A 72,089-nucleotide genomic window follows, 5' to 3' on the forward strand; every position below is an offset into this window, starting at 1 on the left:
AAAGCCATTTACACTGTATGTGTCAGTGAGAGAAAAAATGGCAGTTGGGGTTTTGACTCAGAATGTGGGGTCCTGGCTGAGGCCAGTGGCCTACCTCTCTAAAAAGCTAGACAGGGTTTCTAAAGGTTGGCCCTCTTGTTTGAGGGTCTTAGCAGCAACTGTCCTGATAGCACAAGAAGCAGATAAACTAACTCTTGGGCAAAACATGAACATAAACGCCCCACATGCTGTGGTGGCTTTACTGAATACCAAAGGATATCATTGGCTAATGAATGCTAGCCTAAGCAAGTACAAAGCTTGCTCTGTGAAAATCCCTGCACAATCAATGAAGTTTGTAACAACCTGAATTTTGCCACCTTGCTCCCTGTATAAGAAAGCCCTGTTGAGCATAACTGTGTAGAGGTGTTGAACTCAGCTTACTTTAGCAAGACTGACCTGCATGATCAGCCTTGGGCATCAGTGGACTGGGAGCTATATGTGGGTGGGAGCAGCTTTGTCAACCCACAAGGAGTGAGGTATACAGGATATGGAGTGGTAACCTTGGACGCTGTCATTGAGGCCAAACTATTGCCATAGGGTACTTCAGCCCAGAAAGCCAAGATCACTGCTTTAATTTGGGTGTGAAAACTCAGGGAAGGTAAGACTAAAAACATTTACACTGACTCTTGGTATGTTTTCTCAACCCTCCAAGTACATGGAGCATTATATAAAGAAAAAGGGCTGTTAATCTCTGGAGGAAAGGACATAAATCATCAGCAATATATCTTGTAATTATTAGAAGCAGTATGGAAACCCCAAAATGTGTCAGTCATGCATTTCAGGGGACACCAGCGAGCTTCTGCCGTGGTTGCTTTACGGAACTCCAGAGCTGACTCAGAGGCTCAAAAAGCAGCCTCCACCCCTACCAGGCATTGGTCTCAACCCCCCTGCTTCCTCAGACACCTGACCTTGTACCTACTTGTTGTAAGGAGGAGAAAGACTTCTTTCAGGCAGAAGGAGAGCAAACAGCAAAAGAGGGATAGATCCAGTTACCAGACAGAAGAATAGCCATGCCACAGCTGCTAGGAGCCACAGTTGAACTGGCTGTAAATGAAACTACCCCTCTAGTTCAGGAATCACTTAAAAAGTTGTTAGGCTGGTACTTCTGTGTCTCATATTTGTCAGCCCTTGCCAAAACCTTGGCATGGTGATGTGTTATATGCTGACAACAAAATGTGAGGGAGGGTCCAGCAACTCTGCCCAGCATACAAGTTTATGGAGCAGCCCCCTTTGAAGATCTCCAGGTGAACTTCACAGAGATGCCAAATTGTGGAGGTAACACATATTTACTAGCTCTTGTGTGTACATACTCTGAGCTGGTAGAGGCTTATCCGACACAAACTGAAAAAACTCGTGAAGTAACATGTGTGCTTCTTTAAGATGTTATTCCTAGAATTGGACTGCCCCTACTAATCGGTTCAGATAAGTGGACAGTGTTTGTGACTGGCTTGGTGCAGAAGACAGCAAAGGTATTGGGGATCCCGTGGAAACTACATGCAACCTACTCACCTTAGAGTTCCAGAAAGGTGGAATGAATTAATCAAACTTTTATAAATAGCTGAGGGAAAGTGTGTCCAGAAACAAGATTGAAATGGTTACAGACTCTCCGTATGGTATTCTTTAAGATAAGATGTGCTCCTTCTAAAAGAACAGGATATTCCGCTTATGAAATATTATATCATAGACCCACTCCCATATTATGGGGACTCCCAGGCACTCTTCGAGAGTTAGGTGAAGTTAAGTTACAGCAACAGCTACAAGATCTAGGAAAAATTACACAAAAATTTCAGACTGGGAAAATGAAAGGGGGCCTATTAGTTTATTCTCCCCAGTTCACAACTTCTCCCCAGGTGATCCCGTATGGATCAAGGACTGGAATGCAGCCCCCTACATCCATGGTGTAAGGGACACCAGACTGTCATTTTGACCACTCCCACCCGGTGAAGGTAGAAGGAATCCCAGCCTGGGTCCATCGCCATCGTGTAACACCTGCAGTGCCTGAGACCTGGGAGGTAAGACAAAGGCCAGACAACCACTGCAAAGTGACACTCAGAAAGATGACAAGGCCTGCTCCAGTCACACTTTTAAGCTGACTGGTATACACATGGTTGAAGCATGAGAAAACTCATCGTGGGACTTTCTCTCCTTAAAATTTGGACTTGTATAATAAAGACTGATTATACAATGCTTACTGTGGATGTCTTCCACACTGCACGTTTCCCAGTTCATGGAAGAGGATCCTCAAAGAATCCATTGCATGAGTGTTTCCTTCTAAACACTGTCATGTTCCCAAAATGGAGGACTGTTCCCTGTGTAATCATCATGTTACTGAGGTAGGGAAACCAGTTAAAACTATCTTTCAGTTTATACATATTTTGAATGCCTAGGAACTTTAAAAGAATATTGCCTGTATAACTTCACTCAGATATGCTATAACACATCTGAATCTCCTATGAACACAGTCTTTGAAATAAGATTAAGAACTCTCCCTTTTCTAAGTGATACAAGTAAAATAATAGCTAAAACAGAAGAAAAATGAATCCCCAAACAAAAAATCTTAAATTCTGATGCTGGTGTCACCATTAATATTAACCGTTAAGGATAAGGATGTGGCTCTCTGGACTGAGAAAAGAGTTATCCAGCAGAGAATAAGTATATTTGCCATAAGTTAGGCCAATGTGATAAAGCTTGTAATTGCTGGCCTTGTGTCATTTTGGCTACCTGGAAAAATAATGAAAAATATCCAGTATGGCTTCAGAAAGGAAAGGGTGATTCCTCTTGCACGAGCAGCCACAGTAACACCTTAGAACCAATAATCACCAGTCCCCTAGACCCCCCATTGGAAAAAGGGAAAACATGTAACTCTTGGGATCAATGTAGCTGGACAGGATCCTTGAGTAAATATTTCAGTCAGACAAGAGGTCAAAATGTGTTCTCACAAACCAGAGTTTCAGACCTTCTGTGATGAATTAAATGTGCCCATACCAGAGTTCCCAGGGAAGACAAAGAATTTGTTCCTGCAGTTAGCAGAAACTGTAGTCCATTCCCTCAATATTTCTTCCTTTTATGTATGTGAGGGAACCACCATGGGAGAGCAATGGCCTTAAGAAACCTGAGAATTAGTGCCTACTTATCCAATTCCCGATATGATTACAATCCAGAAGACCCACACTGGCAACTTCTGTGTCCTAAGAACCTCAATTATTGGGCAGTATTGCATAGCTATAGAAGGAAACAACTTCATCCTCCCTGTGGGAAGGTTCACCTGCCTTGGGCAAAACTGTATAACAGCACAGTAAAAACAGCCATATGGTGGGGTTCAAACCACACTGAGAAAAATCTGTTTAGTAAATTTCCAAAGTTGCAAACCATGTGGGCCCACACAGAGTCTCAGTGGGACTGGACAGCCCATGCTGGACTATGCTGGATATCTGGGCATAGAGCCTACACGATGTTACCTGAACAATGGGCAGGTAGTTTTGTTATTGGCACCATTGAACCATCCTTTTTCCTACTGCCCATGAAAACACATGAAATCCTTGACTTCCAAGTCTATGCTTCCTGAGAAAAGAGGAGCATAGCTATAGGCAAATTGAAATATATTGAGTGGCTCCCTAAAAGAATCATACAATACTATGGGCCTGCCACTTGGGCACAAGACAGCTCATGGGGATACTGAACCCCCATTTACATGCTCAACCAAATCATACAGTTATAAACTGTCTTAGAAATAATCACTAATAAAACTGGCAAAGCTTTGAGTCTTTTAGCCTTGCAGGAAACCCAGAGGAGAAATGCTATCTATCAAAGTAGATTAGCCCTAGACTACTGGCTAGCAGCTGAAGGTGGGGTCTGTGGAAAATTGAACCTAACCAATTGCTGTCTGCATATAGATCATCAAGGGCAAGTGGTCAAAAATATAGTCAGAGATAGGACACACCTTGCACATGTGTCGTCATTTTGGCTACCTGGAAAAAGAATGAAAAATATCGATTGACATTGGTTTGATCCTGGATCAATATTTGGAAAATGGTTTCCAGTGCTAGGAAGATTTAAAACTCTTATAGTAGGAAGAATAATAGTAACAGGAACATGCTTATTTCTCCCCTGCTTGCTACTCATACTCTTTCAAATAATGTGAAGCTTTGTTACTGCCTTTGTCCACCAAAATGCTTCACCACCAGTATATTACATGAACCAATATTGATATGTCTTGCAGGAAGACCTAGGAAGGGAGGATGAGAGTGAGAACTCCCACTAATAAGTGAGATTCTCAAAGTGGGGAATAAGGAGGGAGACCACCTCTCTTATTGTCTCATACCTTAAAAAAAGAAAAAGGAATCAAAAACTAAAGAAAGGCAGAGATGAATTCAATTGCCAGGCAGAACATGCACGGCACTCCAGGACTGGCAGTTAAAAATCAACCCCTCACCTAACCACTTGCATTATCTATAGATTCCAGACACTGTATGAGGAAGCATCGTGAAACTGTTTTGTTCTCTTCTATCCTGATTACCCATACATGCAGCCCCAGCCACATACCCCATGCTTGCTCAATCAATGACAACCCCTTCACAGGGACCCTCTTAGGGTTGAAAGCCTTTAAAAAGGGCAGGAATCTCTCTCTGGGGAACTTGGTTTTTGAGACAGTTGGCTGATGCTCCCAGCTGAATAAAGTCACTTCCTTCTTTAAGCCAGTGTCTGAAGGGTTTTGTCCATGGCTTATGCTGCTACAATGGGAGTACTCCAATGTGCAAGGAACGTTTGGAGATTTGGATTGCCAATTGGGGCCATCCTGGCAAACCCCCGTATGAGGGCTTTCATACCAGAAGCCAAATGGGAGTGAGAGAGATTGATACAATATAGGATGTAACCTCCATACTTGCCTCTTCATATTCTGACTTACCTGTTCCTCATCAGCCTAGGGTTTCCTGGGTCTGGCTCAATGTCTTCATCACTAAACGTTTCCCTGTTCGTGGAAGGTGACTCTCAAAGAATCCATTGCATGAGTGTTTCCTTCTAAACAGTGTCATGTTTTAATGACTGGGCATCTGTGATAATTTTAAAACCATAAATTCCTGTTACAGCCACCAACAAGGAGACTCTTGCTCTCCAGCTTTTACAAGAGGGCCACATGATTCCTGTAGGTGGATAAGTAGGCAGCCATTTCTGGCTTTTGCCTGGTAATCTAGACTCTGTTTCATTCCATCTCCATGTCCTTCCTCATTGTGGAAAGCGTCTTTCATTGGGATTTGCTGGGTTGGGCTACCTCTCACCGCAGATTTATTGGCCTCCAGGGATTTCAGGAAGGACAAGGGACTTTGGGTAGGCTGGCTGCAGTCCAGGTTGTGGGTCTTGGTCTCCTAATGGGGGCTGAGGTTGTTTGCACTTTGCAGGAGGCTTTTGGGTTCTCTGACAGAAAGCATTGAACATTGCTAGGACTCCAGAACAAGACAGCTCATTCTCTGTGGGAAAGAGAGTTTCTGGGATGCCAGATGAGTTCTTCTCCCCTGTGTGAGACACCCATGGGAGCCATGGGTGGCCTCTGAGGAGAAAAGTCTCCTTATTTCCTTCATGTCTTTATTCTCAAGAGCATAACAGCTCAGCGGCATGCTACAGGTTGCTCAGGGAAATAACACTCCCTTGAAGCAGTGGTGTATAATCAAACATCTTGTCTTCTACTGAAACCCACTCCCACCCATTTCAGTCCTGGTAAGTTATTTTTATTATTTCTATTATTATTTTTTTGAGATGGAGTCTCTCTCTGTCACCCAGGCTGGAGTGCAGTGGTGTGATCTTGGCTCACCACAAGCTCCACTTCCCATGTTCACACCATTCTCCTACCTCAGCATTCTGAGTAGCTGGGACTACAGGCACCCACCACTGCACCTGGCTAATTTTTTGTATTTTTAGGAGAGACAGGTTTTCACCGTGGTCTTGATCTCCTGATCTCATGATCTGCCTGCCTCGGCTTCCCAAAGTGCTGGGATTACAGGCGTGAGCCACTGTGCCCAGCTGTTAAAAATCTTACATAGTTTAGACACATGCCTTTGCAAGAGGAAATTCACAGAAACCACCACTGCTACACATCTTATTGAATGACTCATGAGTTCTGCTTCACTGATTAATCATTTTCCTCATCCCTTCTTACCCCTCCCATCTGACCTAAGAACAAAGAGCTTGTAAACCAATAAATTGGGTGGAGGTTGAGAGCTCGGGTCCGTGAGCAAGCCTCCAATTCTCTGGTCCCCTGGACCTGCTTTTTAAACTCTCAATCTGCCTCTTTCTAATTCCATTGTCTCTGCTGGACACGGGGTACCTGCCCAGTGGTGTGAGGCTTGTTTCCTCAACATCTGGTGCCCAACACAGTGCTCTCTATATCTCTACAAACCATCCAGTGAGGGAACACCAGGGCGTAGAAAGTGCAGGATGACTGACAAAGGATGTCCAAGTACCTTTTCCCTTCACGCTCTACAGGTAAGTGGGGCACTCAGAGAATTCCAGGGCAACCTCAGGAAAATACAGGTCAGGCTGGAAACAAGTTTGTTAATTACTTAAGCCTGGTGCAGCAGTTATTGAGCCATAAAGGAGTGAATTATGAGTACCCAAAATCTCACATCTTTTTTCCATCTCATAGAAAAGTATTCTCCTTTGTTCTCGGAATATAGAACCATGAATGTAAAAGACTGGGACAAGATCAGATCAGACTTAAAAGGAGCACAACAAGAGGGCTGCGATATTCCTTTCTCCACTTGGTCTGTGTGGTCAGCAATTAAAACAGCACTGGAGCCCTTCCACCATGAGGAGGAGGAGGAGAAGTTTCAGGGTGACATAGAAAAGTTTAATAATCAGGAGTCTGATAATCAGCACAGTGAACCATCACAGTCTAGCTTAAAAAAGGGGGAGAAATGGGAAGGTGTATATGCTAACCTCCAAAAACTTATGAAAGAAACAGTTCCCCCTACTGCACCTTTAGAGGAAAGTGTAGAACAGCCACCTCCACCTCAGCCTTATGAATTTTTGGAAAGCGGGACTGAGACACGGCTTGCCACTCCCATTGTTGCACGGCCTACCATTGACTATGGTAAAGGGAAGCTTCAACAGCCCAACAGCCAATTACGGTGAGGGAATGATCCAGGCTTGTCCACCTGTTAATTATGGGAGAGAAATGCTGTGAGCCAGTCCAAATACAAATTATGGTGCAGGAGCAATTCAGGCATCCATTTGACAGGCACAAGAAATGGGGGATTTGGATGCTTGGCAGTTCCTGGTAATTATTTCTCCAGCTGAGGAGCCCAGAGAACATGCTCGGGCCTGCTGGGAGCCATTTTCTTTTAAAATATTAAAAAAGACTTTAAGCAAGCAATTGGACAATATGGGCCAAATTCTTCTTATGTTCATTCCTTGTTACAATCTGTGGCTTATAAAAGGCATTTAATACCTATGGATTGGGAGTGATTAGCCCGATCCACCCTGTCTCCCTCTCAATTTCTCCAACTTAAAACCTGGTGGACAGATGAAGCAACAAATCAGGCAGGCAGAAATGCTCAGGCCCAAACTCCCATTAATATCACATCTGATCAATTGCTTGGAATTGGACAGGCATTGGGTACTGTCAATCAACAGGTGGTAATGGGTGATCAGGCTGTTGATCAGCTCAGAACTATATGCTTAAGAGCCCGGGAAAAAAATTCATGACCCTGTTACTATTTGTCCTTCCTTTAACTCATTTTGACAGGTACAAGGGAGATTTATCCAGATTTTATCACTCCATTTGCAAGAAGCTGCTCAAAAGACTATTTCAAATTCTTGTGCCAGGAAAGTGATCATTCAGCTGCTTGCTTGTGAAACTGTGAATACAGAATGTCAGGCAGAAATTAGATCTATTAAGGTAAAGGCAGATGTAAATGAGGAAAAAAACTGTAAGTGAATATATTACAGCCTGTGATGGCATTGAGGAGCCCTTATATAAGGCCAGCCTCCTTTCTCAGGCAATGGCTGGACTAAGGGTACCAAAAAACACATGAGTGTTCCCTGGATCTTGATATAATTGGGGACAGATAGGACATGCAAAAAGAGAGTGTACAAAGAGCCAAAAAAGGCAAAACTCAAAACAGGGCATTCCCAATTCAGGGTGGGTCATCCCTGACTCCAAACAGAGTATTCCCAGCCCAGTCTATCCCTGTACAAATGCAGAGCAATTGTCCCCCTCCACAGATAAAAGTGGGGCAGTAGATTTATGCTGCATAAAAGCTCTATCCCTCCTTCCTGGGGAGCCTCCTAGGAAGATCCTAATGGGAGTTTATGGCCCATTGCCAAAGGACATGGTGGGACTTATACTGGGAAGGTCCAGCTTAAAATGAAAGGGAATTCAAGTACATACTGGAGTAGTGGGCTCTGATTGCCAGGGAGAAATTCAAACTGTTATCTTCTCCACTGTTCCCTGGAGTGCTAATCCAGGTGACAGAATAGCTCAACTGTTGCTTTTACTGTATGTTAAGTCAGAAGAAAGCTCAGAAAAAAAGGAGGATTTTGAAGCACAAAATCAGCAGGCAAGGCTGCCTATTGGGTAAATCAAGTCTCTGACAATAGACCTATTTGTATGGTCACTATTCAAGGAAAACAATTTGAGGGTCTTGTCAACACAGGAGCAGATGTGTCAATCATAGCTCTTCATCAATAGCCAAAAAACTGGCCAAAACAAAAGGCCCCAGTGGGTCTTCTTGGGGTTGAGGATTTGCTTGTATCTCACCAGGAGAGAATCAGCTTCTTGTCTGGGTACCCACAAGACATCTTAAGTTGTGCCAGGAGCCAGAATTCAAGGAAGAGGAAAAGACCTCAGAAAGTCCCTACACCCCCAGTTCATCAGATGGCTTAGATGAACATCTCTGTTGAGCAGATGGAAACCAGTAAAACTTACCAAGCAACTCCACCGACCTGGGGGCAGATGAAGAGATTAGCTTGCATTGAAGAAGAGAACCCGTGGTCTCAGCACAAGCTGCTGACCACCAGTAATCTAATGGTAGCTATGATGGTGGTGATCCCCTTGGTGGTGAGTCTCCCTGTAGAGGGGAAGATCAAAATTACACTTACTGGACCTACATTCCATTCCCACCACTGATTAGTCCTGTTACAAGGTTAGATGCCCCAGTGGAGGTTATGTTAATGATAGTGTCTGGATGCCTGGACCAATAGATAACCAAGGTCCTACTCATCCAGAAGATGAAGGAATGTTAATGAAAGTTTCCGGTGGTTATCACTTTCCTCCCATCTGCCTGGGGCCAGCAGCAGGATGTTTAAATTATGATAAACAACATTGGATGGTTTATGTCCCTGCACATAATGGATGAAAGGCCTCTTCTATTCATGTAATCAGTGGAAGAACATTTCAATCTTTGGACACTATTAAATACCTTGAGCATGGCTATGTTATGACACATCATCAGATTAATAAATTTAAACCTAATAAGAAGTCCTGCACCAGGCAGGCCACTAAATGGTCTGAAAATCTAGAGGTGCTAACCTGGGAAGATTGTATTGCAAACAGCACTGCAGTATTGTGAAATAATTCCATTGGAATCATCACTGATTGGGCCCCTAGGGGTCACTTTGCCATAAATTGTACCGGACACAGCAAAGATTTTGGAGAGGCTCCTTTGCAAACGACTTCCCAGATAATGCATTAAAATTATATAGAAGAATTGAAACAAATTGCCCTATTAAGTGGGAGGAGAATGGTATGGCTCCTCCAAAGCCAAAAATGATTGATCCAATTATAAGTCCAGAACATCCAGAATTGTGGAAATTAATGTTGGCTCAAACCCCAGTTGGGATTTGGAAAGGAGAATATAAAACACAGACTCATAGTGAAAAACTTTGATTTGTTGTAGCCATGATCTCTAATCAGACAGTTCCATTGCAGAGTTGTGTTAAACCTCCTTTTATGTTAGCAGCAGGAAAAGTTAATATCCTACTTGACTCTCAAACCATATCATGCCTCAGCTGTCGTATTTTTACCCGCATTAATTCTACCTCTAATAAAGATAATAGCACTTTACTGGTTAGGGCCTGAGAAGGAGTTTGGACACCTGTTTCCCTCAATAGACCTTGGGACACCTCTTCCTCCATATATATTATCACTGCAGTACTAAAAGAAATACTTAATAGATCAAAGAGATTCATATTTACCTTAATAGCTGTCATCATGGGCCTTACAGCGGTCACAGCGATAGCTGCTGCTGCTGGTATAACTTTGCATTATTCTATTCAAACTGTGAGCTCTGTGGATAGTTGACAGGAAAATTTTTTCCAAGCTTTGGAATTCCCAAAGCCAAATAGATCAAAAATTGGCAAATCAAATTAATGATCTTCATCAAACAGTAATTTGAATGGGTGGTCAGATTATGAGCTTGGAGCAGAGAATTCAAATGCAAAGTGATTGGAATACTTCCGATTTTTGTTTCCTCCTAGCTCTTATAATACCACTGAACACCATTGGGAGATGATTAGACGTCACCTACCAAGAGAAGATAATTTAACATTAGATACTGCTAAACTGAAAAAACAACTTTTTGCTGCATCTCAGGCTCATCCCAGCTTGTTGCCTGGAGCTGATATTCTTGCTGGAGCCACTGATGTCCTGTTTAACAATAATCCTTTAAAGTGAATTAAAACCATAGGTGGATCATCAACTGCAAATATTATTTTGGTTTGTGTCTGTTTATGCTTTTTTTTTTAGTCTACAGTTGCGGACAGCAACTTGGGAGAGAAGACAGACACTGTGAATGAGCTATGATAGCAATGGTGGTTATTAATGTAAAAAAAATGGAGACAAAAAGTGGGACATATGGGAAAGAGAGTTTCTGGGATGCCAGAAGAGTTGGTCTCCCCCATGTGAGACTCCCATGGGGAGCCATGGATGGCATCTGAGGAGAAAATCTCCTTATTGCCTTCGTGTCCTTATGCCTGGAGAGCATAACAGCTCAGCGGCATGCCACAGCTTGCTCAGGGAAATAACACTCCCTTGAAGCAGTGGAGTATAATCAAATGTCCTGGCTTCTCCTGAAACCTACTCCCACCCATTTCAGTCCCGATAAGTTAAATACATTAAGTAGTTTAGACACACACCTTTGCTCAAGGAAATTCACAGAAACCACCACTGCTATACATCTTACTGAAAGACTCATGAGTTCTCCTTCACTCATTAATCCTTTCCCTCATCCCTTCCTACCCCTCCTATCTGCCTATGAACAAAGAGCTTGTAAACCAATAAATTGGGTGGAGGCTGAGAGCTCCAGGCCATAAACAAGACTCCAATTCTCTGGTCCCCTGGACCTGCCTTTTAAACTCTCATTCTGTCTCTTTCTAATTCCTTTGTCTTCGCTGGACTCGGGCTACCTGCTGGGCAGTGGGGGGCTGGTTTTCCAACAATTCTCTCAAGTGATTTTTTCTCTCTGGGTATAAGGAATCCACAGTGCTCTTGCAACAACACTACTGGATACCCTTTCCAGGGTGGCAATTACCACAGATGGCCTCTGAGACACAGTCTCAACCTCATCTGCACCCATGAGAGGCTAGTTCAAAGTGTGAGAACATGTCTCCAAAGTGGACTTGCCTTTCTTTGGTTCTTGCTTATCTGAGAGAGCCCCTGTGAGGCCCAGAATGAAGGGAGGCAGTGAGATTAAGGGCCTGGCCATCTTTTGCTGACACCTGCCTCTGGGGTCTTAGATATGATTCTATTATCCAAAGAACACTGAACAACACAACAGACTATATCCTGATCCCCATAGGATCTGGTCCTTGCACACACATTCTCTTTCAGGAATAGAGTCAGAAGAGCAGTTTCCAGCCACCACCTAACAGTATTGAAATGCGTACTCCTCCAGCGGGACGAGACCATGGAGGCTGCCCATGGGGCCCTAAGGTCGAGATGTTTAGGGTCTCACAGTGGGTTTTCGCAGGTAGCCATTTTCCTGATATGAGGCAAGCTTTGCCTGTGCATGTTCTTCTGCCTAGGCAGGCTGACATCGCTGACAGCCGGGTGCTTGAACCTGCCCCAAGAATGTGCATGTGCTAGTTTCAGGGCACCAGGCATGATGCTGACTTCTGGCTAGCCTCACAATGTCACCGTTGCCTAGCAACAAGTTCCTGCAGCTTGGCAGAGAAAGAGACCTGCTTGGAGGTGCATTGGCGGTGGACTCTCCTCTGTCTTTTCTGTGGGATCCACAGGATAGTCCCATGATCCTATGAGAGGGCAGATGGGAGCCAGCCTGAAGAAACATCAACCACAGCCCCACAAAAAAACGGCAAAATCCCTAAGGATCCAAAAGGATCTGCAGAATTCCTCAGGCCAGCCTAGAGGTTGTATGGGTTTTGAAACTTACGCCAATGTGATTTCTAGGAACAGCCTGCCTGTGTTCCCTGGGGTTGCTGTCTCTCAGGTGGGCCTCCTGCAGAACCATGCAAGCTCAGGATCTGCCATGCTGTGTGTTTCTGTGGGTGTGTTGCGAGTGTTTGACGTCGAGTGTGTGTGGCATTTTGTGTGTGTGTGTGCCTGTAAGTGGAGTCTGCTTAAAGGAATGGGGCTAACACACTTCAGTGCTTCTTTTTTTTTAGACTCACTACCTTTTGGTGGCCTGTCTGTGTGGCTATGCTTGGGCTGCATGGCTCCATGTTATTTTTCTGTGGATTGTGAATCCCCAGTGAATTTGGAGGTGGGCCAAGACCCACCAGCATCCAAAATCACCTCCCCCTGCAGAAGAAACCACTCTTCTAGAAGAGGAGCACACCACACCAAAAACCAGGCATCTCCCAGTGTTTCCATCATCTTGAGGACAACGCAGGGAGAGACACTAGCAGACCTGTCTGCAAGGCCACTTAGATTAACCTCGAATTTGGTTCCCAGCTGTGCACATGCTTCGCATCATTAGGGGGGCACTTCTCCATCTTCTTGGGATTTTATCCTGGAACATAGAGTCTGAGCAGCAATAAGGTCACATGGGGTGAGGATACAATCTGCTGAATGGAGAATGGGTTCCAGCAACTTCACCTGCAAAAAAATAAGTAAATAAATAAAGACAGATGACACAAAAGGTGCTTCTAACTCCAACCCAACATCCCCTTATTTTCAAAAGCAGTCCACACCATGGCCCAGAATTCAGGTGGGAGTATTTCAATATGCAAAGAATATTTGGAGGGCAAATTGGGGCCATTCTGGCAAACTCCCAATGTGAGAACTTTCATACCCAGAGCCAAATGGGAGTGGAATGGATTGGTGCTGGGTAGGATGTGGCCTCTACACTTGCCTCTTCTTTTTCTGACTTCCATGTTTCTCTCCAGCCTGGGGTTTCCTGTGTCTGCCTCAATGACTTCCACACTAAATGTTTCTCAGTTCATGAGAATGACCCACATGGGAATCCATAGCATGAACATTTTCTTCTAAAAATTCTCTATTTTTATTGACTAGGCAGCTCTGATACTTTAACAACCATTAATTCCTGTTACAGAAGCAAACAAGGAAACACCTATTCTCCCACTTCTGTCAGAATGCTGCATGATTCCTGTAGGATGAGAAGCTGGCAGCTGTGTCTGGCTTTTGCCTGGTAAACTAGCCTCTGTTTCATTTCATCTGCATAGCCTTCTCATAGTGGAGGGGCTCTTCCATTGTTCTGTTGCTGGATAGGAATGCCTCTTCCCACCAATTATTTAGCTGCCAGAGATATCAGAGAGAGAAGGGACTTTGCGTCATCTGGCTGCACTCCAGATTGTGGATTGTTGTATTGTTGTGGGAGCTGAAGTTGTTTGCACTTTGCAGGAGTCTTTGGGGTCCTCTGACAGGATTCATTGAACATTGCTTGGACTCCAGCACAAGGCCACTCATTCTTTCAGGTGAGCCTTGATTTTTCTTTGCTTTCATGGAGAATTCACAGTGCTCCTCAACAGCACTACTGGACACACTTTTCAGGCTTGCTGTCACCACAGACAGCCTCTGAGATGGTGTCACAACCTCATGTGAACCCATGAGGGGCAAGTTCAAGGTGTGAGAACAGTGTTGATCTTATACTTGCCTTGTCTGGCTTCCTGCCTTTCCCAGAGAGCCTATGTGAGGCCCCAGATGAAGGGAGGCAGAGAGGTCAAGAGCCTGGTCATCTTTTGCTGACACCCACCTGTGGGTTCTCAGGTATGATGCTATCACCCAAAAGTACCCTCCAGAACACACCAGACTATATATCAATTGTTATGGGACTCAATTCTTTAACACAGCCTCCTTCGGGAATTGACTCAGAAGAGCAGTTTCCACGACCACCTCATGGTCTTGAATGCCTCCTCCTTCAGTGGAACACAATCATGGAGATGGCTTGAATAACCCCCAAAGTTGAGACTTTTAGGGTCCTGCAATGTGTTTCACGGGCAGCTTATTTCCTGATACCAGACTGACTCTGCCTCTGCCATTTTCCTCTGCTTAGGCAGGCTGACGGGTCTGAGAGCCAGCGCCCAAACCTGCCTCATTAATGTGCATGCACTAGTCTCAGGGCACCAGGCCTGATTGTGGGCTCTGGCTAGCTTCACAATTAATGCCACCTTTGCCTAGCGACAAGTCCCTGCAGCTCGGCAGATAAAGAGACCTCTGTGGAGGTGCATCAGCAGTGGACTCTTCACTGTCTTCTCTGTTGAGTCCATGGGATAGTCCCATGATCCCAGGAAAGGGCAGGCATGAGGCAGCCAGAAGTAACATCAAACAGAGCCCCAGGAATAAACTGTGAAATCCCTGAGAATACAAAACAATCTGCAGAATTCTTCAAACCTGTTTAGACTTTGTAGGGTTGAGTCTTTTTGAAATTGCTCTACTGTGATATCCAGGTATAGTGGCTGTGTTCCCCGAGGTTGCTCTCTGCCAAATGGGGCTTCCTGCAGAACCACACAGCCTCATGAGCTGCCAGCCTGTGTGTTTCTGTGAAAGTATTGAGAGTGTCAGATGTCTGCATGTGTGTGTGTGTGTCTGTGTGTGTGCGTGTTAGAATATAAGTGGAGTATTCTTAAAGGAATATGGCTAACACATTTTAGCACTTCTTTTTCTTGAGTTTCCCAGTTTTTTGGTGGCTTGTCTGTACAGCACTGCTTGGTCTGTGGGGCTCCATGTTCTTTAGTTTTCTGTGGATCATAAATCCCCAGTGAATTGGGAGGCAGGCTGAGACCCACCAGTGTCAAACTCACCTCCCACTCCAAAAGAAAGCCACTCTCAGAAAAAAGGGGAGCACACCGCATGAAAAAACAATCATCTCTGAGTGTTTCATTGTCCTGCGGCCAATGCAGGGAGATACACTAGCAGTCCTGTCCACAGGGCCCTTGAATTTACCTCAAATTCAGGTCCCAGCCAAGCATTTGCTTCACATCATAAGGGGGCAATACTCCATCGTCTTGGGTTTTCATTTTGGGACATAGAGTGTGAGCAACAATAAGGTCAGACAGGGGTTAGGATACAATCTGGTGGGAATTGGATGAGATCCCACAACTTCACCTGCAAAAAAATGAAGACAGATGACACAGAAGGTACTTCCAACTCCATCCCAACATTCCCTTAATTGCACAAGCAGTCCACACCATGGCCCGGTGTTCAGGTGAAAGTACTCCAATGTGCAAGAAATATTTGGGGTGCAAACTGGGGTCATCCTGGCAAACTCTCAAAGTGCAGGCTTTCATACTGGGAGCAAAGTGGGAATGAAATGGATTGATGGTGGGTGGAAAGTGGCCTCCACACTTGCCCCTTCTTTCTCTGACTTCCATGTTTCTTGTCAGTGTAGGGTTTCCTGTGTCTGGCTCAATGACTTCCACAATACATGTTTCTCAGTTCACAGAGAATGACCCTAATGGGAATCCATTGCATGAGTGTTTCCTTCTAAACACTTTCACAATTTAATGACTGGGCAGCTTTGATACTTCTAAAACTGTAAATTCCCTTATAGCCGCCAACAAGGAAACTCTTGTATTTTTCACTTCTATTGGCATTCTGCATGATTCCTGTAGGGTGAGAAGAAGTCAGCCTTGTCTGACTTTTGCCTGGTAGTCTAGCCTCTGATTTTTTTCATCTGCATGGTCATCTTACTGAGCAGGTATTCTTTCATTGGGCTGTAGCTGGATAGGACTGCCTCTCACCAAAGATTATTTTGCTTCCCGGGATTTCAAAGAGCAAAAGGGACTTTGAGGAGTCTGGCTGCGCTCCAGGTTTTGAGTTGTTGTCTCATTGTGGGGGCTGAAGTTGTTTGCAAGTTGCAGGAGGCTTTTGGGTTCTCTGACAGGAAGCATTGAACATTGCTTAAACTCCAGCTCAGTGCAGCTCATTCTGTCAGGTGAGCATCGATTTTTTCTTTGCTTTTATGGACAATCCACAGTGTCCTTCAACAGCTCTACTGGATATCCTTTTCAGGCTTGCCATCATCAAAGATGACCTCTGAGACATGGTCTCTACCTCATCTTCACCCATAAGAGGTCAGTCCAAGTTGTGAGAATATGGTTCAAACTTTGACTTGCCTTTTTCATGGTTCCTGCATTTCTCAGAGAGCCCCTGCTAGGCATAGGATGATGGAGGTAGTGAGGTCAAGAGCCCAGACATCTTTGCTAAAAAATGCCTCTGGAGTCTCAGGTATGATGCTATGACCCAAAGAACCATCAACAACACACCAGACAGACTATATGCCAATCACCATGGGACCCGAGTCTTGAAGACACGCATTCTCTTTTGGGAATGGATTTCAAAGGGCAGTTTTCAGTGACCACCTCACAGTCTTGAAACACCTCATCCTCCATCAGGACACGACCACAGAGATGGTCCAAATGAGTCCTGAGGTCGAAGCTTTTATTGTCCTGCCATGGATCTTCACAGGCAGCCCTTTTCTTGATACCAGGCCAGCTCCGACTGTACCATTTTCCTCTGCTTAGGCAGGCTGAACGCTGTTACAGCAGGACACATAAGCGTGCCTCAGGAATCCACATGAGCTAGTCTCAGGGCACCAGTCCTGAGTGTGAACTCTGTCTAGAGTCACAGTGAATGTCACCGTTGCCTAGCGACAAGTCCCCGCGGCTTTGTGGAAGAGACTCCCAAGGAGGAGACCTCCATGGAGGTTCGTCGGCTGAGGTCTCTCACCTGTCTACTCTGTGAGATCTACAGGATAGTCCCATAATCCTAGGATAGGGAGGACGTGAGCCAGCCTGAAGAAACATCAAGAAGAGCTCCTGCCAAATCCCTAAGGATCAAAAAGCATCTGCATGATGTCTAGATGTTGGAAGGGTGAGTCTTTTTGGAACTTGTCTTACTGTGATTTTTAGGTACAGCCCATCTACTTTCCTTGGAGTTGCTCTGTCTCAGATGGGTCTTCCTGCATAATCCCACAGCCTGAGGAGCTGACAGTCTATGTGTTTTTTTCGGGGTGTTGCAAGTGTTGGATGTCTGCCAGCGTGTGTTTTATTGTGTGTTTGTGTGTGTGTGTGACATTAAGTGGAGTCTGCTTAAAGGAATGTGGCTAAAGCACTTCAGCGGTTCTTTTTTTTTTTTTTTTTTGAGTCTACTAACCTTTTGGTGGCCTGTCTGTGTGGCTCTTTTGTGCTGTGGGGCTCTGTGTTATTTATTTTTCTGTGAATAATGAATCCTCAGTGATTTTGGAGGTGGACCAAGCCTGCTGGGGACCAAGGTACCTCCCTGTGCAATAAAAGCCACTCTTCTAGAAAGAAGAGGAGCACACCATACCAAAAAAACAGACATTTCCAGGTGTTTTATTTTCCTGCAGCCAACCCAGGGAGAGACACTAGCAGTCCGGTCCTCAGGGCCCCAATATTTACCTCAAATTCAATTCCCAGCTGAGCAGGTGCTACACCATTGTGAGAGGACACTCCTCCCTTGTTTTGGGATTTCATCCTGGGACACAGAATGTGAGCAGAAATATGTCAGATAAAGGTGAGGATATAATCTGAAGACAAGGGGAAGGGGTCCCGCAACTTCACCTGCAAAAAGATGAAGACAGATGACAGAAGGTGCTTCCAATTCTGTGCCCACATTCCCTTAATTTCACAAGCAGTCCACACCATGTCCCAGAGTTCAGGTGGCAGTACTCCTATGTTTAAAGAACATGTGGAGTGCAAATTGAGGCCATCCTGGCAAACTCCCGATTTAAGGGCTTTCATACCTAGAGCCAAATGGAGTGGAATTGTTTGATGCTGGGTGGGATGTGGCCTCCATACTTGCATGTTCTTTTCCTGACTTCCAGGTTCCTGGTCAGCCTAGGGTTTCCTGGGTCTGGCTAAATGACTTCCACACTAAACATTTGCCTGTTCCTGGAGAACGACCCTCAGTGGAATCCACTGCATGAGTGTTTTCTTCCAAACACTGTCATGTTTTAATGACTGGGCAGTTTTGATACTTTTAAAACCATAAATTTCCATTTCAGCCACCAACAAGGAAACTCTTATTCTCCCACTTCTATCAGAGGCCTGCATGATTCCTGTAAGAGGAGAAGAAGACAGCTGTGTGTACGTTTTACCTGGCAATCTAGGCTCGGTTTCATTAAATCTGCATGGCTCTCTCACTGTGGAGGGGCTCATTCATTGAGCTGTTGCTGGAAATGACTGCCTCTCACTACAGATTGTGTAGCTTCTTGGGGTTTCAGAGAGCAAAAGGGACTTTGAGTAGGCTTACTGCGCTCCAGGTTTTGGTCTATGGTCACGTTTTGGGGGCTGAAGTTGCTGGCACTTTGCAGTAGGCTTTTGGGTCCCCTGACAGAAATCATTGAACATTGATTGGACTCCAGCACAAGGCAGCTCGTTTTCTCAGGCAAGCCTTATTTTTTTCATGCTTTCATGGAAAATCCACAATGTCTGTTAACAGCACTGCTGGACACAATTTTCATGCTTACTATTAACACAAATGGCCTCTGAGACACTGTGTCAACCTCATCTGCACCAAGGAGAGACCAGTCTGAGGTGTGAGACAACTGCTCCACCTTGGAGTTTCCTGTGTCATGGTTCCTGACTTTTCCAGAGGGCCCCTATGAGGCCCAGAATGAAGGGAGGTCATGAGGTCAAGCTCGGGCATCTTTCACTGATGCCCACCTCTGGGGTTTCAGGTATAATTCTTTCACCCAAAGAACCCCAACAATACAACAGATTCTATTCCAATCTCCATGGGGCCAGATTCTTGCACACAGCCTCTTTGAGGAATAGAGTCTGAAGAGCAGCTTCCAGTAACAACCTCACAGTCCTGAAATGCCTCCTCCTCCAGTGGGAACCAACCATGGAGATGGCCCAAAGGGGCCCTGAGGTTGAGACTTTTAGAGTCTCACAGTGGGTTTTCACAGGCATCATTTTTCCTGGTACCAGGGCGGCTCTGCCTGTAGCATTTTCCTCTGCTTAGTCAGGCTGAGAGCTCTGACATCTGGGTGCCAGAGCCTGCCTTATGAATGTTCATGAGCTAAGCTCAGGGAACCATTCCTGATTTTGAGCTCCAGAGGAGACCTCTGTGGAGGTGCATTGGCCCTGCACTCTTTGCCTGTCTTCTATGTAGGATCCACAGAATAATCTCATGATCCTAGGAGATGGCAGATGTGAGCGAGCCTGAAGAAATGTCAAGCAGAGCCCTAGGAATAAACTGCAAACTCCCTAAGGATCCAACAGCATCTGCAGGATTCCTCAGATCTGCCTAGATGTTTTAGGGGTGAGTCTTTTTGAAACTTGCCCCTCTGATATTTTTAGGTAAAGCCCTCCTGTGTTCCCCGGGGTTGCTCTCTTCCAGGTGGGGCTTCCTGCAGAAACATACAGCCTCAGAAACTGCCAGGTTGTGTGTTCCTTTGGGAGTGTTTTGAGCGTTGGATTTCTGTGTGAGTGTGGCATTGTGTGTTTGTGTGTGCGTGCCTGCAAATGGAGTCTGCTTAAAAGAATGTGGCTAACACACTTCAATCCTTCTTTATTTGAGTCCCTCACCTTTTCTTTTGGTTGCTTCTCTGTGTGGCTCTGCTTGGGCTGTGGGCCTCCATGTTTTCTATTTTTCTGTGGATCATGAATACACAGTGTCTAAATCACCTTCCTCTGGAAAAAAATTAAAAAAAAACACTCTTCTAGAAAGAAGAGAAACACACCACACCAACACACCAAAAAACAGACATCTCCCAGTGTTTCACTGTCCTGCGGTCAACCCAGAAAGAGACACTAGCAGTCCTGTCCGCAGGACCTCTTGAATTTACCTTGAATTTGGTTCCTAGCTGAGCAGGTGCTTCAGGTTGAAGGGGCACTCCTCCATCATCTTGGGATTTCATCCTGGGACATAGAGCGTGAGCAGCAATAAGGTCAGATAGGGATGAGGATACAATCTGGTGAGGAGTGGATGGGGTCCTGCAACTTCAACTGCAAAAAATATATGAAGACAGGTGACACAGAAGGTGCTTCCAACCCCATCCCCCTATTCTGTTAATTGCACAAGCAGTCCAACCATGACCTGGTGTTCAGGTGGAAGTAATCCAACATGCAGGGAATATTTGGAGTGCAAATTGGGCCCATCCTGGCAAAGTCTGGATTTATGTTTTTCATACCCATAGCCGAATGGAAATGGAATGTGTTACTGCTGGGAGGGCTGTGGCCTCCAAACTGGCCTCTTCTTTTCTTGACTTCCATGTTCCTCATCAGCCTAGGGTTTCCTGGGTCTCCACCCAATGACTTCCACACTAAACCTTTCTCAGTTCTCAAGAACCACCCTCATGGGAATCCATTGTGTGAGTGTTTTCTTCTAAACCCTGTCAGGTTTTAATTACTGGGCAGCATTGATAATTTAAACCTGTAAATTGCCTTTACAGCTGCCAACAAGGAAACTCTTGTTCTTTCACTTCTTTCAGAAGGCTGCATGATTCCTGTAGGGTGAGAAGTAGGCAGCCGTGTTTGGCTTTTGCCTGGTCATGTAGCCTCTGTTTTGTTTCATCTGCAGGGTCTTCTCATTGCTGAGTGGATCTTTCATTGTACTCTTGCTGAGTGGGACTGCCTATCACCACACATCTTTTGGTTGCCAGTAATTTCAGGGAGCAAAACAGACTTTAGGTAGGCTGGCTACCCTCCAGGTTTTGGGTGGTGGTCTCATTTTAGGGGCCGAGTTTGTTTGCACTTTGCCAGGGGCTTTTGGGTCTTCTGACAGAAATCTTTTAACATTGCTGTGCCTCTGGCACTAGTCAGCTCGTTCTCTCAGGCGAGCTTTGATTTTTCTTTGCTTTCATTGGGGAGTCCACATTGCCCTTCCAAGAGCCCCTGTGAGGCCAGGATGAAGGGAGGCAGTGACATCAAGAGCCCGGCCATCTTTCACAGACACCCTCCTCTGGGGTCTCAGGTATGATTCCATCACCCGAAGACCCCCAGAAACTCACCAGACTATATTCCAGTTCCCATGGGACCTGATTCTTACACACAGCCTCTTTCAGCCATGGAGTGAGAAAAGCAGTTTCCAGCGTCCTCCTCACAGTCTCAAAATGTGTCCTCCTTCAGCGAGACCAGACCACCGAGACGACCCGACGGAGCTCTGAGGTCGACGCTTTTAGTGTCCCACAGTGGGTTACTGCAGTCAGCCTTTTTTCCCATACCAGGCCGGCTCTGCCTGTACCATTTTCCTCTGGTTAGGCAGGCTGACAGCTCTGACAGCCGGGCGCCCAACCTTGCCTCGTGAATGCGCATGCGCTAGTCTCAGGGCACCAGACCTGAACTGTGAGCTCTGGCTGGTGTCTCAGTGAATGCCACCGTTGCCTAGAGACAAGTCCCTGTGGCTTAGCGGAGAAGGAAACATCTGTGGAGGTGGGTCGGCCACAGACTTTCACTTGTACTGTTTGTGGGATCCTCAGCATAATCTCATGATGCTAGGAGAATGCTGATGTGAGCCAGCCTAAGGAAACCTCAAGCAGAGCCGCAGGAATTCACTACGAAATCTCTTAAGTGTCCAAAAGGATCTGCAGGATGCCTCAGGCCTACCTAGACTTTGCAGGGGTGAGTCTTTTTGAAAATTATCCCACTGTGTTTTCTAGATACAGCCTGCATGAGTTCCCCAGGGTTGCTGTCTCCCAGGTGAAGCTTCCTGCAGAACCACGCAGCCTCAGGAGATGCCGGGCTGTGTTTTTCTGTGGGAGTGTTGAGTTTTGGATGTCTGCATGTGTGTGTGTCTTTGTGTGTTTCGCTGTGGAAAAGACTGCTAGTGTCTCTCCCTGGGTTGGCTGCAGGACAATGGAACACTGGGAGACCTGTTTTATGGTGTGGTGTGCTCCTCTTCTTTCTAGAAAAGAGGCTTTTTTTTTTTTTTATTATTGTTGTTGTTGTTCTGCTGGCAGAGGTGATTTGGACGCCAGCGGGTCATGGCACGCCTCCCAATTTGCTGCGGATTCATGATCCACAGAAAAATAAAGAAAACAAAGCCCCGCAGCCTAAGCAGAGCCACAGAGACAGGACAACACTAGGTTGGGAGACTAAAAAAAAAAAAAAAAAAAAAAAAAAAAAGTGCTTAAGTGTGTTAGCCTTATTCCTTTAAACAGACGCCACTTACTGGCACATACACACACACACATACACACACACACACACAGGCAAGCATCTAAAACTTGCAAGTCTCCCAGAGAAACACACAGTCTAGCAGCTCCTGAGGATGCGTGGTTCTGCAGGAAGCCCCATCTGGGAGAGAGCAAACTCGCGGAACACAGGCGGGCTCTATCTAGAAATCACAGTGGGGCAAGTTTAAAAATGACTCACACCTACGTCTAGGCAGGCCTGAGGAATCCTTGAGATCCTTTTGGATTCTTAGGATTTTGCAATTTATTCCTGGGGTCGTGCTTGAGGTTTCTTCAGGCTGGCTCACGTCTGCCCTAGGATCATGGGAGTATCTGGTGAATCCAACAGACAAGACGCAAAAGCCCACTGCCAAGGCACCTCCAAGAGGTCTCCTACGCCGCAAAGCCGCAGGGACTTGTAGTTAGGCAACTATGACATTCGTTGTGACACAAGCAAGGGCTCATAATCAGGCTTGAGTCCTTGAGTCTAGCGCATGCGCATTCGTGAGGCAGGGAAGGCCTCCAGGCTAGCAGAACTGTCAGGCTGCCTAAGCACAGGAAAATGTACAGGCAGAGCCGACCTGGTGTTGAAGGAAAGGATGCCTGCAAACACCCACTGCGGGGCACTAAAATTCTCGACCTCAGGGCCCCTTGGGCCATATCTGTGGTTGGGGCCCACTGGAGGAGGAAGCATTTTGAGACTGTGAGGTGGTCGCTGGAAACTCCTCTTCTGACTTTATTCTCCAAAGGGGCTGTGTGCAAGAATCGGGTCCCATAGGGACTGGAATATAATCTGCTGTGTTTTTGAGGGTTCTCTGGGTGATAGAAACGTGCCTGAGACCCCAGAGGTGGGTGCCGGTGAAAGATGGTCAGACTCTTGACCTCACTGCCACCCTTCATTCTGGAGCTTTCTGGGAAAGGCAGAAACCATGACAAAGGCAAGTCCAAGGTGGTGCAGTGTTCTCGCACCTCGGACTGGCTTCTTGTAGGCGCAGATGAGGTTGAGAGAGTATCTTGGAAACGTCTGTGGTGGTGCCAAGTCTGAAATTGTGTCCAGTAGTGCTGTTAAGGGGCACTGTGTATTCCCCTTGAAAGCAAAGAAAAATCAAGGCTCAACTGAGAGACAGAGCTACCTTATGGTGGAATCCAAGCAATGTTCAAAGACTCCTGTCAGAGGACCCAAAAGCCTCCTGCAAAGGGCAAACAACCTCAGTCCCCACAAAGAGACAACAACCCACAACATGGAGTACAGCTGACCAACCCAATGTCCCCTTTGCTCTCTAAAATTTCTGGCACTTTAATGATCTCTGGGGAAAGGCAGTTCCAAGCAGCAACAGCCCAGTGAAGGAGCCCCTCCACAATGAAAAGGCCATGCAGATGAAGTGAAAAAGGTGCCAGATTGTGAGACAAAAGCCAGACATGGCTGCCTGCTTTTCATCCTGCAGAAATCATGCAGCCCTCTGTTAGAAGTGGGAGAACAAAAGTTTCCTTGCTGGTGGATGTGATGGAAATTTATGGTTTTAAAAATATCAAATCTGCCCAGTCATTAAACCTGACAGTTTTTAGAAGGAAACTCTCATGCAGTGGATTCCTGTGAGGATCATTCTCCATGAACTGGAAAAGGTTTACTGTGGCAGTCTTTAGCCATAACCAGGAAACCCTAGGCCTACCAGAAACGTAGAAGTCAGGGAAAGAAGAGGCTAGTGTGGAGGCCACATCCCACTCAGCATCAATCCATTCCATTCCCATTTTGCTCTGGATGTGAAAGCCCTCAAATCAGGAGTATAACAGGATGGCCTCAATTTGCACTCCAAATGTTCCTTGCACGTTGGAATATTCTCACCTGAACACCGGGCCATGGTGTGGACTGCTTTTGCAATTAATGGAATGCAGGGATGGAGCTGGAAGCACCTTCTGTGATACGGGCCTTCAATTTTTTTTGCAGGTGAAGTTGCAGGACCCCATCCACCCTTCACCAGTCTGTATCTTCACCTGTTTCTGAACTTATTGTGTCTCACACTGTATGTGCCAGAATGAAATCCCAAGATGATGGAGAAGTGTCCCCTCACGATGTGAAACACTTGATCTCCTGGGAACCAAATTTGAGGTAAATTCAAGGGGCACTGTGGACAGGACTGTAAGTGTTTCTCACTGGGTTTGCCACAGGACAGTGAAACTCTGGGAGATGTCTGTTTTTTTGTGTGGTGGGGGATTCTCTTCTTTGTAGAAGAGTGGTTTTATTTTGCAGGGGGAGGTGATTTGAAAGCTGGTGGGCCTCAGCCTGCCTCCCAGTTCACTGCAGATTCAGATCTACGGAAAAATAAAGAACATGGAGCCCTGCAGCCCAAGCAGAGCCACACAGAGAGGCAACCAAAAGGTTTGGAGACTCACACACACACACAAAAAAGAGAGAAGTGCTGAAGTGCATTAGCCACATTCCTTCAAGCAGGCTCCACTTAGAGGCAAACACAGCCACACACACAAGCACTCACAAACACATAATGCCACACACACACGCAGACATCCAACACTCAAAATAATTCCAGAGAAATTCACAACCTGGCAGCTGCTGAGGCTGTGAGGTCTGCAGGAAGCCATACCAGGGAGAGAACAACCCCAGGGAGCACAGGTGTGTTGTACCTAGAAATCACAGTGGAGCAAGTTTCAAAAACACTCACCCCTACAAAGATTAGGCAGGCCTGAGGAATCCTGCAGATCATTTTGGATCCTTAGGGATTTCAGTTTATTCCTGAGACTGTGCTTGATGTTTCTTCAGGCTGCTTAATGCCTGTCCTCTCCTAGGATTATGGGAATATCCTATGTATCCCACAGAGAAGACAGGCGAGAGTCCACCACTGACGCACCTCCACAGAGGTCTCCTTCCCTGCCAAGCTTCAGATGCTCATCCCTAGGCAGCAGTGACATTTGTTTTGATGCTAGCCAGAGCTCATAATCAGGCCTGGTGCCCTAAGACTGGTGCATGCATATTCGTGAGGCAGGCTCAGGTGCCAGGCTCTCAGAGCTGTAAGCCTGTCTAAGTAGAGGAAAATGGTACAGGCAGAACCAGCCTGGTATTGTAAAAAGGGCTGCCTGCCAAAACCCACTGCAAGACGCTAAAAGTCTCAAACTCAGGGACCCTTCGTGCCATCCCCATGATTGGGTCCTGCTGGAGGAGAAGGCATTTCAATACTGTGATGTGGTCACTGGAAACTGCACTTCTGACTCCATTCTTGAAAGAGGCTGTGTGCAAGAATTGGGTCCATGGGGATTGGAATATATTCTGTCCTGTTGTTGAGGGTTCTTTGAGTGACAGAATCATACCTGAGACCCCAGAGGCAGATGTCAGCTATAGATGGCTGGGCTCTTGTCCTCACTGCCTCCCTTCATCCTAAGCCTCACAGGCACTCTCTGGGAAAGGCATGAACCATGACAAAGGCAAGCCCAAGGTGAAGCCGTGTTCTCATTCCTCAGACTGGCCTCACATAGGTGCAGATGAGGTTGAGACAGTGTATCAGAGGCCGTCTGTGGTGATGACAAGCCTGAAAAAGATGTCCAGTAGTGTCGCTGTGTGTCACTGTATATTCCCCATGAGAGCAAAGAAAAATCAAAGCTCACCTGAGAGAACGAGAAGCCTTGTGCTGGAGTCCACACATTGTTCAATGATGCCTGTCAGAAGATCCAAAGCCTCCTGCAAAGTGCAAACAACCTCAGCCCCCACAATGAGACAATGGCCCACAACCTGGAGTGCAGCCAGCCTACCCCAAGTCCCTTTTGCTCCCTGAAATCCCTGGCAGCCAAAAGATCTGGGGTGAGAGGCAGCGCAATGCAGCAACAACCCAATGAAAGAGCCCCTCCGCAATGAGAAAGGACTTGAAGACGAATTTAAACAGAGGCTAGATTACCAGGCAAAACCAGACATAGCTGCCTGCTTCTCATCATACAGGAATCTTGCAGCCCTCTGAAAAATAAGTGGGAGAATAGGAGTTTCCTTTTTGGTGGCTGTAACTGACATTTACAGTTTTAAAGGTATCAAAGCTGGCCAGTCATTAAAACACGACAGTGTTTAGAAGGAAACACTCACACAATGGATTCAAATGAGGGTCATCCTCCATGAACTGGGAAGCCTCTATTGTGGTAGACATTTAGACAGACCCAGGAAAACCTAGGCCAATAGGGGAAATGGAAGTGAGGAGAAGAGGAGACAAGTGTGAATGTCACATCCCACCAAACATCAATCCATCCCACACCCATTTAGTTCTGGCTATGACAGCCCTGAAATTGGGAGTTTGCCAGGATGGCCGAGTATGCACTCCAAATGTTCCCTACATGCAGAAGTACTCCCAGGCCATGACATGGATGGCTTGTGCAATTAAGCAAATGTGGGGATGCTGTTGGAAGCACGTTCTGTGCCATCAGTTCTTTACTATTTTTGCAGGTGAAGGTGCAGGTCTGCATCCAAACCTCACCAGATTACATCCTCACCCCATCTGACCTCACTGCTGCTCACACTGTTTGTCCCAGAATAAAATCCCAAGATGATGGCGGAGTGCCCCCTCATGACACGAAGCACCTGCTCTACTGCAAACCAAATTCAAGGTAAATTCAAGGGGCCCTGCCTTCAGGACTGCTAGTGTCTCTCCCTGGGCTGGCCACAGGACAATGAAACACTGGGAGATGTTTCTTCTTGGGTGAGGTGTGCTCCTCTTCTTTCGAGAAGAGTGGCTTTTTTTGCAGGTTCAGGATATTTGGACCGTAGTGGGTCACAGCCAGCCTCCCATATCACTGAGGATTCTTGATCCACAGAAAAATAAAGAACACAGAGCCCCACAGCCCAAGCAGAACCACCCAAATAGGCTACCAAAAAGCTGAGAGACAAAAAAAAGCACTGCAGTGCATTAGCCTAATTCATTTAGTTAGACTCCATTTAACACACACACACACACACACACACCACAAAGCCACACACACATGCAGACATCCAAACTTACAACACTCCCACAGAAACTACAGGCCTGCAGGTTCTGAGGCTGGGTGGTTCTGCAGAAATCCCAAACTGGGAGAGAACAACCCCAAGTAACACAGGAGGGCTATACCAAGAAATCACAGTGGGGCAAATTTCCAAAAGATTCACCCCTTGAACATCTAGGCAGGCCTGAGGCATCCTGCAGATTTTTTGAATCCTTAGGGATTTTGTGGATTATTCCCGGACTCTGTTTGACCTTTCTTCATGATGTCTCACATACGCTCTCTCCAAGGATAATGGGACTATCCTATGAATCCCTCAGAGAAGACAGGTGAAAGTTCACTGCCAACACACATACACACAGATCGCCTTCTTCACCAAGCCTCAGGGACTTGTTGCTAGGCAATGCTGTCATTCATTGTGATGCTTGCCAGAGCTCAGAGCACTGGCCTAGTGCCAGGAGACTAGTGCACTTGCATTCTTGTCACAGGCTCAGCAGCCCATCTGTCAGAGCTGTCAGCATGCCTAAGCAGAGAAAAATGGTACAGGCAGAGCTGGCCTCGTGTTGGGAAAATGGCTGCCTGAGATAATCCACTGAGAGACCCTAAAAGTCTCGACCGTAGGTCTTCTTCAGGCCATCTTGTCAGTCAGGTTTCACTTGAAAGAGGAGGCATTTTGAGACTGTGACCTGGTCACTGGAAACTGCACTTCTGACTTCATCCCTGAAAGAGTGCAGAAATCAGGTCCCATGGTGATTGGAATATAGTCTTGTGAGTTGTTGAGGGGTCTCTGGTTCATGGAGTCATACCTGTGACCCCAGAGGCAGGTGTCAACAAAAGATGGCTGTGACCTGAATGCCACTGCCTGCCTTCATCCTGGGCCTTGCAGGTGCTCTCTGGGAAAGGCAGGAACCACGACAAAGGCAAGTCCATGGTGGGGCAGTGTTCTCACACGTCCAACTGGCCTCTCATGGGTGCAGATGAGGCTGAGACAGTGTCTCAGAGGCCATTTGTGGCAACTGTTAGCCTGAAAATGGTGTGCAGTAATGCTATTTAGGGGCAATGTGTACCTTCCATGAAAGCAAAGGAGTGAGTGAGAGAATAAAGGCTCGAGTGAGAGAATCAGCTAACTTGTGCTGAAGTCCAAGCAATACTGAAAGGCTTCTTTCAGAGAACCCAAAAGCCACCTGCAAAGTGCAAACAACCTCAGTCTCCAAAATGAGACCACAACCCACAACCTGGAGTGCAGCCAGCCTACCTGAAATCTCTTTTGCTCCCTGAAATCCCTGGGGGCTAAAAGATCTGTAGTGAGAGGCAGTCCCATACAGCAACAGCCCAATAAGCAAGGACATGCAGGCACAATGAAACAGAGCCTAGATTACCAGGCAAATGCCAGACATGGCTGCCTCCTTTTCATCCTACAGGAATCATGCAGCCCTCTGATAGAAGTGGGAGAACAAGAGTTTTCTTGTTGGTGGCTGTAATGGGAATTTACAGTTTTAAAATACCACAACTGCCCAGTCATTAAAACACGACAATGTTTAGAAGGAAACACTCACACAATGGATTCTCATGAGGGTCATCCTTGGTGAACTGGGAAATGTTTAGTGTGGAAGACATTGAGCCAGACCTAGGCTCCCAGTGTGAAAGCCCTCAAATTCGGAGTTTGCCAGGATGGCCCCAGTTTGCAATCCAAATATTCCCTGCATGTTGGAGTACTCCCACCTGAACAGCAGGCCATGGTGTGGACTGCCTGTGCAGTTAAGAGAATGCGGGGATGCAGTTGGAAGTACTTCTGTGTAATCTGCCTTCACTTTTTTTCAAGGGAAGGTGTGGGACCCCATCTACCCCTCACCAGATTGCATGCACACCCCTAACTGACCTTACTGCTGCTCACACTCTGTCCCAGAATGAAATCTCAAGATGATAGAGGAGTGCCGCCTCATGAAGTGAAGCTCCTACTCAGCTGAGAACCAAATTTGATGTAAATTCAATGGGCCCTGCAGACAGGAATGCTAGTATCCCTCCCTGGGCTGGCTGCAGGACAATGAAACACTAGATGTCTCTTCATGGGTGTGGTGTGCTCCTCTTCTTTCTTCAAGAGTGGCTTCTTTTGCAGGGGAAGGTGACTCCCATGGAAGTTGTTCCACATGACTTGTTTGTTCCATATGACTCCCATGGAAACACATGGACTTCTTGTTCCATATGACTCCCATGGAAACACACCGCCTGGCAGCTCCTGAGGCTGTGTGGTTCTGCAGGAAGCCCTAAACGACTTCCATATGGAAGTTGTTCCATATGACTTGTTTGCTGATGCTAATGTTAAGTATTGTTGTGAAACTGATGCCTGCAGTTTCCTGATCCAAAAGAGGAAAAATCTTCTCCTTAGAAATTTTTCAACAGAAAGGCAATCTGATTAATTAGAAGACCCTCGGCAAAAATACTGTTGATGCATGTGGCCTTTTCTGCAGAAAGATCTGCAAGATATGAAAAGAACAATAGCCTCAGGCAGTATACTCAGCAGATCAGACTGTAAAATGTGAAAAAACTCACTCTGAATATTTCTAGCATAGGCTGGCTTCCTGCAGTTCCTGATATTGACCCTGAATCATGCTACTTAGACTTTCATTGCAGATGAAATAAGTGGCCAAACATGTACGTATGTGTATGTATACATGTATTTTTATACACACACACACACACACACACACACACACACACACACACACACATATATATATGACAGAGCCTCCCTTTGTTTCCCAGACTGGACTGGATGGCAGCAGCTCAGTCTCTGCCCACTGGAGCCTCAGCCTCCTGAGCTCAAGTGATCCTCCTGAGCAATTCTCTAGCCTTAGCTTCCGGAATAACTGGGACCACAGGCACACACAACAAGGCCTGGATAATTTTTTGTATTTTTTTGTAGAGACAGGGTTTCACCATAGGTTCAAACTGGTCTGGAATGCCTCAGTTCAAATGATCCACCCACCTCAGCCTCGAAAAATGATGGGATTACAGGCATGAGCCACTGCACACTACCACACATATTTCTAAATATTTTAAAATATTAATTTTGGCTGGGTGCGGTGGCTTACATTTGTAACCCCAGCCAAGGTGGGTGGATCATGAAGTCTGGAGTTCCAGACCAGCCTGGTCTTCGCAGTGAAACCCTATCTCTACTGAAAATATAAAAATTAGCTAGGCAGGGTGGTGGGTGTCTGTAATCTGGGCTATATGGGAGGCTGAGGCAGGAGAATTTCTTGAACCTGGTAGACAGATGTTTCAGTGAGCAGAGACCATGCCAATGCACTCTAGCCTTGGTGACAGAGCTAGACTCCATTTCAACAAAACAAATTAATTTTTACTTGTATCATGCTGCATGAGAACAATGCAATATAATTAAGGGCAGATGAGTAGACAGAAACTTACTTTCATGGATTATTGTTCTTAACCTAGGAATTCTCAATTTTGAATGCATATTAATGTTATCTGTTATCTAAAGCTTTCAAAAGTTCAGTTGCCCAGGATCCATTGATCACCATACATTCTGATTTAATTGGTCTGGGATAGATCTCAGATGTGGTATGCTTTTTGTAAACTCCCCAAGTAAATCTAAGTTTTTTCTATGATTGAGAAACATTTCTACTCATTGAAGACTGCCATTCTGTTGTAAGCTATTAAGGAATCAAACAATTGATGTAGTTGTTGAGGAGCTTGTTGTTCCCTTCTAACATTGATTTTTCATTTACGAAGCTGTAAGTTTGAGGTTTGAGCAATCCACACTCAACGTCTACAGTGAATGCTAGTGAAATCTTACAGTCAGAATGTTTTATAATATTCCACTGGGTGCTAGCTGTTCCACTTGTACTTGTTAACAGTTAGAAGAGGGTGGACATAAAATGCATGATTTTAATCAATCATGGTCTTGTCTCTGAGTAAACAAAGTGCATGACTGAGATTTGTGATACTTCATGCTTTATCCCAGGCTATCTTCTTATCTTCTATTTTCTTTTTCTATTTTTTTTTTGAGGTGGAGTTTCACTGCTGCTGCCCACACTGGAGTGCAATGGTGTGTTCTCAGCTCACTGCAACCTCTGCCTCCCAGGTTCAAGCAATTCTCCTGCCTCAGCCTCCTGAGTAGCTGGGGTTGCAGGCACCTGCCACCATGCCTGGCTAATTTTTATATTTTTAGTAGTGAGGGGGTTTCTCCTTTTGGGCCAGGCTGATCTCAAACTTCTGACCTCAGGTGATCCACCAGCCTGGGCCTCCCAAAGTGTAGGATTACAGGTGTGAGCCACAGGGCCTGGCCTTCTATTTTCATCTTACACTATGTCTGGTTAATCTTCCAGCTTATGCTTCAGGCACCCTGAATTATGTTTTAGTCAAGTTGATTCCAATAATGCACAAGCTTTTGTGTCTCCACATTTGTGCACTTGCTGTTTCTTCTTTTTGGCCTCCCCTTCCCTTTTTGTTTGCCTAAAACATTCCTACTCATTCTCCTCTATCCAGAGCTCTTGATAATGCACATTCTGTGTTAGCAAGTAAAATATACATGTAGTTTTGTTATATAAATTTTTACTGAAAGAATCATCATAAATTTCATTACATCCTTCGTAAGCGTCTGTGAGCCCATAAATATTAAGATTCGTTTGTGTCTGCCTTTAGTCAAATGTGACACAAAGAAAGGGTGCTCTGAGATCTCCTCATTTTCAACTGCCCAAAACAAGTTACCTGTCACAGATATTCTGTCCCTTTTCTCAGTTTTTATGGCACTTTACATAACCCTCCTTTTTTTTTTTTTTTTTTTTGAGATGAAATCTCACTGTGTCACCCAGGCTGTAGTGCAGTGGTTTGATCTTGGCTCACTGCAACCTCCACCTCCCAGGTTCAAGTGATTCTCCTGCCTCAGCCTCCCAAGTAGCTGGGACTACAGGCGTGTGCCACCACACCTGGGTAACTTTTCGTATTTTAACTAGAGATGGGTTTTTACTGTGTTAGCCAGGATGGCCTGGATCTCCTGACTGCATGATACCCCCACTTGCCCTCCCAAAGTGTTGGGATTACAGGCGTGAGTCGCCATGCCTGTCATACATATCCCTCTTTGTACATCATTTTCATTTGTCTCCCTTTGGACTGAACTATCACTGAAGGCAGAAATAAGGTCTTATTCACCTTTGATCCCAGAACTTAGCACAAATAGATCATTTTAGCTGGGAGACCGTTGAAGCTTAATTCAACTTGGCTGGAATTTAAAGGTTTTCATATACTAAACTTCTGAGGATACAGTGCTTTCATCTTCTAACTGTTACTCATACATTTCAATTTCTGACCAGTCATTGCCCTTCTTCTTGTAACAATGTGAATACCAACAAATACAACATTTCTCCATAATAAAATATGAAAATCTTGAACTGTGATAGTTTGACACAAACAGAATCAGTATGGTGCTATTTTCTTCTCCGAGACAATTTCTTCCAATACTTAAATTGTATGTGTTATAGAAAGAAAAGAAATAAGTAAAACAAAGGGGAATAAATTGTTGGCAAAATAATTCAATAAAAAGTCTCAGAACTTAATGATGCTCAATTTGTAGATTAAAAGGCTAGCACCTAGAAAAACAGATGAAAATAGACTCATGTCAAGATATATCAACGTAAAATTTGAGAACGCTGAAAACAAAGAGAAAATTGAATGTTTCCAGAGGGGTAAAAATAGGTCAGGTACAAAGGATGAGGAATCAGATGATTTAAAAATTTTCAACACTGGCCAGGAGTGGTGGCTCATGCCTGTAATCCCAGCACTTTGGGAGGCCAAGGCACACTTTGGGAGGCTAAGGTGGGCAAATAACCTGAGGTCAGGAGTTTGAGACCAGCCTGACCAACAAGGAATAACCCCATCTCTACTAAAAATACAAAATTAGCTAGGTGTGGTGGCACCTGCCTGTAATCTCAGCTACTCAGGGGGCTGAGGCAGGAGAATCGCTGGAACCCAGGAGGTGGAGGTTGCAGTAAGCTGAGATCATGCAATTGATCTCAAATAATTCTCAACAATTCATTACACAATAGAAATTTAAAAGTACTTAGAACTTAATGATATTGAAAATATTACAGATTAAATTTGCGAGTAGCAGGAAAAGTGATATTGCAATAGGGGTTTATACACTTAAGTGTTTTTACAACAACCTCAAAATTAATGTACTAGGTATTTAAATAAAGAATTAGAAAAGAAACAACAGAATCAATTCTGAAAAACTAAAATGAGGGGATAATGATGTACAGAAAATTAATAAATCATACAAAGATAAGGTTTGATTGTTGGAGAAACATAATAAAAGGTGCAAACCTCAGGCAAGTTAAGAAAAAAGGGAGAAAGCACAAATAAAACTAAGAATTAAAAAGATACATAACAATAGATACAGTACAGGTTAACAAGCTAATAAGAAAATATGATTAACACTTTATGCTACAAAGTTGAAAACTTAGATCAAATAGACTTTTATAAATATACAGCTAAGAAAAATTGATACAAGAATAAGTGTGTAATCTGAATAGTCTCATAAATGTTAAGGGAAATAAAGGATTGTTCCTACAGATAAAACACTAGGCCCAGATTTATTTTCCCAGACAGAGCATTTCAATATATGTGAAGAACTCTATAAAATAAAAAAGGGAAAATCCTAAACTTATTCTGTGAGGCAAGCAGAACTTTGATACCAATGCCACATAAATTGAGTATACAAAAAGATATTTTTTAAAAAGTCCATTGTCATTCATGAAATAAATGGTAAAATCCCAAAAGTGGATTCCTTGAGGGTTGGGATGAAATTTACTATTGCCAGATCCTGCTACTTTGGGATAGCTCACACACAAATTGATGTTTTGAGTTTTTCTGCAATACCCAAGCAATATGGAACTGGCTTGACAATCTGTGTGATGGCCAGCCTGTGGCCATGACTTCTCAGGCACACAATTTTTTTTCTGTTTTCCTCCTTATTCTTCTCATCTCCAAGATAACTTTGGCCAAAGTTCTTTGAGCTTGGAAATAGGAATGGGTTTACTTCTGTTTCACCCTTACCATAAAGATACAGTCCTGTGAAATTCCAGATCCATTTGGAGAGAGTTGGCTATTAAACTCTTTTCATAAGTAGGCCCTGGGCCTTGACTACAGTCTTTCTTGAGATATGAGGCTGAGAGTTCCTTCCTGGCCTGCCAGTTTTTGGCATGATTAATGTTCTTTCCATTCAGAATTTTTTAATTGTTTGGGAGGTGATATAGTTTCATGTGCCTCCCTTCAAATCACAACTTCAATTGTATGTCCCGAATTCTCACATTTTGAGGACGGGACCCAAGGAGAGGTAAGTGAATCATAGGGGCTGGTCTTTCTCAAGCTATTCTTGTGATAGTGAATAAGACTCACAAGATCGATGGGTTTAGCAGGGGTTTCTGCTTTTGCTTTTTCCTCATTCCCTCTTGCCACCGCCATGCAAGAAGTGCCTTTATTCCTATGCCATGATTCTGAGGTCTCCCTAGCCATGTGGAACTGTGAGTCCAATTAAACCTCCTTTTCTTCCCAGTTTCAGATATGTCTTTATGAACAGCGTGAAAATGAACTAATACAGGAGGATTGGTCCAAATAACCTGAGCTTCCAATATCGAATGTGGAAGTTGGTGAAGTTTTTATCATTTCTGTGGCAAATTTTAGTAGCGGGTATTATTTTCCTAATTTTTTTTTTGTTCTTTTCACCTTTGTTTCTCATAGGGTACTATCACTCTGTAGCACAGGCTGCAGTGCAGTGGCACAATCTTGTCTTACTGAAACCTCAGCCTCCTGGGTTCAAGCAACAATCCTACCTCAATCACCTGAGTAGCTGGGATTACAGGCATGCATCACCATACCCAGCTAATTTTATATATTTTTAGTAGAGATGGGGTTTCACCGTGTTGGCCAGGCTGGTCTCAAAATCCTGACCTCAGATGATCTGCCCGCCTAGGCCTCCTAAAGTGCTGGGAATACAGGCATGAGCCACTGTGCCCAGCTGACTCCAGTATTTTTACCTAAATGCTCTTGCCTTATTTTATTTTATTTATTTTATTTTGTTTTATTTTATGAGACAGGTTCTCACTCTGCCATGCAGGCTGGAGTGCAGTGTTGCGATCTGGGCTTACTGCAACTTCTGTCTCCCAGGATCAGGTGGTTCACCTGTCTCAGCCTCCTGAGTAGCTGGGACTACAGGAAAGTGCCACCAGGCATGGCTAATTTTTGCATTTTTCATAGAGACATGTTTGCCATGTTGCCCAGGCTGGTCTTGAACTCCTGACCACAAATGACCAGCCCACCTCGGCCCCGCAAAGTGTGGAAATTACAGCCATGAGCCACCACATCTGGACTGGAATTGCCATTTTTTGACATAGAAAATCTCTGGGGGTAAAAGTTTGGTTTGTGGGAGCACCTGAGCTCAGTTTGGCCCATAAGTTTGGGACACCTATTATTTACTGGCAGTGATGGCATGTTGTTAATGTACAATATGTTCATGCACATAGCATATGTATATGCTCATCAGATATTTTCAGGTGAAAAATAGTCAGTCCCATAGTTTGAGCCATTATAACAATTTCTACCCAGGGATTTCACAGTCAGATTCCAGTTCTGGGCAACAGTGCTTAACATAATGGTTATTAATGAGAAGAGATTTTGAGATATCTAGCCATGTTTAGATGTCAATGCCTTGAAGGGATGGGTTTGCAATATTATTAAGAAAGAGTGCATTGGACTGCATATTAAGAAACATATTGAATTGTTTTTCTTGTCCTCTATAACATGAAAGGTCAATTAGAGATATAGAAACAATTGAATATTTCACAGCATGGCTTGACATTTCACTGAACTTTTATCCTTTTAACCATTTACAAAGTTTATTAAATATGCAAAGGTAGGACTTCTATAGGAAGAAAGAGGAGTCAGAGGTCACAATCCACAGCAAGGTGACTGTCTCTTGTGGATGGTACCCTGAGAAATGAATTTGAGTGAGCATCAAGTTTCAGGTCGCCAACAGGGATCAAGGAGAATGAAGCTATCAGCAGTTAACATTATTGGATTAATTGAAAGAAATATTGACAGAGACTTTGTTTGCTTCCCATCAAATTGAGTACAGATAAGGTAACCTCATCAAATTTCACACATGAAATTACATAAATTTTTATGTACATGTGCAAACTCGCAGTGTGCAAATATGTGTCTATATCTAAAGATATACAAATCCATTGACCAACAGAAAGTTAGAAAGTTTCTCCCATTTTACCATTCCCTTTCCAGGAATTTTGTCACAAGTACAATTTTTCTATGTTTTAAGCCTACTCTGTGGAGGCATGAAATATATGGATACAGTAAAGCTATAAGATATCACAGTGTTTGTATCAGAGAAAAAAATAACACTGGTGTTATAAATGATCCATTGTGAGGAGAAAGTTATACTTCACATTACTACAAATACAGAAGTACGATTTCTTCAAAAGCTGAAATCTGTCAATAAAATTTGTTTTTAATGCTTTATTTTAAATACTTAATTTCAAAAGTATTACTCAAATGGAATAAAGGTATTGGTAATAAATAATTTTGAAGAATTCCTTTTAATTTGTTGATTATTCAAAATGTAACTAAAATACTAAAAAGTACTGTATGATGTAGTTTCATGAAGCATTCTTTATGGTTTTCATAAAATTAATAGTCAATGGAATATTTTGAGACTGAGAAAGTTCCATATATTATTGCAATGTACTTTCACTTTATTACTTGCTTTCATGTCATAACTGATGGAAATGAAAATATTTATATTTACACATATAAAAATGTATTTTTGTTCATGTTTTCTAGTGAGATAAAGTTGCCAATAATTTTATCAATCTAGGAAAATTTTTATAAGCCCAAAGTTCTTAACTTTCTTTTCTTTTGAAATTTCATATTTCAGTCTAGGTATGAGATGGAATTGACTGTGATCGTTCTTTGATTTCACTATGATTACCGAGTTTCTGATACAGTGCTAGGAACATATAGACTTTAAATCTTGCTTTCTTCTTCTTCTTCATCTACCATTGGAACTGTATATATGATTTCTGCAGTAATGGGTATCATTATCTGACATATGGTTGCTGAAAGATACAAGCATAAATAGAATTCTTAGTTTCAGTGAATCTTTAGGAACAGACAATTAAAACTGAAAGATAATTATGGTATGAATGTTAGTAAGCTCTTTTTCACAGAGGTATGATAAGGGTGAAAATAAATTTAAAAATACATACCTCATCCAGAACATGAGGTAGTAAAAATAAAAAATTTAATTTGACATAAAGAACAGTTTAAAAGTTGTGATTATTTCTGGTGAGAGCAAGTAGCTCAGAAACTATGAGGAAGTCCTGCAAAGCTACATGATGGATTTGCAAGTGAGGATGAGGAGCCTGGTTCTGGGGGAGGGTTCCAAGTCCTGGTCAGGTTGAGGTCTTTCTGGGGCTCAGGGATGTCTCAGTGAGAGAGCTGGGAAGGGAAATCCCATGCTTCACCCCAGCTAGCAGGCCCCCTCAGCCGACCTAGATGAAATTGTCCCTTGACCATCCTCTTTCTCCTTCTTGGACAGGCAGGTGGAGGAACTCAGCCATCCTGAGTACTGGTGGAAGGATGAAGTATGCCTTTCATCACAACGTTTACTTCCACAATGAAGTGATCATTAAGGAGTACTGCATTGGAATTCTCAGTAAGGAGTGCCTCCCTGCATGGTAGAGGGGGTGGTATGTGGGAAGCTAGGTCTGGCATGAGCCTTCCCAACTCCTCTCAATCCAGGATAGAGGGTGACTGGCTCCACTGTGTCCAGTGGTTCTAGGGTCATGCAGGTGAAGGCCCCAGTTTCAGGCAGGACACACCTAACTGAGTTTCTTCAGCTGGTTGGCTGATGGTGACTGCCCAGGGTATGATGGGTTGCTGAGGTGGGGTGGTGGTGGGGCATCATGGGAAAGGACCTTGCTGGTCATTGCTTGGCATCGGAGGAATTGGCTTTGAACCAGAACCTGACCTGTCACGACCACTTTGCCCAGTCCCCCAGATCATCAGCCAGGGCCTGTGGATCAATCTCATGCAGCACTACCCAAGGGAGTTAGGCCCTCAGAGAGGGAACAGAGAGGAGGCTGGGGAGCAGCCCAGGGCTGGGGGATGAGAGGCCTGTGGGTCCTGGAGCTAGGACACATAGCGAAGCCAAGGCTCAGGGACTGTGGTAAGCATACTCAGACCATGCATGGGCTGGGGGAGAAAGGCCCATCAGGGAACTGTAGTACCCACATTTCAGGATTGGGGGACCCTAAGCTGCTTAAGAGGCATAAGTAACTAAGGTCAAAGGGTGAGAAGCCAGGCTCAAGGAAAAGCTGCCTCATTACCCCTTGTAATCTGGCTTCCCTGCCCTGAGGACTGCTACCACCTGAGGCTCAGTTTGAACTCAACCAGGGTGCTCTCACCCTCCACGCAAATGCCCACCTGAGGCCCATCTAGGTCTACATCCTTCCAGAATAGCTCTCCCAGACCTGTCAAGTTCTGTGTCAATGACTCCAGGGTCCTCTGACATGCTGTTTCCCCTCTGCCATCCTCATTCACCCATTCTCTGCCATGGCCAGAAAAGACAGGTCACCACACAAGGAATGTGGAGGATGACACATGTTTCACAGGGGAGGAAATGTGAAGAGATGGCAAAATGGAAGGGGACCTTCTGTGTGTGTTCAGGAAGGCAATCCTGCTGGACATTAGGACCCGCCCAAGCATCAGTGAGGACACCCAGTGTCTCTTGGCCCTGAGCATGTGCACATGAAAACAGACATTGTCTAAATGGCATTGACATCACTACTACCTAAGTGATCTACAGATTCTGTACAACCCCTTTAAAAGTATCAATGAGCTACTCTTCATAGAAAAACAATCTGAGAATCCTAAGTTTGCTATGAAATGGTAGAAGATCTTGAAGACCCAGAGCAATCCAGTAAAAAGCACAAAGCTGGAGGCTTCACACTACCTAACTTCACAATATGCTACAAAGGTTTATGCACCAAAATAGAACAGCACTGTCAGACAAGCAGAGACATGAGCTAATGAAAAACAATCTGGTCCCAGAACCAAGTCACTGCATTTGCAGCTCACGACCTTATCCCAAAGAAGCAAGAATGCACAATGCAAAATCAGGTATCTTCTATAAACTAGGTTGGGGAAAACCTGAATATCCACATAAAGGATTTTAAGAGTAGATTATGTCTCGCAGAACTCCAATGTCAGACCAGAAACCATAAAAATACCAGAAGAAATCACAAGGAAGAAGCTCTATGACATCGGTGTGGGCAATGGTGGTCTCAAAGTGACTGCAGGAGCACAGTAAATACCTTCAAAAATATAAAATCGGGTTATGTCAAGCTAAGGTACTTCAGTACACCACAGGAAACTGAAAAGAGGGAAGGGACATACTACAAGATGGGTGAAATTATTGAATCACTATACATCTGTTAATGGGTGTATATTTACAGTACATAAAGAACTCCAACAATTCAATAGCATGAAAACAAATGGACTAAGGATATGAATGCTCATTTATGAAACTAAGACATACAGTTGCCCAGGAGACACAGTAAAAAGCACTCAGCATCAGTAATCCATCAGGAAAATGCAAATTAAAACCACAATGAGATTTCACCTCACTTCAATCAGAATGCCTACATGAGTATGTAATAAAAAAGCCAAAGTTTTCACTTACCCTTTTTAATTGCTCTCCCAGAGGGCATAACTGAGAACTCATGGTGTAAACTTCCATGATTTTTCTTTAAATATACATTGACATATTCATACAAATATGCATGAATACCTAAAATATATTGCCATGAAAATAAGAACATTTTATGAGATCCAAAATTCTGCAGGACTAAGGAGGGAGAAAAAAGATACATGTGTTCATGAAAGGAGTCAAACTCTGCAAAATATTTAAAGAATTTATTCTGAGCCAAATATGGGTGACCAATGACCCTTCTCAGAAGATCCTCAGAACATGTGCCCAAGATGGCCTGGGGACAGTCTAGTTTTATGCATTTTAGGGAGACATGAGACATCAATCCAATACTTGTAAGATGTACATTTGTTTGGTCCAGAAAGCTGGGACAACTTGAAGTGAGTGGTGGAGTGGGGCTGGGCTTTCAAGTTACAGGTATATTTAAATACGTTCTGATTGGCAGTTGGTTGAAAGAGTTATTATCTGTAGACATAGAAAGAATGGATAGGAATGACTGGGTTACAATAAATAATAGGGAGTGTAGAGACAAAGCTTACCAGGATGAGGAAAACTCCATGTGGCAGACTTAAAAGAGAATTGATGGTAAATATTTCTTGTGAAACTTGAGGTCTGTGTTGATGTTAATGATGGTCAACTTTCTCTAAATTTCAAAAGGGTGGAGTATATAACGAAGCATGTCTATCCTTCTTTCCTGTCAGGACCTGAACCAATTTTAGAAGGCCCTTGACCAAAAGGAGGGGTCCATTCAGATGCTTGTGGTGGACAGGTTTGGGGGGAAACTTAAAATTTTATATTTGATTTGTAAGTCTTTCATTTCTGTCTACAAAAATGTACTCTATTAAACAGTTAGCCTAAGAGAAAAAATGGGGATTCTTGAACACAGAAAAATAGAATATTAAAGAACCAACAATTTGCCAAACCAAAAACAAAAGCTGTAAAATAATCATTCTTCATCAGTTCATTAAATACAATGTAATTGATTCCAGTCTTGCTTGATTTTGTATTAGCAGTTCCATGAGACCATCAGTTTCTCCACCAGAGTTCTGGATATCATTACTCAGTCCCGTAGTATAAACATACAATTATTCAAACTTTGACATCAGATGCTTGTGCCCAGAGGACCCATTACAGTTGTTTCCATCGGTATCAGAGGCAGTGCCTTGTTGGAGACAAACATTCTGATCTCTAGCCAGTGCAGATGCAAAAGGAAAAGCATGATATTGAAATAATAACTACCTGTAAATTAGAAAAGGTGCAAAATGGCCATGGTTAAAAATCTAATGACACTCATTATGTTACAATTAGCAAGACAATTTGTTTTCTTCTGTGACAAACAACATTTAAAATAATGACTAGAATTATGACTCAAGATATTATCCTGGGACATATAATAGATAGGTCATTCACAAATTTCCAGGAATTCCATGCAGCTTCCAAAACAAATAATATTTTACCCAAATATATTTACCAAAATATAACCTAGGGAATCTTAATCATATTTTCTTACTTGTATATTGTGTATACTGCTCATTTGAAACTGTGCCAAGACCAGCTTAGCTGGAGAGACCCTAACCCGGTGGCACTACAGGAAATAAAGACACACACACAGAAATCTAGAGGTGTGAAGTAGGAAATCAAGGGTCTCACAGCATTCAGAGCTGAGAGCCTTGAACAGAGATTTACCCACATATTTATTAACAGTAAGCCAGTCATTGGCATTGTTTCTATAGATATCAAATTAACCAAAAGTATCCCTTATAGGAAATGAAGGCATGGGCTGAATTAAAGGAATAGGTTGGGCTAGTTAATGGCAGCAGGAGCATATCCTTAAGGTACAGATCAGTCATGTTATTGTTTGTGGCTTAAGAATGCCTTTAAGTGGTTTTCCATCCTCAGCAGGCCAGGTATTCTGTGCTCTCATCTCTGTAAACCCATAACCTTCCAGCATGGGCTTTATGGCCATCATGCACATGTCACAGTGCTGCAGAGATTTTGTTTATGACCACTTTGGGGCCAGTTTATGGCCAGATTTGGGGAGCCTGTTCCCAACAAGCCCCCTTCTTTGATTTTCAAATTGATAAAAGCAAAGTCAGCTTTGTCATGGTGAGCTACTTCTTGCAGAAGTCAGAATCCACATCTGCAGACTATATAAAGAAAAACAACATAGATTAAAAACACAATCATCATTAAAATCACAGAGCTTCCCAGTGTTTTTATCCACTTTAATGGGTTACTAGCTGTGAATCTGTCTGCAGCTCCTTTAAGCACTCCAGATCCTAGCATTAAGGTCAGGTGTGCCTGGGATGTTTTAAATATTTGTACTTTTAATTTTGCAACATCCAAAAACAAGTTTGTAGAATGTCCTTTTAGATACTATTTTTATTGTTTCCCAAATCTTGATCTTATTAAGAGCTACTAATAGTTTCTGTAAATCCTTATGTTTAGCTTCTACAATGGGCCATATCATTTGAGGTTGAGGTGCCACTATACTACCATGGTTCCAGATAATAGGAACTCTTGCAGTACTTCTTATCATTTCTACCATCTGATCATTTTGTTCAGACAAGCTGAACATAGTGTGGCCATGGCACACAGACTGAGAGGTGCAATTCAAGCTAAACATCTCCTTAGGGGACGAATCAATCTTGATTCCATAGGAATCATTGTGCAGCACCTCTGCCTCTTCTGCAAAGCAATCTTTGTAAACAAGTAGGTTCATTAGTTTTGGCCATGTTCTGTTTTGTTTACAAATAGGTTTTTGAAGGCGGTATGCCTCAATTATAGGAGCGGATTTATTATGGTAAATACTGAGATCAGAAAGCATGTGCTACTGTGTCATAGAGTGATTATATCCAGGCATAAGTACCAGCCAGGATTGATAAATATGCCCAATAAGAATAATTGTTCTCTGTCTCAACCCTTGTTGAAGTAATACTCATGGCAGTGGTGATAACTGCTATCATAGCTACCATTAAATTGCTTTTGTGACTAGCTGTCCCGCTTTCCTCAGGTTTTCTTCTGCCATCAGTGACAGCTTCTTGATCTGTCCCCAGGCGGATGACTGTGTTCAATGGGTGTTGCTCATGACAGTTGGGGTCCTCCTCAGCATCAACCTCAATATGGCTGCAACTGAGGGGTCCTCAGGATCCTCCCAGAATCTGGTTCATGGTAGGGATTCAGGTGTCTTGATGGTGTCCTAATCGGCTGTTGATTTTAGTCTGGAGAAACACAAGCATAACCTCTACCCCAAGTTATTATTTTACCTATTTCCCAACTTCTTGTTTTTGGATCTCTCCACCCAATCAGTTGTTCCACTTCTGTCTTTGCAACCGGTTTCTGTAGATGATGTTCAGCTGCTGATAACATCTGGCCTTTGGGCTGGCTCAAAAATTTTAAAGTTAATAATGCTAGATTTTGTTGCATCTGTGGGGTTCCATATTCTCTATTTCCCCCTTTCTGCTTTTGCAACTGCTGTTTTAGGGAAAGATTTATTCTTTCCACTATGGCTAGTCCTTGATAATTGTATGGGATACCAGTAATGTGCTTAATATTCCACATAGAGAAAAATGTAGCTAGGGTTTGGATAGCATAGCCTGGGACATTATCTGTTTTAGTAGAAGCTGGAATGCCCATCACCACAAAACACTGCAAAAGGTGATGTTTAACACAGGCAGAAGACTCACCTGATTTGCACATAGCCCAGAAAAAGTGAGAAAATGTGTACACACATACATGTACATAAGCTAGTCTCCCAAACGAGGGTGTATGTGTGACATCCATTTGCCAAAGACAGTTAGGTTCCAATCCTCAAGGATTAACTCCTGTAAAAGATGAGGAATGTACCAATTGGCAAGTTGGGCATTGCTGGATAATAGTTTTAGCTTATTTCCAGGTAATGCTGTATCTGTGTTTGAGACCAGAGGCATTAACATGGGTTAAACTGTGAAAGTGTCTAGCATTTGAGACTGGAAGCATTAACATGGGTTAAATTGTGAAAGTGTCTAGCATTAGATATTGCATTAGCAACTAGGTGGTCAGCCTTTTGATTCCCTTCAGTTAAAGGTCCTTTAAGAGGTATATGAGCCCTAATGTGAGTGATGTAAAAAGGGTGTATTCTACTTCTAACTGTTTGCAATTGGGTAAATAAAGTCATCAGTTCTTTATCTGTATGAAATCACAACTAAGCATTTTCAATAAACTGTGTGGAATGAACCATGTATGAAGAATGAGAAATCACATTAATAGGCATTTCAAAAGCAGTAAACACCTCAATTACAGCTACAAGCTCTGCTTTTTGAGCTGAAGTATAGGACATCTGCAAATTTTGCTTTTTGAGCTGGAATAAGAAGCTTTACCATACTAGACCCATCTGTAAAACAATGAAAACACTTCACGGTCTACAGGTTGTTTACCACAGGAATTGTAAATGCAAACCATTCACAGTCTTGCTCAGCTAAAGGGATAGAAAAGAAACAGTCTTTTCAATCTGGACTATTGAAGGCCAATCTTTTGGAATTATAGCAGGAGAAGGCAATCCTTGCTGTAATGCTCCCATAGGTTGTATAACTGAGTTGATGGCTCTTAAGTCAGTTAACATTCTCCATTTACCTGATTTTTTCCTAATTATGAAAACTAGAGAATTCCAAGGGGAAAATGTTCAAGCTATGTGCCCATCTTCTAATTGTTCAGTAACTAATTTCGCTAGAGCCTCCAGTTTCTCTTTATTTAGCGGCCATTGTTCTATCCAAATTTGCTTGTCTCTTAACCACTTTAAAGGTATAGCTTCTGGAGGCTTAACAATGGCCACCATCAAAAATGGTATCCTAAACTTTAGCGAGAACTTTGCCTTTCCACTTGAAGCAGTTTTTTCAAAACTTCCGTTTTTGTTTTTTCTACTCCCTTACCAGGGGCATACCCCATTTCATGCATTGCATGTTGACTTTCAGGGCTATATAATTGTTCTGAAATTAGAACTCGTGGTCCCCATTGTTGTAATAAATCTCATCCCCATAAATTTATAGGTACAGAAGTTATAATTGGTTGAAAAGCCCCAGGTTGTCCATTGGGCCCTTAACAATGTAAAACAGAACTACTTTGATATACTTCAGGGGCTTTACCAACTCCAACTATGTTAAATTGAGCTGGTTGAATTGGCAATCCAGACAGCCAGTGCTGTAGAGAAATGACTGAAATGTCCACTATTGTATCTACCAAACCTTTAAATTTCTTTCCCTCAATAGCTATTTCACAGGCAGGATGTTTATCAGCAATTTGATTTACCCAATAAGCTGCTTTGCCTTGTTTATTTGTGCTTCCAAATCCTTCTGTTCATTTAATTTCAAATTTTCCCATTCTCATATATGGCACAATCAGGAGCTGTGCTGTACACTCTCCTGGCTCTGCTTTCCAGGGAACAGAAGTAGATATAATAATTTAATTTCCCCATTTATCAGGGGAAATTCAGCCAGATATCAGGCAAAATTCAACCCCAATATTTCACGTAGGTTCTTTTCTGTTTTCCCTAAGTGTCAGCCAGTCCGAGAAATAAAGGGACAAAGTACAAAAGAGAGAAATTTTAAAGCTGGGTGTCCGGGCAGGACATCACATGCTTGCAGGTTCCGTGATGCCTCCTGAGCCATAAAACCAGCAAGTTATTATTAAGGATTTTCAAAAGGGGAGGGAGTGTACAAATAGGGTGTGGGTCACAGAGATCACATGCTTCACAAGGTAATAAGATATCAGAAGGCAAATGGAGGCAGGGTGAGATCACAGGACCACAGGACTGGGGCAAAATTAAAATTGCTCATGAAGTTTCAGGCATGCATTGTCATTGATAACATCTTACCAGGAGACATGGTTTGAGAGCAGACAACCGGTCTGACCAAAAATTTATTAGGCAGGGATTTCCTCATCCTAATAAGCCTGGAAGCACTATGGGAGACTGGGGCTCATTTCTTCCCTACAGCTTTGACCATAAAAGATGGCCACCCCCCAAAGTGGCCATTTTAGAGGCCTACCCTCAGGGATGCATTCTCTTTCTCAGGGATGTTCCTTGCTGAGAAAAAGAATTCAGTGATATTTCTCCCATTTGCTTTTGAAAGAAGAGAAACGTGGTTCTGTTCTGCTGGCTCACCGATGGTCAGATTTTAAGGTTATCTCTCTTGTTCCCTGAACATTGCTGTTATCCTGTTGTTTTTTAAGGTGCCCAGGTTTCGTATTGTTCAAATACACATGCTCTACAAACAGTTTGTTCAGTTAACACAATCATCACAGGGTCCTGAGGCAACATACATCCTCCTCAGCTTAGGAAGATGATGGAATTTAGAGAATAAAATAAAGACAGGCATAAGAAATCACAAAGGTGTTGATTGGGGAAGCAATAAGTGTCCATGAAATCTTCACAATTTATGTTAAAAGACTGCAGTAAAGACAGTTGCAAGAAATTATAGAAGTATTAACCTGGGGAGCTAATAAATGTCCATGAAATCTTCACAATGTATGTTCTTCTGCCATGGCTTCTGTGGGTCCCTCCATTCGGGGTCCCTGACTTCCTGCAACACCCATTATAATCTGAATCAATGACTCCTGTATATATTTGTACCCCTTTTAAACTTAAAGCAGACCTGCCTAGAAGTAATCCTATTGTCCCTGCTGGCAAGGGTCCACAGACTTCTGTTGGGATCTTTTGCAGGGGTTACCCAGGCAGAAGGCTCACAACTTTTGTGCAGCATAAATCTACAGTGGCACTACCAGCTGTGGTGGGGGACAGACACTGTATGGGCATGAAGGAATGGCCTGAGTTGGAAATGCCCTGGTTTAGAATGGGGCCGGGATGGGCACCTCTTGGCATTTCCCAAAATCGGGTTCCCTTCTTTATCAAACTTAGAGTGACATTGATTAGCCCAATGTTTTCCTTTTTTACATTTTGGATATATTTCAGGCTCAGCAGTTTTCTTTTTTCTCCTATCTGGTGGCCTGACTCGCTGATTTTTTCTACATTCTTTTTTAGTATGACCATGCTTCCCACAGTTGAAAGAAGCTCCAGGAAATGGAGTATTTCCTTTATCCACTCTCAGTCCTGCCATTGCCTGTGCCAACAAAGTAGCTTTATGCAGATTACCTCTGATACCATCACAGGCCTTGATATAGTCAGATAAATATGCTTTCCCTCTGATAGCTTGCAGAGCAGCCTGGAAATCTGGATTACCATTGCCAAAAGCTAGTAACTGCAACACTATATCCTAAGCAGCCAAATCTGCAGTCATCTTTTGAAGAGACTCCTGTAACAGAGCTATAAAATCAATGTACGTTTCTTTGGGTCTCTGCTTTATAGCACTAAAGGAAGGATATTGTTCTCCACTTGAAGTGATTTTTTTCCCAAGCTCTGATGCACACTCCTCTAAGCTGTTCTATGTCATCATCCTGCATGACCAGTTGTGCATCTGAATCAGCCCAGCCACCAACCCCCAAAGTTGGTCTGCAGTTATAATAATTTGAGGTTGGGCATGCGCATTGCTAGCAGCCTGAATGGAAGCTTCATCTGCCCACCAAGTTTTAAATTGTAGGAACTGAGCAGGAGTTAGACAAGCTTGAGTAAGAGCATCTCAGTCAGTAGGAATCCTCCGACTGGAAACAGCAACATTCTTTAATAGTACCATTACAAAAGGAGACCCTGGTCCATACTGATTTATAGCTTGTTTAAATTCTTTTAGTAATTTAAAAGGAAAAGGCTCAAATGTAACTATAATATTTCTCTCTTGATCTGGGGGTTGTATTCTAACAGGGAACTGCCAAGCCTGTAAATCACCCTCTTGTCTGGCTTGCTGAATTCCTGCCTGAATAGAGAACTAAGGGTGATCACTCAAGGTGCTGCTTAAAGTCACTGGGCCAACTACTTTTAGCCCAGTGTACTCCAGAAAAGAAAGATCTGGAGGGTCTTTTTCTTCAAAATAATAATAAGGGGATGAAGAAGGGTAGGGATGAACCTCTCCTTCCTTTGCCGCTTTAGCTTTAGCTGGCAAATAAACATGCTCTGTAACCTCTTCTTTTACTTCGCTATACTCTCCTTCCTCCTCATCAGCAGTGTGAAAAGTTCCAAGGTGAAACGAACCAGAACCCACACTTGTCCCACTGTTACACTGATGACTCTGAGCTCCGCTTCTTACTCATTATGGGCATTAGTTAAGAGTACTCGGGTGTCCTCCATCTAGTTTCACATTCTCCAGCCATCATTCTGGTGACCTTCCAATCTGGAATCGATCCCCAGTAATGGATGCCACTTGCCAAGACCAGCTTGGTCGGGGAGACCCTAACTCAGTGGCTTTAGAGGAATTAAGGACACACACACACAGGAATATAGAGGTGTGAATTGAGAAATCAGGGGTCTTACAGCCTACAAAGCTGAGAGCCTCTAACGGAGATTTACGTATATATTTATTAACAGCAAGCCAGTCATTAGCATTGTTTCTATAGATACTACATTAACTAAAAGTATCCCCTATGGGGAATGAAGGGATGGGCCTAATTAAAGGAATAGGTTGGGCTAGTTAACTGCAGCAGGAGCATGTCCTTAAGGCACAGATCACTTATGATATTACTCGTGGCTTAAGAATGTCTTTAAGCAGTTTTCTGCCCTGGGTTGGGGGACTATGTGTTCCTTGCCCTCCTTCCAGTAAGCCCACAACCTTTCAGCATGGGTGTTATGGCCATAATGAACATGTCACAGTGCTGCAGAGATTTTGTTTATGGCCAGTTTTGGGGCCAGTTTGTGGTCAGATTTTGGGGGCCTTGTTCCCAAAAAAACTGTTTGTCATATATTAGCATTCCAGAGTAGGTTACATAATTTATGAACAAACCATCTCATAATTTTTAGAGGCATATATTTTCTCATAGTATAATGTGTAATTATTGTAGAAAGGATGTTTTTAAACAGACCAAGATATCTTTAGTCTCTCTCGAAGTAAGAAGCTAGAGCACCGGGAGTGGTGGCTCATGTCTGTAATCCCAGCACTTTGGGAGGCCAAGGTGGGTGGGCCACCTGAGGTCAGGAGTTTGAGACCAACGTGGCTAACATCCTGAAACCCTGTTTCTACTAAAGGTATAAGAAAACTAGCTGGATGTGCCTATAATCTCAGCTACTAGGGAGGCTGAGGCAGGAGAATCACCTGAATCTGGGAGGCAGGGTTGCAGTGAGCTGAGATTGTGCCATTGCACTCCAACCTGGGCAACAAGAGAAAACTCTATCTCAAAAAAAAAAAAAAAGAAAGAAAAAGAAAAGAAAAGAAACTATAGTGTATAAGCTTCAATTGATGTTTTGTAATTACTGGTTTTTATTTTGTTTATAAATGATGTAGATATTTTATAAACATATTTTATCATAACTTTAAAGTTATAAATTACCAGAAAGATTTTATAAATCAGTATTAGACAGATTTACTGTAACACATAATTATTATTACAATAATGTTGGTCATAAGAATGGCAACTTAATTAGAATCAAACTATAAGTTTTAAGATTTTAAATATTGAGTGAATATAATATCAATTTGGTAGTAAATTTGGTAAGTAAAAAACACTCATGATACTCATATAACATTTGTAATACAAATAGAACAACCGTAACACTAATATAACACCCATAGTTAGTTTTGTAACACTCATCATACGGATGTACCACATGTAATACATAAGGTTTCTACTCTTACCGGGCCCTTAGTTTTACACCTTCCATTGATCTGGATTTGTGTTGGATTTGCCTCTATAATGAAATTTGGGTTAATGTCTCTGCTTTAGTTTCATGGTATTGACATGGTTGTTTTCATTTAAATGTAGTTTACTTCCCAATAATTTCATACTTCTAAGGAACTTGCAGTAGCAGTTAGTATACTTCATCCTTTTTTCCAGATTTCTCAGCAGTTAGTGCTGTGCCAGATTTGCAGTTTCATGCAAAATATCCCAGTGTGTTTTACCAAAAGCGGGAACTCTCTGTCAGGTTACCACCACGTAACAACCATATCAGGAAATACACTATTTCTACGTGAAAGTCCAATCCACCGACCTATTTCACTTTAACATTGGCTTCAGCTGAGGGAAAAAAGTCTCCCAAATTCTTGACCTCTGGAGGCTGAGGTACAAACGGTAACATTTATTGGAAACTCTAGTCCATGAGGAAAGTCTTCATTTCAGAATGTCATTTTTGCTAATTTTTTTTTCATCCAAGGAAACTTACCCCCAAGCAGTATTGCTACCTTGTCTGTTCCTCAGGTAGAGATAAAAAGTAGTAATTTTACCACACAGCATCACATGATTATGAGAAAAGCTATTATATGAAACACATGATGGAGTAGAACTTACATATTTTACTGTTCATATTTTTTGTGCTTGTTTTCCATACGCGTGTTTTTTAGCGAAGTGTGTGTTCCACTATTTCTTCATTTTGTAATTGGATTGTCTTTTATGTTGTTGTTGAGTTATACAATTTCTTCATACATTGTGGATAACACACTGTTGTCACATATATAATGTGCGAATCTTTCTTTCTGTGGTGTGTCTTTTCATTTTCTTGTCAGTGTCTTTTGTTCCACAAAAGTTTTTAATTTGAGGAATTTATTTCTTTGTTTGCCTGTGATTTTAGTATCACATCTAAGAAACTACTGCTAAATTCAAGGTTATGAACGTTTATCCCTATGTTTTCTTCTAGAGTTTACATTTTTACCTCTAATATGTTTACATATTAAAGTTTTTGAACCATTTTGAGTTAATTTTTGAGGGTTTTGAAGCATTTTGAATTAATTTTTCTACATGTTATGAGGTTAGAGTACAATTTATTTGTCTGAACTTTAGTAATCAGTGGTCTAACACCATTTGTTGAATTTAATGGTCTTGGCTACATGTCAAAAATCAACTGACTATAGAGGTATTCTTGGACTCAACATTCAGTTCCATCGATCTATATGTTTGTCTTTATGCTAGTATTATAGTCTTTTTATTACTGTTCCTTTGTAGTAATATTTGAAATTGAGATTCAAGTTGGTTTTTGTTTTCAAGAATATTTTGGCTACTCAGAATCCCTTGAAATTTATATGAATGTTATGACTGGCTTGCCCGTTTCTGCCAAAAGAATTTTGGTATTTCGTAGGAATCACAGTGAATTTGTAAATTGCCTTGTGTATTATTGTCGTCATACAAAATATCACCTTTTAATCTAGAAACATGGAGTGTCTTTACATCTGTTTAGGGTTTCTGAAATTTATTTCAGCAATATTTTATAATTTGTCATGTCTAAGTCTTGCACCATGGTTAAATTTCTGCTTAAAATATTATTACCGCTGATTTTGTTGTTGTTTGAGGAAGCGTCTCAGTCTCTGGCCCAGGTGGGAGTGTGGTGGGTGGTGTGCTCACCGCAGCTTCAAACTCTTTGGCTCTAGCAATCCTTACACCTTTCCCTCCCAAAGAACTGGAATTACAGGCATAAGCCACCACACCACACCTAGCCTTTTTTCTTTTTCTGTTTTGAATGTTGCTAAGGATGTGTTGCTTTACAGTCAATAAAAATATAGTACTTTGAATTGCCCAAAAGGTATAATGTACAAGAACTCTTAAGTCATATAGTTGACTTGTTGACCCTCTGGATACAGTTCAGTTACTTCTTCAAAAATTGTACCTAGTAACCTTCCAAAATTATTTTTTTAAAGTTCTTAACTTGTAGCAATAAACAAAATGTCAAGACTAGACATTTTTATTGTATAGTATTATTATTATTATTGAGATGGTATCTTGCTCTGTCACTCAGGCTGGAGTGCAGTGGCATGATCTCGGCTCACCACAACCTCTGTCTCCAAGGTTCAAGCAATTTGCCTGCCTCAGCCTCCCGAGTAGCTGGGATTACAGGGGCCTGCCATCCTGCCTGGCTAATTTTTGTATTTTTAGTAGAGATGAGGTTTCGCCATGTTGGCCAGGCTGGTATCGAATTCCTGACCTCAGGTGATCCATCCACCTCGGCCTCCCAAAATGCTGGGATTACAAGCTTGAGCCACTGCTCCAGGCTGACACTTTTAAGGAATACTGAAGTTTATTTAAAAGAAAATAAAAAATTCAAATCTTATTCCTTTTTTGAGACAGGGTCTCTCTGTTGCCCAGGCTAAAGTGCAGAGGTGCTATCATGGCTCACTGCAACCTCTAACTCCCAGGCTCAATTAATCCTTCCTCTTTAGCCTCAGTCACTATACCTGGTTGATTTTTTTGTGTGTATTTTTTGTCGAGTTCCCACTTTGCCTCCCAAAGTGCTGGGATTATTGGCATTGATAAAACATTTAATATGTTAGGGTTAGAAAAAATCAACATTTTGGCTAAGGTATGAACATTTTTAAAATGCAGTTATTCATTTATGCTTAATTTTCAGCATTTTTAGGTTATCATTGCTCATTTTAAGAGTCATATACAAAGCATAAGGCAAATCCATTTATGAGCTGCATATTTGTTTCGCAGTTTGTGAAAATGTCCTTAGTTTGCTCATATTGCAACCACATTTCAACTCTGCTATGCAAATAACAAAAGACAACCTTATTTAAAATTAATTTTATAGTTACATTGCATACAGGGAATGCACTGTCTAGATGAAAAATAGCATCACAACTACAGGTCTTAAACACTGAAAAGAGCTAACAGCTGGCTGGACTCAGTGGCTCACACCTGTAATGCCAGCACTTTGGGAGGCCAAGGCGGGTGGATCATGAGGTCAAGAGATCAAGGCCATCCCAGCTAACATGGGGAAACCCCGTCTGTACTAAAAACGCAAAAAATTAGTTGGGTGTGGTGGAAGTTGCCTGTAATCCCAGCTATTCGGGAGGCTGAGGCAGGAGAACGGCGTGGACCCAGGAGGCAGAGCTTGTAGTGAGCTGAGATCGTTCCACTGCACTCCAGCCACGGTGACAGAGTGAGACTCCACCTCAAAAAAAATAATTGACAGCTTATTATAATTTATTTTATTATATCAATTCATTTTATTTATATACAATCAATTGTATTTACATGCAATCTAGAAAGTTCACAGCCATCAGCAGTTCTAGTGCAGCTTCAGGTAAAATGGGAATTTAGGAATCTCTGTGGAACTGTACATTCAGTGAAATATTTAGGTAAAATATGTGCATGCTTTTGGCTGCACTTGTGAAGGGATGTCTCTCAAATTGACCTCAATGCTTTCCTCCTCAGAAAAATGACCTTGGTCACTCAAACGGGTTTCATTGTTGCTGAGGTTTGTGCATGTTCTCCTTTTACAACAAATTTATGACTCAGGATATATCTGTTTGATATCATGGCATTAGGGCTTTCACAAGCATTGTAGGTTTTCTCTTCTTCATCCATTATGTTTTTAAGTAATTCTACTTGAATCCCTAGGAACTTGAATAGTTTTTGTTAGCCCCACAGCCACTGCAGCCCGGGACCGAATGTAGCAACACAGCCTCTGCTCCAAGGCCACCTTCCATGCCCATCTACCTGCCCCTGTGGGTTTTAGAGCAGTTGGAGTAATTCTAGTCCTGTAAGTTTTAATTTGTTTGCAAGATTTCATAATTTATTGTTGGTTCCTTATGATTTTATGTATATAAGATTATGAGATCTATGAGTAGAAAGTTTTACTTTTTTCTTTCACATATGAATATGTTGGTATATATTTGTCTTTTCTAATTGTTCTGGATGGAAGTTCTAGAACAATGTTGAATACAGTGATGAAAGTGGGCATCAGTGCTGCATTCCTAATCTTAAAGCCTTGCTTCCCAACAACTCAAATTATGATTGTTACGTGCTTTGCATAAAGATGTTTTATCATATAAAAGAAATTCAAACCCATTTTTTGGATGTTTGTATTATTAAATTTGTTGACTATATTTAAGTACTTTCTGTAACAGTTGAGATAAACATGTAGTGTTTTTTCATCATTTAATTTACATGAGATATTGAAAAAGGATGGCTTTAGAATGTTGAAAAACCCTTGATTTTCTGAAAAAATAACTTAGTCATTCAGGTGTGTAATGTCTTCACTATGTACCTAATTCCATGTACTAGTATTTGTTTAAACATTATGATGTCTATAATTATCAGATTTGTTAATATTTAGCTTTTTGTCCCAGTGATATCATATGTTTAATTGAATACTCAATTGGAATTAAAAGAAGCATTGCTTGGTGTACTCTTATGGGCATTAGGGCTCAGAGGTTAGAGTCATAGAGGATATATTTAAAATTTTTTGAAGGAAGATGGGGTAACATTAAGGACGGGATAGAAGCTGGGTGTTAGGGAAGGGGTTTAAAATTGCAGAAGAAATGTTAGTGTTAGATTGAGGGTTAGGGCTGGGGTTGGGTTAGGGGCTAGTGTGGTAGGATTAGGGTTACGGTTAGAATTAGGATTAGGGTCAGGGGTCAAGATTAGTGTTAAGTTTAGGGCTAGAGTTAGAATCAGGTATAGATGTTAGGTTAGGTTAGGTTTGGGATCGGGTTATGCTTAGGTTTAGGTTAAAAAACAGGCTTATACTTAGAGGTTAGGAGCTGGGGTAGGTAGGGTTAAGTTCTAGGTTAGGGTCATGGCCAGAGTTATGGTCAGTGTTATGAGTTAGAGTTAAGGCGAGGGTGAGGGTGAGGGTAATAGGGTTAGTGTGTTACTGTTAGGGTTAGGGCTTAGAGTTAGGGTTAGGATAACGATAAGAATTCAGTTTAGGTTTTAGGGTTTGGGCTCAGGTTAGGTTTTCAGGTTAGTGTTAATGTTAGGGTTAATGTTTAGAGTTTAGGGTTAGTGTTTAGGGTTTAGGGATAGATTTAGGGTTATTGTATAGCATTTAGGGTTAGGGTTAAGGTTGCTTTAGGGTTAGGATAAGAGGTTACAGTGAGGCTTAGTGGTAGGTTTGGGTTAGGTTTAGGGTTGCAGTATAGGATTAGGGTTAAGTTTGGGCTTAGCATTTTCATTTATGCTTAGGGTTAGGGTTTATGCTTATGGTTAGGGTTAAATTCTGTTAGAATTACGGGTTAGGGTTTATGTTTAGGCTTAGGGTTAGGGTTTAGGGTTAGGTTTACATTTAGGGTTGAGTGTTTGGATTAAGGTTTGTGTTAGGAGTTACAGTTAGGTTTAGCCTTAGATTTATATTTTAGTGTTAGCTCTGTTCTATGATTAGGGTGAATTGTGAGGATTAAGGTAGGGTTTAGCATTTAGGATTAAGTTTAGGTATAGGTTTAAAATGTTAGAAGGCTATTGTTAGCGTTATTATTAATTGTTAGGGTTACATCTAGGGTTTAGGGTGTATGGTTAGGATTGATGTTAGCATTTAAGGTTTTGTGTTAGCATAGGGCTTGCTTTTAATTTTAGGGTTATGGTTATGATTATGTTACAATTATGATTAGGTTTATGTTCAGGTTTCTTGTTTGGTGTTTTGGTCTTGGTTAGAGTTTGTGTTTAGTTTGGGTTTGGAGTAGAGATAGGGTTAGGATTAGTGTTAGGGTTATGGGTTAGGGTTATCATTACCTGTTAGGGTTATTCGTTGAAGTTTAGGGTTTAGGGCATAGTGTTAAAGGTTAGGGTTAAGGTTCAGCCTTCGATTTTGAGTTAGGGGTTAGGCTTAGGTCTAGTGGTCACCTTTGATTAGCGTTTGGGTCAGGGCCTTAGTTTGGCATTAGTGGTTAAAATTTAGATCTAGGTTGTATTGTTTTGGCTAGTTGTTGCAGTCTTTACTAGGCTTAGTGTTTTATGGTTAGGGTTGTTGGTCAATTTGTGCTTGGTTTTGGGGTCACAGTTAGAGTCTGGGTCAGGGTTAGACCTCAGGGTTTGGGTAGTGTTATGGTTTTTTTAAGTGTTATGTTTAGGTTTAGGGTTAGGGATTAGTGGTTACGGTTCAGATTGGGTTAGTGATAGGGTTTGGTTTCAGCATTTATAGTTACGGTTCGCATTGCAGTTGCGTAGGAATAGGGTTTTAGGGTTAAAGTTAGGGTTAGTGTTTTAGCATCAGGGGTATAATTAAAGGGGAGATTTGAGGTTGGGGTTGTTGTAGGACTGGGGTAGGTTTAGGGTTAGTGTTATCGTTTATGGTTAGAGTTCAGATTAGAGTTTATATGTTGGGGTTATGTTCAGTGTTAAGTTTAGTGTTACAGGGTTAGGGTTTGGATTATGTTGGTGTTAGCTTTATGATTTAGTTTAGGGTTAGGTTTAGTGTTTAGCATTAGTGTTCGTGTTTCAGTGTTAGCGTCAGGTATATATTTAAGTTTGTGTTAAGGTTGGCTTAGGGACATGTTTAGTGTCAGTGTCACGCTCAGTTTCAGGATTATGTGTTAGAGTTAGTTTTAGGGTTACAATTAGGGGTCAAGATTGGATATAGGCTTGGGTTTAGGGTTGGGGATAGGGTTGGAGTTGCAGTTGATGTTGTTCAATATATGGGTAGTGTTAGTGTCACCATTTTAAGGTAGGGGTAGGGTAGGTTTAGAGTTAGTGTTAGTGTTAGGGGTAAAAGTAGGAGTTAGGGTTATGTGTTAGGTGTTAGAATTACAATTGTAGGGTTAGGTCTTTTGTTTTAGGTTTAGGGTTAGGATTCAGTTTAGTTTAGGGTTAGGGTTTGGGTTAAAAGTTGGGATTTGGGTAGGTTTAGGGCTAGGGGTATGTTTAGGATTGGGGATAGGTGTAGTGGTACATTTAAGTTTAGAGATATGGCTAGTTTTTGGTTTTGGTTGGGGTTAAGATTAGGGTTTTAGTTAGCATTTTAGGGTTATTTTTAGGGTTTAGTATTAGTGGTTAGGGTTTGGATTCGATGTCTTTTTCTGTCTCACTCATGTTCTCCAATGGACCAGTCATCACACTTTTTCTGTCCTCTGAAGCCCATATGGACTTCAGACTTATTCAGATTTTGAAATAACTTGTCTTCATGGTGGAGTTACCAACTGTGGGCTTCCTCTCACTGAGACTTATACACTTACTGGGATTGCATGCCTGTAGAGAGATAGGTCTCCTCCTAACCAAGGGATGTAGAGACATCTCAACAACCTTCCTGCTGATAGAAGCTACCCACTGTGAATCTCCCCTCCACCAAGGGCTTCAGAGATGTTTACACAACCTGTCTGTCTACTGAAATTTGTATCCCTGGGTCTCCTATTTACTGAGTGTTGCACAGATGCGGGTATGTCCTCTTTGTAAAATGGAGTTACCTACTTTGTGTATCCTGAGATCTGTATCTTCACTCAATAAAGCATCTATTTACCTTGGTTACTCTCCATTTTCCCACATATGTCATTCTTTCTGGACATGGGACAAGAACTCAGGATCCTCTTAATGACACAACTAAAAGTATAGTAACAGAAATGGGATTAAAACACTCAAACCCACACTTGCCACATTGTTAGCAGAATTGTTTTTACAAAAAGGATTAGAAGGGCTTAACCCTTAGAGAAGCCCAGACCTAAACATGTTCAAAGTCAGAACTGTGACACCATCACTGGGGCTCTCCAGTTTCCGGCATTTCTAAGTTTTTGGATGGCACTGCATTCTCCAGTGCCTATGGAGGAAACAGCTGTGGTATGCCTGATTCAGCCAAAGACTTGCAGGGTGTTGGAACCTGTTCTAGCACTTGTATCAGCTCACCTTATCACAGAGAGTTTGCTTAGCTGTGTACAGTGGCTGGACTCAACAGTCACTCAGGTACCTTTCTCTACTCTGTGTCTGGCTCACCCACAGCAGGAATAGAATCTGAGCTGATAGTTTCAGCTAAACAAAGCCTGTCAAGCTGAGTCAGTAAAATTAGCTCTGCAACCCCAAGAGAAACTTGGGCAATGCTGCCACCATCCACAGAGATTCTTGGCTCGTGAAGCAACAGCCTAGAGATACTGTGACAAAAGTAAGATTGTTCACCTGTGGCCAGTAGATTATTCAATCATGCCTATGTAATGAAGCCTCAATAAAAATCCAAGAGGACAGGCTTCAGAGAGCTCTGGATAGATAAACTTATAGAGTTTTCTAGAAAATTGTGAGCACATAAAATCAGACACCGATAATTTTAAATGTCAATGATAATGTAAGTGTTTTTCCTTTATTTTGAAAGAAGTTTCAGCATTGGACTACGTGTTCAGAATTTTAACTTATTCAGTAGTACCTATTCCAAGTTAACCTAACAACTACACATTATAAACATAAAAACTTAAATATTTCCACCTAAATGTTTCTATGATTCACTAATACTACACAAGTTTTGTTTAGACAGTGGTTTCTTCATGTTAACCGGGTAAGAACTAGACACGTATGAAAGAAATTAAAATAAATTGATATCTCAACCTGAATTCTAACCATATGTTCAGTTTAGAAGTTTGTCTCTCTGAGTTATTTGTAACTTTGTAAAGTCAAAGGCATTGTCTCAGATGTTTCTGTGTCTCTATTTGGGGGAGGGGAGTAGAGAGTGCCTCATAAAGCATTAGACTCTGCATTCTACGATATAAACAACAAACATTCTTATAGGCTTTTCTGTCATCCAAATCTAATAAAAGACAAGTGTTGTCTTTTATATAGTAGTAGCCAAAATAAAAATTAGTGCTTGAAAGAACAGTCTAGTGCTCACCAGTCTGCTTTTATATTAGGGCTTATATGAGCATAAAATAATAACATTTGGGCCAAGTAGCTGTTTTATTATTTATTTTAAAGGTAGAGTGCTTAAAATGCCTTGATAATATTAAATAAATACATTTAATACATTTCCAGTTCTCATTTCAAGCCTTAGCTATGGGTAATATTGTTTTGGGCTATTAAGATAGATTAGGGCATCTTGGAGCTAATTATGTATTCTGCTGAGCTCAATCCTTCTGTCCTGAGCAGACAGACTGGCACATGCTTTAACATGGATTCTATCCCTTGTGCTGAGCCCCAGATTTTTTTAGCACTTCACACACTCTCACATTGGCCTGTTTCATCTCCATCATAATCTTACAGTGAAGAAGAGTGTTACATTCCTTTAGCACAACTGGATTACATGAGGTAAGCTCCTTAATAGGGATCCTAACCTCTTGGGTGAAAGTTGCAGCCCAAGACACCTGAGGGACCAGGCCTTTGGCACATGCCTTTCATGCTGTCGGCTTTCACCAACCAATCAACGTTTCATTGGAAGATGCTCCACCCATCATCTTGGGAAATGTGATGGTAGAACAGGCCCCTGGACTCTGTCTAAAGGTTGTACAAGTGGTGTAAAACCAAGCCTTTTCTTTACCTCAAACCAAATCACAAAAAGCATTATAGATGCACCTAGTCCAATGCCGGGGCCACTGGCTGGTACAATAGTCTTCTTAAACAGAGTGAAAGTATTCACAAAGTTCTTGATGGTGACCACCATTTCAATGCTTGCTCCGTTTCTGTCATTTCTTAAATGCACACAAAATCAAGACCACAGCAAAAGGCACTACCAGCTACACTGAGCAGCATGAGCTTGCCGTCATTCCCAGTGGCCATATTCAGAGAATTCTCAATTTCTTTCATTACTTCTTTATTTAGTGAGTTTTTCTCTGTTGATCTAGTTGACGGCAATATCTGGTGAAGACATCCTCTTTCCTCACCACAATGTCTCTAAACCTGCTGGCACTTTCTGTTAGCCTTATGGGGAAATACATCCTTTTGATAAAAGGCTGACTTTTTTCATCATCAATTGTCTTTCTTTGCCCAACTCTCACCCTTGGAACAGATATATACCTGTTTCTTATTCCATTGGCTGTTAGTGGATCCATTAATTCCAGTGTACCTTCCTTATTACCTGAGCCTGTGGCCATGGAAGTAGTAATTGAGCCAGACAGCTGAGACATTAGTGGGTGTATCTGGGGCCACTTCGCTCTTCCAGCCTGGTTTGCACCAAGATCTGATAAAGCTCTGATGGGCTTCTCTGATGCCACCTTGTGCACCGACATGTCCTGCGAATCTGGTGCAACAGGGTCCAGTTTCTCAGGTTCATGAAAGCCATTCTCCGTGTTTTTGCTGTTAACAGTCTTGGAATTGCAAATGTCTTGATAGTTGAATTTACTAGCTCCATATTTTTGGGTTGGAGAGAGGTGAAGCTGCATTTTCCTAATGTTCTGGCTGGCGGCAAACGACTGGCTGTTTTTGGATTTGTGATGTTTGCCTGTCATTTTTTTATGAGAGTTCTTAGAAAAGTTGGCATTCGTAGACCTGGAAGTTCCTTTTTCTGACATTGATTGAAAAAGTTCTACCTGTTCTTGTCAGTATGCTTTTTTTTCTGATTTTTAGTCATCTTTTGTAGTCATAAATACATTTACCGCAGTTCACGAGGTCCTGCTCTGGTTCCCAAGTGTCAGCCTTTTCATTGAACCAAATACTCTGTCTTGCCTTTTATGTCTTGCCTTTTGTCAATAATAGTTCAAACTTCAACCTCCTGGGTAGCCATGAAGAAAGAGACAGGATTGAGGCAGTTGCTGTGGCAACTTTGTTTCAGTTCAGTCTCCACATAGTCCCTGCTTTCTGCCTCCAGTGCTTCATCAGGCCCTGGGTGTAGATGAGTCTCTTCCACTACATGACCACTGGCATAGTAAAAGTTGTGTGAAGAAGCAGCTATGCTATGTGCCTCAGGCTCTCCACATTTACTCCATGGTGGGACAGCTCAGGCTTCTGTTCAAGGTGCCAAGATGGCTGGCTAGGTAGCGTCTGGTAAGAACAGCTAAATCCACAGCTCCTTCTCACGGATGTAGTGCAGAAAGCTTTCTACCTGTCTGTTCTCTTTCCTTTGTAGTTGCTATGATGATTATATTGAACATCCTAAAGTTATAACACGTTCAAAGTCACGTTAGTTTACTTTCAGTAACATATGAAACCCCTTCTCATCTATAGCACAACCCCCATTATTTCACTTGTTGATTTCTCAAAATTATACCTTTATGCATTGTATGTCAAAAACACAAGCAAGGCCAGGCGTAGTGGCTCACACCTAGAATCTCAGGAGTTTGAGAGGTGAGGCGGGCGGCTCACCAGAGGCCGGAAGTTCGCGTCCAGCCTGACCAACATGGAGAAACCCCGTCTCTACTAAAAATACAAAATTAGCCAGGTGTGGCTAATAATTACAGTGCCTGTAATCCCAACTACTTGGGAAGGTTTTCAGGAAGGAGAATCGCTTGAACCCAGAAGGCAGAGGTTGCGATGAGCCGAGATTGCGCCATTGCACTCCAGCCTGGGCACCAAGAGTAAAACTCCATCTCGAAAAAAAAAAAAAACAGGCCAAGAGCGGTGGTTCACTCTTGTAATCACTGCACTTTTGGAGGCTGAAGAGGGTGGATTGCGAGGTCAGGAGATTCAGACCATCCTGGCTAACATGGTAAAACCTTGTCTCTGTGAAAAATACAAAAAATTAGTAGGGCGTGGTGGCTAAGCTATTCGTGGTGGTTAAGCTGGTAGCCCAGCTACTCAGGATGCTGAGGTAGGAGAATGGTGTGAACCCGGGTGGCAGAACTTGCAGTGAGTTTAGATCTGGCCACTGCACTGCAGCCTGGGCGAGAAAGGGAGGCTCCATCTCAAAAAAAAAAAAAAAAGAGCGGGGCATGGTGGCTTCATGCCTGTAATCTGAGCACTCTGGGAGGCTGAGGTGGGCAGATCACGAGGTCAGAAAATCGACACCATCCTGGCTAACACGGTGAAAACCCCGTCTCTACTAAAAGTACAAAAAATTAGCCGCGCATGGTGGTGGGAGCTTCTAGTCCCAGCTACTCGGGAGGCTGAGACAGGAGAATGGAATGAACCTGGGAGGTGGAGCTTTCAGTGAGCTGAGATGGCGCCACTGCTCTCCAGCCTGGGCGACAGAGCGAGACTCCGTCTCAAAAAAAAAAAAAAAAAAAGAAAAAAAAGAAAAAAATTCACTTTTTTTTTTTTTAATAAAATTGTATTGTCGATTATGTGGAGAGCAAATTACGGAGATGCACATTGTTAATTTTTTCTCTTTTATAATTGTTCACGTATTTATCTTTACCGTAATCTTTATTTATACTGCTGTTTAGCGTCCTTTCGTTTTATCCTGAAATACTACATAAAATATTTCTTAAAGGGTTATCTAAAAAGACCCCAGCTTATATCTAGGAATGTCATAATTTTTTCCTCACGTTTGATGGACTTTATTTGGACATAAGATTTGTGTTTGAAAGTCTTTTCTACATTACTTGGAAAATATTAGTCTACTGCCTTCTGGACTCTTGAGTTTTTAGATAAGAAATCTGCTGATTATTTTTGAGGGTTCTTTTTACATGACTAGTCACTTCTCTTGCTGCTTTCAAGGTTCTCTTTGTCTTTGTTTTAGACAGTGTAATTATCATGTAATTTTCAGTGTGTTTCTTTGAGTTTGTCTTAATTAGAGTTTGTTGGTCTTCCTAGGTGTTTATTTCCTCAAATGTGTTATATTCTTGAACACTGTGTTTTTAGTCTCCCTGTTTCTTTGTCTCTTCTCTTTGAACTTTCAAAATGAATAAGTAGGTCTTCTTGATGGTGTCTTACTGGATCTAGGCTGTGTTTGCATTTCTTTATTTCTTTTTCTCTTTCTGACTTAATAATTTCAACTGCCATTTTTCTAGGTTTGCCAACATTTTGTTCTTTTATCTGCTCAAGTCTCCTTTTAAATGTATGTAGAAAATTTCTATGTCATTTGTTTTCCTTTCCAGGTCCAGAATTTTTTTCTTAGTTTTAAAAATAAGTTTACTCTCTCTTTATTAACATTTTTTGTTCATGAATTTCTTTGTTTTGGAAGGTCGAGGCAGGAGAATCCTTTTGTTTATTCTAGTAGCTTCCTAAGGACATTAATTTTTAAAATTATTTTTTAGTAAGCCTGCCATTTGAGCTTTCTAGGAAAAGCTTCTGTTAGTGATTTTTTTTTTCTTAGGATGATCCATACTTTCTTATTTAACTTTTTGCTTTGTGATTTTGTTGATGTTGAAAAGAGGCATTCAAATCTTAAAATGCTGAAACTTTGGAAATCAGATTTTCTCCCTCTGTGGTTTGCTAGGGTTTTTTAATTCCTCACGTCGGTTATTTCTGTCCTGGCAGTCAGTCTTACTCAACTTATTCTTGGGTCTTTCTTGAGCCTGCACCATTTTGGGGCACATGTGCTTAACAACAAATTTTATTCTAAAGTTTCATGTACATATGTTTTCTTTTCAATGTTTTTGTCCATAATTTTCTGGTATCTTAAGATAAAAAAAAGAAAAATTAGAAAAAAAAATGCTCTGGCTCTTTAAATCTTCTGAAAGTTGCTTGAGGAGGAGGAGGAAAAGCCTGCAAAAGGTTTGGGGAATGAAATCATGACTTTTTTCCCTGTGTCGGGACTGACATAATCAGAAGCAGCAATTGGTGCCCAAGTCCTCCTGAGATTTGGAGGACTGAGTTCTTTTTGTTTATCCTGGCTCTTGCCAGCTGCTCCAGAAGTATTTGCAAGGTAGCACACCACTGCGGTAGTTAATGAAAAATAAATAGCTGCTGGTGATCTACGCTATAAAAATGATCAAATTTAATTGCTGTTTACTGTACAAATCTTCTTTTAGAAACTGTATACTTTCAGATAGACTCTGGAGTTCCAAACTAATTGCATCATACGGATTCTGCCACTTGAAGAAACAGATATATAGTGCTCTATAGTCCAGTCATTCTTTTCCCAGAAGCTGTGTCATTTTAGTTTGAATCTCCATGTTTTTTCACCTAAAGTAATACTTGCGTAGAAATCGTATAAGTAAATCCTTCTTTAAACGTGCTTTTTTGCCATTCTTTGCCCTTTTTATGCAAGAGCTCATGTTTAATTATTACAAGTAAAAAAATACATACTCTAACATTTACTTACTTGTTTTCCATATTTTCTGTATCACATTTGATCCTCAATTCCTCCGTTGATCATTTCAAAATTTTTTTTTAAATTTATTCTTTTCAGTATTTTTATATTGCAATTAGTTGTATTTGGGACTTCATGTAATATTCTACACATAAAATCGCCTACTTTGAAGAATGTTAACTCAATTGAATGATCTAAAATTTAATTTTAACAATAAAAAAATGCTACTCTTGGGCTTTTCTATCCTTCTCAATTTATATTATTGTTCCAGATTACATCTGTATGCACTGAGTGCCCATTAAAATAGATTTGTATATTTTAATGTAGTAGCTGCCTAGCAGAAGTATAATAGTATTAGCTAACTTTGCCAGTGTGGTAATAGTAATACTATTTTCCTTAGAGAAGGGTTAGTTACACATTCATTTAGCTTTTATCTAGGCATTTTTTGCTTGCATATTATATTGCCAGTTATATATTTTATTCATATCTCCAAGGTGTTTTCTTAGTTATTGAAAGCTTAGCATGCATTCCATTAGCATTTTTAATAAGAGCAATATAAAAACTATCATAAAAATCGGAATCTGTATTAACTGATTGTCTGTTGTATGAGATAACTGTATTCTTTTCTCTCAACATGGTAAAGATATGTGACCAATTCTTGGTATTTTCAACCAAGAGTGAGTTCTTAGTTAGGCAAAACAGAAATAAATGTGTTTTATCAATTCGTCATTTATCTCCTAGGAAGACTAGAAAAAAACACAGTAAATTAGCACATAAAGGAACCTGGGCCTCAAATTAAAAATATAAATTTCAGTTTAGAAGGCTTCATCTGTGCCAGGGAGGCAGTATGGCAATCCAAAAATAAATTTATAATTTTAAAATTGTCTCCCTTGATTGCTTAGTTGATAGCAACTGTTGATTTCCAGGGTCCAGACACTTTTTTATTGGTTTGATGTGTCTTTGAATGGTTTGAAGCTGTCTTCTCTGTAGTTTTGCTTTCATTTTTATTTGTAAAGCACTGACTGTTTTCTAATCTCAGAGTTTATTTTTATTTAGGAGATCTATGTTTTTGTCCAATAACAATGTTATTTAAAATAGTTACATTGAATATTACACTTCTAATTTGGGATCCTAGATGTTTTGTTTTTGTTTTAGTAGTTACGGTATAAAGTTTTTGTTTGCATTTAATTAATTGAGTTTATCAATTCCATATACAATGCATGAGGCAAGACTCTCTATTATAAAGTACATTTTGGTTTTATGTAAAACAAGTACAATTTGTTTCAAAAGTGACTTGCAAGTACATATCTAAATAATAAGAGAATAATCATGTAAGTATGCAGGAAGATCGACAAGCATGATGATTTCTGGCAGAGGCCTGCTTAGATTGTTTGCAATACAGCGAGGTCACTGTGGTTGGAGCAGTTACCCTGGAAAGGGAATGATTATAAATGGTAAGACCATCGAGACGACAGACAGTCTGGGTTGATTGTCCAGGGTTTCTGTAGGTCAGTAGATTTAAGTTTAGTTTTACTTTATGCCTGGTTGATGACTGGAAGTGGAATTGGTAAGGTTGTTACTAGCGTCTGGTGCTGAAAGGCTAGAAATGCTGCTAAATACCTTAAAATCTAGAGTCTTAGGCATCTTTGAGATATTAACAGTGTTGAAACATCTCTCCAGAAAATTGTAAAAGAATAAACACACTTGCAGAACACTTTGATTTTATATTTTCAAGATTTCTTAACTCACTCTTTGCTTTCTGTAAATAAGAAGGATTTTAGGAAGTTTTTTAAAGTTCAGTTGATTCAAGGTTGGGTAAGTGTTAGTGAAGTGAAGTCAGTTCAGTTAATCAATGGTTAGAAATTAAAGCATATATTTCCTTTTCTCCCCTTTTCTTTCCCATTACTTTTTAAATATTTCCATAAAATGCTAATATAGCAAAATAAAACCCTAGGCCACGTCTGTTTCGGGGAACCAAGAGAGAAAACTCAATCAGTGGCTTTTAGGATAGAACTAATCTTGGCTACAGCTGGAAGACATACATAATGCACATGCACACATGTGCACTGGCACACTCCTATTCATCCACATTGTGCATATTTGTCATAAGACAAATATTAAATATGTCTTATTCATGAAAGTTGTAAGATATTACAATAAGCAAGCCAAATGAAAACTAAGATTTCAAAGATTATTGCCAGTGTTAGAGAAATCTTGCTTTTGCTAAAGTTGTTGGCTTAATACTCAAGTATCTTCTATTGTTTAATAAATTACTTGATAGAAGTTTGTATAGTGGGCATCTTTGATCACAATTACTTATGCTCTGTCTTGTTGTAAAGTAACCCAAAATAAATACTTTCAGAAAAATTTACATTAGAAAATAAGAGAAAATAAAACAAATGAATGAGAAAATTGCTGTAATATAAAAAATGTGGAATCTGAAAAAAATATGTATTAAGATAAATCCAAAAAGGAGGTTCATTCATACAATGTAAAATCTTTTCTGTTTGAATAAAAATTTGTTTCAGAACCTTAGCAGCTAGCAGCAACATGGTAGTTAACCTCATGTGTAATGCTCAATTAGTTGTATATGGAGCACAAAATGTATGAGGAGTTTATTAAGCATTAACTCTCACACGATCACAATAGGCTACCTGCAAGCTGAGGAGCAAGGAGAGCCAGTCTGAGTCCCAAAACTGAAGAACTTGGACCTCGATGTAAAAGGGGAGGAAGCATCCAGCATGGGAGAATGATGTAGGCGTGGAGCTAGGCTCCTGTCTGCTTTTCACATTTTTCTGCCTGCTATATATTCACTATAAGTTGATTAGATTATGCCCACTAGATTAAGGTGGATCTGCCTTCTTCAGCCCACTTACTCAAATGTTAATTTTTGTGGGGGGACCACCCAATAGACACACACAAGATTAATACTCTGTATCCCCCAATCCAATGAAGTCAACAATCAGTATTAACCATCACAGCTCCACTTCTTGTCAAGTTGAACCCATACACATCTCATAAGCACATACATAATCTTCAAATAAAGACAATAATGAGGTCATAATTACAACTAGCATAATACAACTATCCTTTGTACAACCAGGAACATCCCAATCCCTAACCCAAATAGTATTATGTAAAGTTAAGAATACTCAAATATTAATATGAAGTCAATAAATCTTATGTCACATGATAAAGAAAAAGAAAAAATAAAGATATTTTTACATTTGTATACATGCACAAACTTTATTTTTTTAGAGTCTGAGTCTCACACTGTCACCCAGGCTGGAGTGCAGTGGCATGATCTCAGCTCAGTGCAAGCTCCACCTCCCAAGTTCACACCATTCTCCCTCCTTAGCCTCCAGAGTAGCTGGGACTACAGGCGCCCACCACAACTGGCTAATTTTGTTTTTGTATTTTTAGTAGAGATGGGGTTTCACCAGGTTAGCCAGGATGGTCTCGATCTCCTGACCTCATGATCCACCTGCCTTGGCCTCCCAAAGTGCTGGGATTACAGGCATGAGCCACTGCACCCAGCCAAACTTTTTTTTTAACAAAAGGAAGAATTATTTAGGACATTCAAAGTCCTCATTTCTGCCACTGGTCATGTTGTCATAGCTGGTATTGATGACTACCTTTTTCTACCAAATTTTCTCTATTTCTTTTGCCTTCAGCAAGCACCGCAGCAGGTGCTGTTTGTTCTTTTTCTTTTCTTTTTTCCCTGGTAGAGTGACCCAAACCTTAATTCCGGAAGAGTCTGGACCATTTGTATTCCTGCCAGAATTTGGCTGCTGTAGTTATCCACTGACCTTAATCACAGGACGTGTTAATATTAACAGGCACCCTGATTGATTTCCTTTATTCCATGCTTACTCTTCCTTACCTCCATTGTGGAGTAGTAGACTGATTTCATCTGATAGTTTAGGACAATTACCACAGCCAAAACTGTAACTCCTTTCTTAGCCTGATGACTGAAACCTAGGAGGAGCCCAAAGTGATAAGGGGGCAATCTTAACTTCTAATTTAATGGAATCATTCAATGGATCCCATTCAAGATGATGGGAAACATGGTAGGACCAGTGAATTCCATAATCAGTAGACCACTGCCACACTTCTTTAGCTGTAAAGTGAGTGCCTTGGTCAGAGGCAATGCTGTGTGGAATGACATGATGGTGGATAAAGCATTTTATTAGTTCACAGATGGTAGTCTTGGCAGAAGCATTGCATGCAGGATAGGCAAACCCATATCCAGAGTAAATGTATATTTCTTTGAGAACTAACCTCTTTCCTTTTCATAATGGAAGAGATCAAATGTAATCTAACTTCCATCAGGTGGCTGGCTGATTACCCCACAAAAGTGGTGCCATATTGAGAGCTCAGTGTTGGTCTATGCTGCTGGCAAATTGGGAATTCATCAGTGGCCATAGCCAGGTCACCCTTGGTAAGTAAAAGTCAATTTTCTGAATGCTTGCATAACCTCCATCCCTGCCATCACAGACACTTTGTTTATGGGCCCATTGGGTGATGACAGGAGTAGCTTGGGACAGAGTCTGAGTGGTGTCCACAGAACAGGTCATTCTATCCATTTGATTATTAAATTCCTTCTCTGCTGAGGTAACCAGTTGGTGAGCACTCGCGTGAAACATAAATATCCTCAGTTTCTGACCACTCAGAGAGGCCCCTGCACATACCTTTTCCCAAAATTGCTTTGTCACCAATTTTCTAATCATGGTTCTTCTAAGTCCCTGATCAGCCAGCCAAACCATTTGCTACAGCCCAAGAATCAGTATATAATCACACATCTGGCCATTTCTGTTTGAAGTTCTGCCCATTGGGAAGATTTCCCTTTACCACTGTCTTTTAGGAATGTCCTAAAAAGGAGCTGTAGTGCTGCAGCTGTCTAATTTCGGGTGGTGGCTGCATATTGTGCAGAACCAACTGGAACCTGGCCATAATCTTCTCTTATTTTGTCAGTTGATCATAGGCAACTCCTCATGAGACCATGATTGCAAGTTGAAGGAGAAAAGGCAGGGTGGCAGGAGTGGAGAGCGTGGACTTTTGATCCACTTCCTTATATAACTTACTTGTTCTTTCACAACCTGTTCGAGCATGGCCACATATATTCCACTTCCATTGGATGATGAAATACTGCTATGCACAACCCATTTTGTGGCTAGATGGTTAAGAAATCAAGCAGTTCATGATAGGCCATTTAATTCATATGGTGGCTTGATGACCCATTCTCAAACGTTCAGTTTCCAACAAAGTCCGGTAACAGGCCAAGAGCTGTCTCTCAAAAGGAGAACAGTTATTTGCAGAACATGATGGAGCTTTTCTTCAAAACACTAGAGACCGATGCTGTGATTTACCTGTGGGAGCCTGGCAAGGCCTCCAAACAGCAACCTTATCTACCAATGATGCCTCAAGCACCATTAGATCTGCTGGGTCATATGGCCCAAGTGGCAGGGAAGCTAGCATGGCATCCTAGAACTGTAGCAGATCTTCCTCCTGTTCTGGACACTGCTCAATACTGGCAGGCTTTCAGGTCACTAAATAAATGGGCCAGAGTAAGATACTTGAATGAGAAATGTGTTGCCTCCAATATCCAAATAGGTTCCCTAGACATTTTTCCTCCTTCTTGGTTGTAGGAGTAGCCTAATGTAGCAACTTGTTATTTGCCTTATAACACCTAGAAATTTTACTGAGATAAAGTGTCCCTGAAATTTAGTCAGATTTATTTCCCATTCTCTGGTACAAAAATGTCTCATAAATAAGTCCAGTGTGTTTGCTACTTCTTGTTCACTGGGTAAAATCTGCATAATGCCATCAATGTAATGGACCAGTGTGCTATCTTGCAGAAGCCAAAAGCAATCAAGGGCTCTTTAAATAAGATTATGACACACAGACAGAGAGTTGATATACCCCTGTGGTAGGATAATAAAGGCATATTACCGGCCTTGCCAGCTGAAGGCAAATTGCTTCTGGTGAGCCTTATGGACAGGAATGAAGAAAAAGGTATTTTCCCCAAGTGAATTATTGCATACCAGGTACCAGGAGATGTATTAATTTGCTCAAACAATAAAACCACATCTGGTACAGCAGGTACAATTGGAGTCACCATGCAGTTAAGCTTACAATAATCCACTATTATTCTCCAAAATCCATGTGTCTTCTGCATCAGACAAATGGGAGAGTTGTAGGAGGATGTGTTGCTAATTACCACTCCTATGCCTTTCAAGTCCTTGATGGTGTCACTAACCTTCACAATCTCTCCAAAAAATTGATATTGTTTTTGATTTGCTATTTTTCTAGGCATAGGCAGCTCTACTGTCCTCCATTTGACCTTTCCCATTATAGTAGCCCTCACCCTACAAGTCAGGGAGCAAATGGTGGATTCTGCCAGCTGCTAAGTATGTCTATGCCAATTATGCATTCTGGCACTGGGAAAAGGACCACAGAATGAGTCTAGGGACACATTGAACCTCTTCTATGTCTGACTGAAGCTGAAACTTTATTAATTACCTGACCTTCATGAGGTCCTACTTTAACTGAAGGACCACAGTGATATTTTTTGTCCCCTGGAATCAACATCAACTCCTAGACTGTGTCCCGCAGTCCCTGAAAAGTCTGGTCATTTCCCTTTCCACATCAGGATACAATTATTCCCATTGTGTTTAAATTTGGTAGTTTAGTTACTGTAGTTTCCACCCTTAGATCTGACATACAGAGAAGAAAAATTACAGGCCTCTTCAAAGATGCAGGTGCTGATCTCACAAATCTATTTCACAAAGCACTGATCAAGGGTGTATCTTTTGAACCCTCCCAACTGGGGTGAGTATGTCAAAAGTGACAAATTCACTCCACCATCCAAATCTCCCTAGGCCTTTGGATGTCTTCCTTTACATTAAACCAATAAACAGCAGACATTTATAGCCGACTCACAGTAGGCCATCTTTTTATTTATATTTCATTTAATCAAGCAAATAAATTATTAGAACTCGTTTTAAACTCCTTGAGCTGCAGCTTTAAATGCAGAGAGCCTACTTAGTGAGCCCTGATCAATAAATTCAGCCGGATACAATTCTGTTTTTTTTCCACTATTTTCTCATACCTATACTATCCATTCCCATACCTGTTCCCAGACGGCTTTTTATATACATTTGAAAACTCAGACAGTTCTTTTCATGTGTACCACATGTCCTCAGAGGTCACATTCTCAATCTCACCTCTAGGAGCCCACCAGAACTTTGTAGGGGTTCAGTCAGGATGGTGGGGAAAATTATAAGTCACAAACCTTCTTTCAAAGCCTGAAGGATTTTGTAAAAGTCTCAGGATAAGGTTATGGCTGAAGGCAAACTAATCCTTACCTTGAGTAGATAGGTTAAAGTGCATACAAAGGAAGGTAGGGTAGTTTATCTAACTGGCTTCTTTACTCATATGGTAAGAAGACTAACTTTTGATCTACTGCAGGTGCTTAATTCCTTTCTACTTGGGAAGTCTGCAGTGTCAATTACCCTCTAGTGGTGTTTACTCAGACCTTTGTCAATTAATCTTTACTGTACAAATGCAAGTCTCACTGGCTGATTGAGGCTGCAGTTGCAACTGTTTAGTGCATTCTGTGTGGATAGTGTAAGTGGCCCAGATGCTTAGTCAAACTCGCAAAGCAGAATATCTGTGTGTCAGTGTACTTTATTCACCCATCATTGAGTTAGGGTCTGCAGGAAAGACCCCCACAGCCAGCACCCCCATGTGAAGAACATGGCAAAGGAGGTACGATGGACCCCCTGAAAACAAACATTGAAGAAGACTGTATGGTCAAGTCAGTAAAACAGGAAGTCATTGGTGTCCACTTGGGATTTCCAGGTTCAGAGGGGATTGGTCAGGCTGAGGTTTCATCATGGGACAACAGTTACCAACTCAACAGAAACAG

General features: G+C 42.0%; 1 long non-coding RNA gene across 1 annotated transcript; it reads left to right on the plus strand.

Moving 5' to 3' along the window:
* The first annotated feature begins 21,797 nt into the window (after positions 1–21,797).
* LOC129530268 (uncharacterized) lies at positions 21,798–38,327 on the plus strand. The gene is made up of 4 exons (XR_008675774.1): positions 21,798–22,038; positions 24,535–24,696; positions 27,025–27,185; positions 38,179–38,327. It is a non-coding gene; the product is annotated as an uncharacterized lncRNA (long non-coding RNA).
* The last annotated feature ends 33,762 nt before the right edge of the window (positions 38,328–72,089 follow it).

Source organism: Gorilla gorilla, chromosome Y (assembly GCF_029281585.2).
Source record: "Gorilla gorilla gorilla isolate KB3781 chromosome Y, NHGRI_mGorGor1-v2.1_pri, whole genome shotgun sequence".
NCBI classification, from domain to species: Eukaryota; Metazoa; Chordata; class Mammalia; order Primates; family Hominidae; genus Gorilla; species Gorilla gorilla.